At 37.8% G+C, this 62149-nt stretch overlaps 3 protein-coding genes and 2 pseudogenes across 3 annotated transcripts; 3 read left to right on the forward strand and 2 right to left on the reverse strand.

Moving 5' to 3' along the window:
* Positions 1–14126: 14126 nt before the first annotated feature.
* On the forward strand, positions 14127–15095 carry LOC101396343 (olfactory receptor 11G2-like). Its single transcript, XM_014780389.2, has one exon. It carries the CDS (start codon positions 14127–14129, stop codon positions 15093–15095), a length of 969 nt encoding a protein of 322 aa, XP_014635875.2.
* Positions 15096–27165: 12070 nt separating this feature from the next.
* LOC106799997 (olfactory receptor 11G2-like) lies at positions 27166–28123 on the forward strand (annotated as a pseudogene).
* Positions 28124–34588: 6465 nt separating this feature from the next.
* On the reverse strand, positions 34589–35563 carry LOC106800426 (olfactory receptor 11H2-like). Its single transcript, XM_014780390.1, has one exon. It carries the CDS (start codon positions 35561–35563, stop codon positions 34589–34591), a length of 975 nt encoding a protein of 324 aa, XP_014635876.1.
* Positions 35564–43349: 7786 nt separating this feature from the next.
* LOC147917512 (olfactory receptor 11G2-like) lies at positions 43350–44302 on the reverse strand (annotated as a pseudogene).
* A 10476-nt stretch (positions 44303–54778) lies between these two features.
* On the forward strand, positions 54779–55732 carry LOC101396606 (olfactory receptor 11G2-like). Its single transcript, XM_014781025.2, has one exon. It carries the CDS (start codon positions 54779–54781, stop codon positions 55730–55732), a length of 954 nt encoding a protein of 317 aa, XP_014636511.2.
* Positions 55733–62149: the final 6417 nt, after the last annotated feature.

Genomic DNA, 62149 nt, shown 5'->3' on the forward strand with positions numbered 1-62149 from the left:
AACAAACAAGAAAAATCTCAGATAAACAATCTAACAATGCACCTAAAGGAACTGGAAGAAGAAGAACAAACAAAGACCAAAATCAGTAGAAGAAGGGAAATAAAAATCAGAGCATAAATAAATGAAATAGAGACTAAAAAAACAATGAAAAAATTATTAAAACCAAGAGCTGGTTCTTTGAAAAGATCAACAAAATTGACAAACCTTTAGCTAGACTCACCAAGAAAAAAAGAGAGAAGGCACAAATAAGTAAAATCAGAAATGAAAGAGGAGAAATTACAACAGACACCTCAGAAATACAAAAGATTATAAGAGCATACTATGAAAAGCTATATGCCAATCAATTCGACAATCCGGAAGAAATGGATAAATTCTTAGAATCATACAACCTTCCAAAACTGGATCAAGAAGAAGTAGAGAATGTGAATAGACCAATCACCTGTAAAGAGATGTAAACAGTAACCAAAAACCACCCCAAAAATAAAAGTCCAGGACCAGACAGCTTCCTTGGTGAATTCTACCAAACATTCAAAGAAGACTTAATACCTATCCTTCTCAAATTCTTCCAAAACATTGAGGATGGGGCGAAGTTCCCTAACTCATTCTACGAAGCCGACATTACCCTGATACCAAAACCAGACAAGGACAACACAAAAAAAGAAAATTACAGGCCAATATCACTGATGAACATTGATGCAAAAATCCTCGACAAAATACTAGCAAATCGCATACAACAATACATTAAAAAGATTATACACCATGATCAAGTGGGATTTATTCCAGATATGCAGGGATGGTTCAACATTCACAAATCAATCAACGTAATACACCACATTAATAAAATGAAGAATAAAAATAACATGATAATCTCAATAGATGCAGAGAAAGCGTTTGACAAGATACCTCATCCATTTATGATAAAAACTCTGAATAAAATGGGGATAGAAGGAAAGTACCTCAACATAATAAAGGCCATATATGAGAAACCCACAGCTAATATCATCCTCAATGGTGAAAACTAAAACCTATTCTTCTAAGAACAGGAACCAGACAAGGATGCCCACTCTCACCACTCCTACTTAACATAGTACTGGAAGTCCTAGCCAGAGCAATCAGGCAAGAGAAAGAAATAAAAGAGATCCAAATTGGAAAGGAAGGAGTGAAACTGTCACTATTTGCAGAGGACATGATTTTATATACAGAAAACCCTAAAGAATCCACCAGAAAACTTTTAGAAGTAATAAACGAATATGGTAAAGTTGCAGGATACAAAATCAACATACAAAAATCAGTTGCATTTCTATACACTAACAACGAAGTAGCAGAAAGAGAAATTAAGAATACCATCCCATTCACAATTCCAACAAAAAGAATAAAATACCTAGGAATAAACTTAACCAAAGAGGTGAAAGATCTGTACACCGAAAACTATAAAACATTGCTGAAAGAAATTGAAGAAGACACAAAGAAATGGAAAGATATCCCATGCTCTTGGATTGGAAGAATTGACATAGTTAAGATGTCCATACTTCCTAAAGCCATCTATAGATTCAATGCAATCCCTATCAAAGTTCCAACAACATTTTTCACAGAAATAGAACAAAGAATCCTAAAATTTATATGGAACAACAAAAGACCCCGAATAGCTAAAGGAATCCAGAGAAAAAAGAACAAAGCTGCAGGTATCACACTCCCTGATTTCAAAATATACTACAAAGCTATAGTAACCAAAACAGCATGGTACTGCCACAAAAACAGACACACAGATCAATGGAATAGAATCGAAAGCCCAGAAATAAACCCACACATCTATGGACAGCTAATCTTTGACAAAGGAGCCAAGAACATACAATGGAGAAAAGAAAGTTTCTTCAACAAATGGTGTTGGGAAAACTGGACAGCCACATGCAAAAAAATGAAAGTAGACCCTTACCTTACACCATACACAAAAATTAACTCCAAATGGATTAAAGACTTGAATTTAAGATCTGAAACTATGAAACTTTCAGAAGAAAACATAGGCAGTACGCCTTTCCACATCAGGCTTAGCAACATATTTTCAAGCACTATGTCTGACAGGGCAAGAGAAACAATAGAAAAAATAAACAGATGGGACTACATCAAACTAAAAAGCTTCTGCACATCAAAGGAAACCATCAAGAAAACGAAAAGACAACCTAACAATTGGGTGAAGGTATTTGCAAACCATACATCTGATAAGGGCTTAATCTCCAAAATATATAAAGAACTCATGCATCTCAACAACAAAAAAACTATCAACGCAATTAAAAAATGGGAAAAAGACCTGAACAGACATTTCTCCAAAGAAGATATACAGATGGCCAACAAACACGTGAAAAGATGTTCAAAATCATTAACTATCAAGGAAATGCAAATCAAAACTACAATGAGATATCACCTCATGCCCGTCAGAATGGCTATAATTAACAGGACAGGAAACAACGTATGTTGGAGAGGATGTGGAGAGAAGGGAACTCTCATACACTGCTGGTGGGAGTGCAAACTGGTGCAGCCACTATGGAAAACAGTGTGGAGATTCCTCAAAAAAATCAAAGATAGCACTACCATATGATCCAGATATTCCACTGCTGGGTATTTATCCAAAGAACCTGAATACACCAATGTGTAAAGATACATGCACCCCTGTGTTCATTGCAGCATTATTCACAATAACCAAGACTTGAAGAAACCTAAGTGCCCACTAAGGGACAAATGGATAAAGAAGTTGTGGTATACATACACAATGGAATACTACTCAGCCATAAGAAACGATGAAATCCAGCCATTTGTGACAACATGGATGGACATTGAGGGTATTATGCAAAGTGAAATAAGTCAGAGGGAGAAGGTCAAATACTGTATGATTTCCTTCATTACGTAGTAGATAATAACAACAATAAACAAACACATAGAGACAGAGATTGGACTGGTGGTTACCAGAGGGGAAGGGGGGAGGGAGGAGGGCAAAAGGGATAATTCGGCACATGTGTGTGGTGATGGGTTGTAATTAGTATTTTGGTGGTGAACATGATGTAATCTATGCAGAAATAGAAGTATAATGATGTACACCTGAAATTTATACAGTGTTATAAACCAATGTTACTGCAATAAACAAAAATTAAAAAAAAAAAAAAGAAAAGGAACCAGAACTCTTTAGGAAAATGGCTGATTCCAGGACTGGGATACAGAAAGTACAAGGTGAACCTGGAACTTGTTTTCTGTGCCAGAAAGCAAGGAAGTGCTTACAGATTTGTGGGTATGTACCAAAAGACACAAAAATGAGCCTGAATATGTTCCAATCAGTCAAATCAGGAACAATTTAAGCATCAAACTAGTGATAGTGACAGATTTGTAACTATTCATTTAAATAGGGAACTGTGAATCCATGTAGATATAAATAAATGAATAAATTGAAAGTTTGATCAAGTATTTACAAAATTTTAAAGTACCTTCTCACAATCTGCTTACTAATCACAAAGGAGAAAAGACTTACTTTACAATGGAGTCATCTGGCAGACATCACCTTAACCAAAGTGAGCATTATCATAATTGGGATGAATTGAAATCATGTGTCACTTGATGGAATACAGTAGAAGAAAGTTGTGTGTCTATTGTTATCAAAAATATCTATCCTGAATCTAATCTTAGAGTACATATGATGGATGGAAGAATACTGTACAAAATAACGAGCCTGTAATTTTCACAAATGTTGAGGTCAAGGAAAGACCCAGGAAGTGGTCCTTACTAAAAAGAAACTGAAGAAAAACAACAACTATGGCAGCCATAGAGGTATGCCATACAGATCTCCCTTCAAGAAAAAATTGGCTGATGAACTGTGAGGAGAGCAGTTAGCTGCTAGCCCCCAGCTGCAGTACATCTGTGACCCACCACATCATTTAAGTGAAGGCCATGTTCTTCCCACAGCCAGTCCCCAGACGACAAAGGGAGTGAAGGTGCTGGTCCCACTGCAGGAAATCTTTGAGCCAGAGCTCCCCACTGGGCTAGCTAAGGCTTTCTCAGAGCTGCCTCACAGTCTGAGCCTCTTCTTAACCCATCCTCTTTCTTGTCTCTTTCTCTCACAGGCGTCAGACCCGATCTCAGTCAAAAGTTTTCCCTGGCTGTTCTTGCTGCTCCTCTCCTTAGTTTTCAAGCATGATACCCTCAATAAATCTCTTATACTTCTAACTCTATACTTCTAACTAGAGGCATCTACTTCTCAAGGACTCAAATAACACTGAAATAAATGCAATGAATAATTCTGAACTGGATTATTTTGCTACAAAAATATATATATATATTAAGACAATTGGCAAAACTGCAATGAGGTTCTGAAGATAAAATGGTAGTGATGTATCCATGTTAATTTTGGTTCTATGGTTGTGCTGGGTTATGTAGGAAAAGACTCTTGTTTTTTAGAAAGGCACAGTAAAATATTTGGGGATGATGAGGCACCAAGTTGTCAATCTACTCTCAAATGGCTTAAGAAAAAATTTCTTTGTGCTATGTTACCATTTTCTGTAACTTTCTGATTGTTTCAAAATGTAAAAAAGGGAGTCAGAAGAGACGAAGAAGTCCACTAGTCCCTAGTAATTCTGAAATCCAACAAGAAGCATGGTACCAATTCCCCCTTTTCCAGGGTTTTAAGGACTGAATTGTGTCCCCCTCAAGTTTGTATGGTGAAGCCCTAACCCCTAATGTGACTGTATTTGGAGATAGAGACTCTAAGGAGAAAATTAAGCTTAAATGAGACCGTTAGGGTGGGGACCTAATCCAATAGGACTAGTGTCCTTATAAGAAGAGGAGGACACACTGGAGCTGTGCACACACAGAGAAAAGGCCATGTGAGCACACAGTGAGAAGGCAGCCATCTGCACACCAAGGAGACAAGCCTCAGAAGAAACCAAACTTGCCAACATTTTGATCTTGGGCTTCTAGGCTCCAGAACCATGAGAAAATAAATTTCTGTTGTTTAAGCCACCCAGTCTGTGGTATTTTGTTATGGTGGCCCTAGCCGATTAATACACAGGGAAAGGAATGTTCATTGATCTAGGCTCAGTTCTGCTCTCTAGGAATGATTCTTTATGGCTATTGGCTCTGCCTTCTAGACTCCTGGTTCCACCCTCTGAATCATCTTTCCTTTCCCATTAGAAATGGCTTGGGTTTGTACCCATTTCCTCCTCATAAATTTTGGGGGCACAGAGGTCTCTTTTAAATTTGAATCATCTCTGTTCATTTTAGTCCAAACTGGTGATGTTTCTGCCAATCCATGTCCTAACTTGCATACGAGATATTGGTAAGACTTTGCACTCAACTTATTTTGTAATCCTGAAATTGACACAAGTAAATTTGGGATCTAATTTATAACAAGATCAGCACTGTGGCTATCAGAAATAAGACATTCTTTTATGGCTGCTATAGAAGCTCTGTCTTTCTGACCAAAACTTCAACTGAGAATCTAAAGATCTGACTTTGTCATTTTCTTTCTGTCGATGCTCCAGTACACTCAAAGAAACTCATCCCATGCCACAGTTCTTATAGTCATCATTACTGCCATAACGGTCAAGTTCAGCAGCCACCTGGTTGACCAAGGCACTTAAATACAATCAACAAGAGACAACTTGTTTTCATTACAGTTTTATGACTTTTTTTTTACTTTTATAAAAGATTTATTAAAATATAGTTCACATACTTAAAAATTCACCTTTTTGAAGCATACAACTCAGTGGTTTTACTATATTCACAGAGTCGTGCAACCATCATCACTAATTTCAGACACTTTTTATCACCATGAAATGAAACCCTATACCCACTAGGAGTCACTCTCCACTCCTCTCTTCCCCTAGCCCCTAGCAATCACTAATCTACTTTTTGTCTTTTTTGACTGGGTTCTTTAACTTAGTATAATGTTTTCAAGGTTCATTCATGTTGTAGCGTATATCAATACTACATTCCTTTTTATTACCAAATGATATTCCACTGTACGGACATGCCACAACATTTTGTTTATCCATTCATCAGTTGCTGAGCATTTGGGTTGTTTCCACTTTTGAGCTATTATGAATAATGCTGCTATGAACATTCATGTACAAGTATTTGTGAGGATATAAACTTTCAATTCTCTTGGATGTAAGCTTAGGAGTGGAATTGCTGGGTTATTTAACATTTTGAGAAACTGACAAACTATTTTCCAAATTGGCTGTGGCATTTTAGAATCCCATCGGCATTGTATGAGAGTCCAATTTCTTCACATTCTCATCAACACTTGATTTATTCTATCTTTTTTTCAGCTAGCCTAGTGGGTGTGAATTAATATCTCATTATGGTTTTGATTTGCATATCCCTAATGATCAATGAAAATGAGCATTTCTCAAGTGCTTACTGATTATTTGCATATCTTCATTGGAGAATTGTCTACTTAAATCTTTAGACCATTTTTAAATTGGGTTATTTGTCTTTTTATCGTTTAGTCGTAAAAGTTCTTCATATATTCTGGATATAAGTCCCTTATCAGATTTATGATTTGCAAATATTTTCTTTGTTGGTTGTGTTTTCGCTTCTTGATGGTATCCTTGAAGTATAAAAATTTTTCATTTTGATTAAGTTCAATTTATCTATTTTTCCTTTTATCTCATGCTTTTGGTGTTATAAGAAACCATCGCCTAATCCAAGGTCACAAAGATTTACATTTATGGACTTTTTCTATGAGTTTTATAGTATAAACTCTTACACTTATGTTGCATCCATTTTGAGTTAATTTTTGTATGTGGTGTGAGGTAGAGGTCTAACTTCATTCATTAGCATGTAAATATCCAGTTGCCCCAGCACAATTTATTGAGAAGAACTTAATTATCATGTCATTAAATACTATGGATTACTGGAATCTCACTTCCAATGGACAAATTGGTAAGCACTGTGTTCAAGCCACAAAACACAATCAAACTACCATATTTGAGGATCTGCTTTCTGGGACTACTATTGGTACCAATTTCTGTATCAGGAGGCCCAATCAACAGACATAAAGCTCTTAGGTTATTTTATCATAGAGAATTTAACACAAAGAAGAGATAACTAAGGTAATAAAGAACCAAAATGTCAAAGAAAGAAAAAAAAAAAAAAACATGAAACAGAGAATACTGAAGTAGAAATTGCATGAGCCAGATACCACTCTTAGTACCGAGGCAACAAAGACAAAAAGTTGGAATTATTAAAAAATTAAAAGCTTAAAGATAAGGCCCTGTGAAGCTGAAACTCAGACTTCTCAGGAGAGAGCACCAGCCACCTGATGCTGTGCTGATATCACTAAGGGAGTACACTCATGTTGTTTATGAAAGTATGTTAGGAAACATCAGTTTTACTAATATGGTGGAACTTTGCATCCTCATAGGGTTTTCTTCCACCATCTGGAGCTTCCAATAAACTAGCCACTTCTTGCTTATCCAATTCAATTAGCAAGATGTCATTGATACAGTGGGCTAGTGTGATACTCTGCAGAATGTCTACCAGCCGAGGTCTTATTGGACGAAACTATCTTATAGGGTGGGAAGATTAACATAGTCTTGTTGCCTGTTCCACGTGAGTAGGAGTTCTTGCTCATTCTTTTTTCTGATTGGATGGAAAAGATCACAATTGCCAGATCATTGCCTACATATCACATACTTAGACTATGTTAAATTTCTCTTCAAAAATATAACATCTGGCACAGAAAATGAATTTAGCCACAGTCTTGCCTATGAATCCTAAAGCGGTCTATAACTTGGCTCCTGCTCTGCCCAGGAGTCTGGAAACAGTTTTGCCCACCCAGAGACCTGGCAGGAGACATGCCCAGCAGGGCTCCAAAAGGCAGGCTGGCTGACCTCAGTCCAATTGCACAACCTAAATTAGCCCCTGTTATTTGGCTACAGCCCATCTCAGCCACAGCTCAAGAGCAGTCCCGCCTTCCCAGGGACCCAGCAGGAGACATGCTCCTCTGTGCCCCCAAAGGCAAGCCTGCCGACCTTGGTCCAACTGCAGATACTGAAGTGGCGCTGTGACCTGGCTCCAGCCAAACTCAGCCACTGTCCAGGGGCAATCCTGCATGCCCAGGAATGTAATAGGAGGCACGGCCATCTATGTCCCTGGAAGCAGGTCCGCAGATGTCAGACCATGTTGTGAACCCTGAACCAACCCTGTGACTCCATTCCAGACCCTCTCACTTGTGGTTCAGTGTCAATCGTGCTTGCCGGGTCACCCACTAAGTTTCTTGGAAGGGGCCCTTGCAGGGACTCAGTGGGAGCCACACCTGTCCCTGCACCTAGTAACAGGCATGCTATCTGCAGACCCAACTGCAGACTCTAAACTGAACATCTTTCCTAGCACCGGCCCTACGGACCAAGATCCTGAAGGCAGGACCTACACACAGGGACCAGACAGGATCCACTCCCACCCATGCCCTTGCTAACAGCCTCAACAATATCAGACCCCACTGCAGACCCTGCAACAGCCACATGACCAAGCTCAAATCTTACACAACTGTGATCCCACTAAACTGTAGACCTGTAGAACTAATAAACTAATAAACTAACTCGGTAAAATTGCAGGATACAAAATCAATATACGAAATTCAGTTGTGTTTTTATACACTAATATTGAAATATCTGAAAAGAAATTAAGAAAACAATCCCATTTATATTAGCATCAAAAAGAATAAAATACATAGGAATAAATTTAACCAAGGAACTAAAAGACCTGTCCACCGAAAACTATAAGACATTGATGAAAAAAATTACAAAGGGCACAAATACATGAAAAGATATCCCATGTTCATGGATTGGAAAAATTAATATTGTTAAAATGTCCATAATACCCAAAGTGATTTACAGATTCAATGCAATCTCTAGCAAAATTCCAATGGCATTTTTCACAGACATGGAAAAAATGGTCTCAAAATGTATGGAACCACAAAAGACCCCAAATAACCAAAGCAATCTGGAATAAGAAGAACAAAGCTGGAGGCATCACATTTTCTGATTTCAAACCATATTACAAAGGTATAGTAATCAAAACAGTATAGTACTGACATAAAAACAGACACATAGATCATTGGAACAGAATAGAGATCCCAGAAATAAAGCCATACATATAAGGTCAATTAATTTACGACAAGGGTGCCAAGCATACATAATGGGGAAAAGATAGTCTTTTTCAATAAATGGTGTTGGGAAAATTGGATATCCAGGTTCAAAAGAATGAATTAGATCCCTATCTTACACCACACACAAAAATCAACTTGAAATAGATGAAAGACTTATATATAAGACCTGAAGCCATAAAACTCACAGAAGATAACATAGGGAAAAATTCTTTGACAATAGTCTTGCCAATGATTTTTTGGAAGACACAAAATGCACAGGCAACAAAAGCAAAAATAAACAAGTGGGATTATACCAAACTAAAAGCTTCTCCACAGTAAGAAAACAATTTAAAAAATGAAAAGGCAAAAAATGGAATGGAGAAAATATTTGCAAACCATATACCAGTTAAGAGATTAATATCCAAAATATATAAGAAACTCATACAATTCAAGCAAAAATAAATATAACTCAATTTAAGTCTATAAAAGAATCTTTATAAACATATTTCCAAAAGAGATGTACAAATGGCCAACAGATACACGAAAAGGTGCTAAACATCACTAATAATCTGGGAAATGTAAGTCAAAAATCACAGGAGGTTATCACTTCACAACTGTTAGAATAGCTTTCATCAAAAAGACAAGAGAGAAATGTTGGCCAGGATTTCAAGGGAACCCTGGCTCATTGTTGGTGGGAATGCAAACTGGGTACAGCCACTATGGAAAACAGTATGGCGGTTCCTCAAAAAATTAAAAATAGAACTACAATATGATCCAGCAATCCCACTTGTAAGTATATATCCAAAGGAAATGAAATGGGGATCTCAAAGAGATATCTGCACTCCCATGTTCATTGCAGTATTACTCACAATAGCCAACAGACATAGAAACAACCTGAGTTCATCTACAGATGAACAGATAAAGAAGATGTGGTGTATATATATGTATGTATATATATATATATGTATGTATATATATACATACATATATATATATATGTATATATATACACACACACACACAACGGAATACTAGTCAGTCACGAGAAAGAAGGAAATCCTGCCATTTGTGACAACATAGATGGAACTTGAGGGCATATGATAAGTGAAATGAGTCAGGTAGAGAAAGACAAATACTGTATTATATCACTTATATATAGAATCTAAAAAAGCCGAACCCATAAAAACATCTCCCCATTTTCCCTGGTGATTATTGTCAACAACACTGCATTATATACTTAAAGATGCTAAGAGAGTAGATTTTCAATGTTTTCACCACAAAAGAGAAATGGTAATTATGCGAGATGATGGGGGTGTTAGTTAAGGCTATGGGGGTAATAATTTCCCAATATATAAGTGTATCAACTTAATACATTGTACACCTTAAAACTCACACATTGTTTTATGTTAATTACATCTCAATAAAGCTGAAAAATTTTTTAAATAAGAAACAGTATAATGAAGTACAGATGCTATACAAAGAAGAAATGGAGATAATAGAACTGGGCATCAGAAAGGGGCCGTCTCCCCACTTTACACTCTTCAGCACACTGGCTTCCCCGTCCTTCTCCTGACACGCCAAACATACTCCTATTTCCTGTTCCTAGCATTAGCTGTTCCTTCTGCCTGAATCTCTCTCAATATCCTGTTGGTTTGTTCCCTCACGTTTTCAAGCCTTTGCTCAAATGTTACATCTTTGTTTGGATTTCCTTAAAACTTTATTTAAAATTACAAGTCCTGCCCCATTTTCAATCCATACCACTCCCACACTTCATTTTTCTCAAATAAAAAAAATAATAATCTACTTATTGACCCTGATTTAGTTTATTTTCTGTTGCCCCCCCCCAATTGAATTGTTCTAAGTAGGTAAGAATTTTTTTCTATTTTGTTTACCCTGCTATATCCCCAGGGTCTGTTAAGCACTCAATAAACATTTGTTGAATATCCGTGTGCCAGTCTTGGCACTTAAAGTGTCATTTTTCTAATGGCTAACATAAAATTGCAACTAAAATGTCTCTAAACAATAAATCTGAGACTATTGGCAAGGAAAGAACTTTCTCTCTTTCTTCAAAATAGAAACAGGGATCTAATGGTCCACCTTCCTATTGTAGCTACTACAACAAACTCTATTACTATCTAATTATTCCCCAGGAACCTTTTGCACCGCCTGGTTAGTAGAAGTGCAAGAGAAGATAAGAACCTAGCTCTGCAAGTGCACTACTCCTCAGGGAATAGCAGGGCTTTGGATTTCATGGTAAACAAATAAAATTTAAAAACAGTCTCATCTGTTGAACAAATAGTTTAAAAATATTGGGGGAGAGAGTCCCAAACCTCAAACGTCCATGATGCAAGGGAATAAATACAGACAATGCCTTCATCTGGGCTTACATCTTGACCATAAATATGAGCTTTGAAACTGGAGAGAAGAAAAAACATTTTTTCATGACTAAAATCACTCATGGCAGATTATAGACTGGATCATCCAGCTCTTCAGAAGTCCATCACATGCTTTTCTCTCCATGGGGTAATATTTTATTCCCCTTTTCTGACTTTTTTTCTTGGCACATATCCAAGGAGTGCATTAAAATTTTGTGGGCCCTGTTACAAATACTGAGTTTTCTATAATAAAGGAATTTACTGGCAAGTGCTTTCTTCATGCTCTGAAAATGCAATATCTGATTAGAATAAAATTCGGATAGAACAATTTGAAAATATTAATTTTTCTCTTGTTTCCCTGAGTCTTGGGAAATACATTTATCTGGTTTCCTTATACCTTTAAAATATTAATCAGTATTGTTTACAAAGATACCTGGGAATTTTGTGTCAAAAAGTATAACTGATAAATTACTGGAGGTGGGTTTATTATCAAAGTTATGATGAATTTTGTTACTCATTCAACAGAGAAAATATGATAAATCTCTAATTTTACTATGATATCATATCTGTCCAACCCATATATTGTTCTCAGTTTCACTAATTTAATATGTCTTGGTTTATGTGAAATGACTCTTCCTTAAATGACAAAACCATTCAGCATTTGTGCTCTTTCTGTTTCTTGCTTTTATAGGATCTTCCTTGGACTGTGACTTTATATAGTTAGTATTCCCCAGAAATACTGTAACAGGAGTCCCAAACAGGGTGAGTATTGATACTGATTTGATATGCCTCTGTTAGGGTCCCATTGTCAGTGAAATGACTAATTAAGACAGCTTCAAAGAGGTATCAGGACACAGAGAGAGCATAAAAGACAAAAATTAAATGAGTTTAATAGTTCATTGAAATGAGCTACGAAGATAACCACTAAGACCTGTGCGGCAGCTAAGTGAGCTTTTTCTTCACTAAAAGCAGCAGAATAATCTGTGGGTAGCCTAGAAATTAGGGTATTTTTGAAACTTATTCATATCAATTGCTTCATATTAATATTCTATTTCTCTCTTTGCTTCTGTATATTTTGTACTCACTATATGTACTTCAGTATAATTTAAATGTTCTCAGGTTAAAATCACTCTAGCTTTCATTTCTAGTGACTGACCAAGATTCACTAGCTCCATAGCTTTCTCTAGAGAAGATGACATTTATTGTTTTTCAGATACTGTACGACAACCCCAGCTGAGAAAATCATGTAAATACTCAGGATAAAAATCGTAAATAATCTTTTTTTAAAAAATCTTACTACAGACTCACAACAGATCAAGGGAGAATCTATGTCTTCCAGGACAAAAAAAAAAAATTATTTGTGAAATTCTGGTACCTGTCCCACATTGCCCCCTGATATGATGTGATTTCTATGGGAAAAAAATGGACTGAACTACCAGGTTTCATTCAGACCTGATACAATCTCCATAGCCTCACAAGCAATAAGAACCCATAAACAGTAGTCCTTCCACGTTAGATGCCAAATGTAGTAGCCAAGAGCAGGCTTCTAAGGAAACAAGATATATAAAAACGTTGTTCAATAACAAAAAAACTGGAGAGGGGGGAGCAGGAGTGAGTGAAGCAAGATGTTCCATGTTTCAAGGTTGTCTCAATAGAAAATGCCTAGAATGGGCATAAAAATGTACCAGAGGTATGTGTAAAAATGAAAAGAAAGACCAAACATAGAAAGTAGCTATGAAAGTAATATGGAAACGTCACTCACACAAATCAAAAAATTTTTTTCTACTTCACAACATTTTTTGCAGCAAAGCTGGACACGTCTAGTCACATTCAATAGTCCAGTCACTCAGAGTCCAGTCTCCCTATGGCCAATTGCCCCAATGACACATCTAGTTCTCACCTTCACAAGACAGTATATCAACATTTTCAACCAGACAATTTTAAGCGCCAAAGTGTAGGACTCTTCCTCATGTTGTGGAGCTGAATCCAACAGGCTGGATAGAGAGAAAGCATTTCTTATATACCAAACATGTGTTGGATGTAGTCATATAATATAGGATCTATGCTGGAACCAGAGAGGTCCTTTCAGTCATCACCTTACAAGACCATAAATAAGCACAAAAAGAAATATTCCCTGTGCTCTTTCATTGTATCTCAGTGAGATAGAACCTTTTGAAATATCTTAATGTAAGTAGTACTTCATTTGGTACTATTATCAATATTAATAACTATAATAAATTAGTTTTACACAATCTTTCGAAAGAAATTTCACATACACAGGTTTGTATCTACTTACACTCTATATGGTAAACAGATTAGGAAATACACAGAGAGAGGTTAAGTGACATACTCAAAATTACAAATTTTGTACTCTTTATGTGTAACCCACTACACTGATCTAGTTTAAAGGTTGCCTCAAACCATATTTTTATTTATATTATTAATTGCAACTTATCAAAATAAAATCATACTCTTGGGGAACAGGTTGTGACGATCACAGTATTGTTGCTTGAACAGAAACCTCATTGTTTATTGCTTTATCAAAAAAATGGTAGAGAAATTTGGTGTTTTCAGGAAGAACCAGCATATTCCACTAAAGAGCAATAACCAGTGTCATCTCCATGTCTTCCAGACTAATGAACGCATCCAGCAGAGAAACCACCAGCTCCATCAGCCACTTTATCCTCATGGGCTTTCCCTCAAGCCAAGAAATGCAGCTCCTCTACTTCGGGCTCTTCTCAGTAGCCTATACCCTGACCCTGATGGGGAACGCAGCCATTGTCTGTGCTGTGAGGTGGGACTGGCGCCTTCACACCCCCATGTACATCTTCTTGGGCAATTTCTCTCTCCTGGAAATATGTTATGTTACCACGACCATCCCTAACATGTTGGCCAACTTCCTGTCCACCAGAAAGTCCATCTCCTTTGTGAGTTGTTTTGCACAGTTTTACTTCTTCTTCTCTTTTGGGTGTGATGAGGCATTCTTCCTTTGCATCATGGCCTTTGACAGGTACCTTGCCATCTGCCATCCTCTGCATTACCCACACATCATGACTAAACAGCTGTACACTGGCCTGGCCATCTTTGGATGGTTAGGTGGGTTCATCCTCTTCCTAACCCCAGTCGTTCTCATTTCACAGTTGCCCTATTGTGGCCCAAATATCATTAACCATTTTGTGTGTGATCCTGTGCCCTTGATGATGCTGTCCTGTTCTGAAGACACCACCACAGAGTTCACTTACTCTACTTTCAATGCTATTTTCATGATTGGCACCTTTCTCTTTATACTTTGTTCCTATGCTCTGGTGATTCTGGCTGTGCTACGGATGCCCTCAGAGGCTGGCAAACACAAGGCGTTCTCCACTTGTGCTTCTCATCTGGCTGTGGTGATCCTGTTTTTTGGCTCTGTTATGGTGATGTATGTTAGTCCTGGATCAAGACACCCAGTGAAAATGCAGAAAACTGTGACCTTATTTTATTCTGTGATAACACCTCTCTGCAATCCTCTAATATACAGCCTCAGGAACAAGGAGATGAAGGCTGCCCTAAGGAAAGTCTTTGGGACTGAAATACCTCTTCATGAAACATAAATCAGAAGTCACAGCCTATCTTCATAAGATACGAGCAAGATAATTTTCTAGAGAATTTAATAATTTTGGTTAGGGAACTGTTACGATAAAGTCCATTTTCATTTTAAGTATCACTCACTACATGATGGGTTAGTCTTATTTAAGAAAAAAATTGTCTTAAGAAATTGAACTCTTCTGAAATATAACTGAGGTCTAAAAGTAAGTATAAATCTGCTTCATATTTCAGAATTGGAGCAACATATAAGGATGTAACATAGGTCATAAACTTGTTTTGGGATGAACACTATAAACAAATTCTTCCCCACTGGTAGTTACTGACTGAGAGAAAGGATATCTGCATGAAGTGAGTCCAACCTTGCAGGTGTGATCTTATCACTACCTCCAAAGAATGATGCATGTTTTGACTCCATGGATTTTAAAGAAACAAACTAATAGCCTTAGCTGGATATTAAGTAGTAGATCAGAGAGCACCCAAAATAAGAATTAAGAATTTAGTGGTTATTATTTATCTCTATAGGGTTAAGATAGATGCTAAATGTACAGGGCCAGACATTAGTCAGGACCTAACTCCCTTTGCTGCAAATCCGGTGCCTATTGACAGGTTCTAGGACTATATTTTGTTTCAGTATTTTTGCTACTTGACATATTTTTTTAATTGTTTATTGCAGTAACATTGGTTTATAACATTGTATAAATTTCAGGTGTACATCCAAAATGTCTCTAAAGATCTTCTCTTCTTTAAAATACATAACCACAATTGTCTGTTTGATTACGTATTTTTTTTTAACCATTGGCCATCTATTTTTTTGAGGATAGCTCTAAAATATAATGAAAGGCAATAGGAGGACAAGATTTGATTTACAGAACTACGTTTACAGCCTTCAGAAAGTCATCTATTCCACAAAGTGAAGTGCAACTGTAATTGGACGTCCTTTAGGAAAGAACCAAGGATTTGATGTTGTCTGGACTTGAAGGGGTGGGATTTCTGGGGGTTCCAAAACTAAAGAGAAGTTTTCTCTGTTCTATTTCATGGAAACAAAGTGAATTGAATGGCTGAACAATTGCCTAGACAAATTATTTACACAGCAAAACTTTAATTATTAACTTCATCCAAAATATCTTAATACAGGTGTAAGATGCTGACATTTTCTTGATTATTTTAATTATAATTTCCCTCTGGGTGCTTATGGTTCATTCATTCTATAGTCATCTATCTTTCTGGGAAAAGAGATGAAAACGTGTGGTGATCAATAAAACGTACTGTTGATTGTTTCTAAAAGCGTGTGGTTTCTGCATTTGTAACTAACTTTGAGGTAATAATTAACTAGGCTCTTTACATCCCACACTTTCCATATCCTGGGAAGACTTTCACCTCATATTTCAGGCTGCTGCCACTTGATGGAATGAAATCCAACTTATTTAGTAAAGTTCACTAAATTCAGTCCTTTATAAATTAAGAATATAGTGATAAAAAAATTCGAACTTCAAATTTGTCTAATTTATTTTAATAGATGATCTATTTATAAGGATGCAAACAAAAATCTATCCTACTCAACAGATGATTTTTTGTCTTCATAATCTCCCTCACATACTGCCCTAAACTACTATCAAAAAGTTATTCTTTTCAAACCATATAATAAATTCTTACCTTCTCACATACAGTGGACAGTTTACAGCCTACTGCATTTATTTCAATAATACTCACTACAAATTGAGCATTTATCAGCTGCTAGTCACTAATATAAATCATTTATATAAACTATCTCCAAATTTTCCAGCATGCTTTTATAGGAATAATCCATGTGAAGTTAATAGGAAAGGAAAAAAAGTCTGCTAAATTAAAAAAAAAAAAAAAAGTCCTACATTTAAATAAAGCAAGCAATGGGTTACATCAAATTAAGCCAATTCGTGAAGACTTCAAGAACATCACAAGCATTATGACTCTCCAAAATAGATATACTAGGATAAAGCTTCATTCAATTTTGGCAGGATAATTTCCTTTTCCCTCAAATCCCCTCACAGAACTATTATTCCACTGAATAAGTTTTGAGGACAGTCACTTCATTTAATATATATAACAACCCTCTGGAGCAGGTTATTATCAATACCATGTCAATAAATTAAAAATGTAGTGAGGTTCAGCAGTTTCCCTAATGTCACACAGCTAGTAAATAATATGGAACCAGAAGGTTATTGTAGCAGATGCTTTTGGTAAGCTGCTATTTTCAGCTGCAATTATGCTGAACAGTTCCATCTGAATTCTAACTCATACTGACAGTGCCCCACTCGAAAAGCACCACATATCTTTCAAATTTCTGCCTCAGAGTTTTCAGAAGCCACCAGAGCCCCCACAGCCTATATAAGAGTGCAGCCCTGAAGAGTTATGGGGTCAGTACAGATGGATGAATGCGTCAAACATTTATATTTCTGGAGGACATTTGCTATACATTTCAGATTCCATGGAATCTAGTCTCCTCCTTAGGTAGCTTTTCCTTCTCTTTCTCTTACTCTCCTTTCTTCTTGCTTTCTAAGATCACTTCTCACATGTAACATCTGCACCCCAGTCCTTGTCTCAGGTTCTGCTTTCAAAAGAGCCCATTAGAACACAATTGGTAATACAAAGCCCTCTAAACCAAACCCTCGGTACGATATCCTGGAAATATGACAGCAAAGACCACAGTGTAGGGAATAAGTCAGGCGGTGATAACCCCTAGTATAGAAGAGGATGTACTTGCTAAGACTTTCATCTGTGGTAAATTGGGAGGAAACACAGGTGGAAGGGAAAGCACTGTCTATACAAAAGCACTTGAATGGGATGGAGACAGTGGTAATTATAAGAGCTGCGGAGTCGGGTGACTTTTTATTTCCTTGACATATTTAAGAAAGAATGGCAAAGTGAGCTCAACCACTTATCAAGTCAGGGCACATCTCCTCTAAAATAAAGAACAAGTTGCTATATTTTGCAACCCCTGCTACTAAGAAAGAGGCACAGGACTTGGGACTCTTCATATTTTGCAGGCAGATGAAACCAAATGTGTTGAATATTGCTCTGACACATTTATCAAGTGATTGACTTGGAAGTCTGCTGATTTTGAGTGAGACCCAGAGGGAAAAGAAACCTCTACAATAGGTTCAGGCTGCTGTTCGTTTTGCCCTGTTGCTCAAGCTATAATATAAGAATATGATGTGACGAGCATTACTAGACTTGTAGAGCATATCCCTAGAGTCCTAACAAGATATGATTTTTTTTCATTTTTTGTTTTTTTTTTTTTTTTAATTTTTAATTTTTGTGTGTGTGTGTGTGATGAAGATCTGCCCTGAGCTAACATCCATGCTAATCCTCCTCTTTTTGCTGAGGAAGACCGGCTCTGAGCTAACATCTATTGCCAATCCTCCTCCTTTTTTCCCCCAAAGCCCCAGTAGATAGTTGTATGTCATAGTTGCACACCCTTCTAGTTGCTGTATGTGGGACGCATCCTCAGTATGGCCAGAGAAGCGGCGCGTTGGTGGACGCCCGGGATCCGAACCCAGGCCGCCAGTAGCGGAGCACGTGCACTTAACCTCTAAGCCACCGGGCCGGCCTCCAAGATATGATTTCTATTGCACAGAACTACTCGTTGTTTGCAAAGGAGATCGTGATTTCCATTGAAGGAAAGAAAACTGAGCATCTTACCATAGGAAATCAAGTGGCTATGCAAATAGAGCTTCCCATTATGAAATACATACTGTTACATCCACCAAATCATAAATTCAGTCAAGAATGGCAGCAATTCATAATGCATTGGAAATATTATATAAATGGATATGGCCAGACAGGTTCAGAGGACACATCACCTACCTCTGCTGTACCAACACCTTTTCCTTAGTTTACACCTATGGCCTTATCAGGGGTTCCCAATGACCAGTAAATGAAGGAAGAAGCTCAGTACTGATTCATGGATGAGTTGACTTGTATATTCATTGGAGCCAACAATAGACGTCTGCTGCATTCAGCCTAACTCAGAGGCTGACTGTAAATCATGATGGTGAGAGCAAGTTCTTCCAGTGTGCAGAAATGAAAGCAGTAAATTTAGTTGTCCAGTTGTATGATGGAAAAAAAAGCCTAAGGCAAGGATATACATGGGCTCTTGGGTTGTAACAAATGGATCTTCTGGTCAATCAGGGATCTGGAAGAAGCAAGATTGGAAAATCAGAGATGAAAAGAGGCATGTGGATGAAACTATGGAAGTGAATACAAAATATGCAAATCTTGATGTTTCATGTCAATACCCACCAAAGTGGATGAACTTGAAAGCCAAGTGAATAGAATGATTTATATTGTGTGCCAGGCAGCTTCTGTCGTCTGTCATCCCATGCTTGCACAGTGTGTTCACAAATGGAGGAGCCATAGTGGTAGGATTAAGGCAGTGTATGAGACCCAAAACATGGGCCTCTTACCAAAGTTGATTTAGTTATTGTAACTAACGACAGACTCTGCAGCCAGCCAGCAGCAGAGACTTATGCTGAGCCATCAATAGGGTACCATTCATTGAGAAGAGCAGCCAACCAATTGGTGGCAAGTTGGTTACATCGACCCCCTTCCTTTGTGGAGAAGTAATGCTTTATCTTTTCTGAAACTGCCACTTATTCTGGAGACAGGTTGTCCTTCTCTTTTAATAATTGTACACATTTTCTATTCACAAATAGAGACATTTCTCAATTCTACATCTTATGTGCTATAAATATATAATCTCAGCCATTAAGAGAAAGAGTGATAAATATAACTACATTTTAAAAACTTTGATTGGCTTAAAAAATTACTATACATATATTGAACAGGCAAATGCCAAAAATGGTAGAGGCTAATATTCACAAAATATAAATAATTCTTTTAAATCAAGAAAAATGAACAAATGAGTAGAAAAGGAGTTACATTCATAAATGAGAAGAAAAGGAAAAAAAAGGAAGTCAAAACAACCAATAAAATATTCTTTTAAATTCAACCTAATTACTAAAGAAGTAAATACACAAATAAATAACAAGACATTACTTTTAAACATTCATAATGGTAATTTTAGGAAGAATTATAATAGCCTGTGTGTATGTGTTTTGAATGGGAGGAAAGTGAGCATTCTTACAACCCACTGGTTGGAATGTAAGGTAGCATAACACTTTTGGAGAACAACCTAGCAATATGGCAAACAAAAGCCTTAAAATTATATATACATTTTGATCAGCTTTTGCACTTATAGGAATTCGCTGTAAGGGAACAACATCACAGAACTGTTTGTAATAGAAAGAATCGCAAACAATCTAAATGTCCAACAAGAGAGAATTGTTTAAACAAATTATGCTGTAGCCATAAAATAGAATATTATGCTCCCGTTAGTGATTAGGTAGACTTATATGTACTAACATGGCAAAAGATTCATTCAAGTGTGTATATTTTAAAAAGTATGCTCCAAAGCAACATGTATGGAATGATCCAATTTTTCTAATGTAAGTATGAATAGAAGGATAAACACCAAATATTAATGTTATGCCATTTTTTGTTATGATTTTTTTTTAGTTTTCTATAATGATATGGATGCTAATTAGCATAATTTAAAAGATATTTATAAATGAATCAACATTTTGGGAGAATCCTAGAGGAGAAGAAATCATAAAACAGTGCTCGAAAGACAGTGTGAATGTAGATGGAACAGGGGAGGGAGTGAGGAAAGTTATGGATACAACTGAGGCATTTTCAGCATAAACCAGGCTCTCCCTGAACCATTGCCAGGTGCCTGCCTCCAAGCCTATTAAAATTCTATTTCTGCCCAACTTCTTCTGAGGTAGGGATTTACCACTCAGAACTGAGATCAACAGTCATATCAAAGATGCCTGTGAGACTCTAAAAATCCCAAAAAATTCTTGAAATTAATTAAATTCACTTTCATGTGGAAATTCATTGTTTAATGTACAGGGCATGTTTAGAGAGAACAAAGGAGGCAGCATGGTGAATTTAAGCACTACCTACACCAACTCCAAAAGTTTAGATATCATTGATCTACAGTCGGTTATGAAATGACCAAATATGTATATCTGCCGATTTCTCTCAATTCCACCCAAATTCCACAGGGGACATAGCAATCCTAAGAGCCTTTACAGACGTCCTGGGGAAGACTGTGCAAAGAGGAACCTGGGAGTCCTGGGCCATAATGCCCAAAGCAGAGCCTGGCCCAGCACAGCCCTTGGAGCTTAGCTGCCATACCTTTTACATAATCCTTCCTGACAACAAGAGGGCCTGGGAACGTCAGATTTACCCCAGGTCACCACTTTCTGCCAATGCCTTTCAGGTCCAGTGCTGATTTCTTCCCAGAGTTTAAATCTAGAAACTTAATCAGGACCTGGTTTCCCTTGGATACTCCCAACTTAAGCAGTGACTTTCAGGCCTGAAAGACATTTTCTCTTCAGCAGTAAAAAGTCCTGTTAAGCTTAAGCTTAGCATTGTCCTGGAATATCCAAACTGCCGTGATTTCTAGCACCCCAGAGTTTTCCTGTATGAGCTCAGCTACCAACCGACAGATTGAGTGGGGCAAAAGAGGCAATGAGCTCATTGGTGATATCACAGAGCCTCAGTTGCCATGGGACCAATTCTAGGAAGAAAACACAGAGAAAGGGAATCAGAGAATGGAAAGAAAAGAGAGAAAAATGTAATAATAATGCAGAGTAAGAGAAAAACATATGGATTCAAACTTACATTTAAGGAATTTATCTGAAACTGAAGCATCTAGAAAAATTCATTTTTTTTCAGAATGGCTGTCTTTCTTGGGGAAAGTGACATGTCAGAGAGGACTGGTTTCCGAGGTACTTCTGAAATTAAAAAGCGAAAGAACTGATTTGGAAGGTTACATACTAATGGGATACCAACATAAATATTATTCATTACAAAATATTTTTAAAATATTGTACCAAAGAGATTAGATAGCCATCATCAAGGTGATAAAGAATCAGTAGAAGTTTTTCATAAGCAAGCTACTCAAAGAGAGGTTCAAAAGGAGTCTCCAAGTGTAACATGAAAGCATTAGGGGTCTAAGACTTCTAGATACATCAGTGGTGCTTCCAAAATGGAAAATTAGAGCATCCTTAGTTGGGAGAAGAAACAGGAAGCAGGGTCAACAGTTAAAGGATCTGGTTAATGCTACGCAGAAGTGTTTGCCCCCAAGTTACTTTCTGTAGGAACTGGTGAACATTGAACGGAGTGAATGGGCTGCTTCCAGGCTCACTGCTTTTGTCAGCTTGGATTGGAGACTTGCTGCCTGGTTCCTGCCACCTCATACCTCTGTGCTCAAATGAATAAAGTTTGTAAGAGAGAGAAGGAGCCTAACCAACTTACAGACAGTCTAACAGAAGAAGGTAACATCTGAAATTTGTCTGACTCCCACCTTCCCAGGAACCACGCCCAAGAGTTCCAATGTACCTCACTGTTGGTGTAAGACTACCATGTGTCTACTCAAGCAGCAAAGAATAAGAAGGATCTAAAGTTTTGTCCTTGTATAATATTTTTATTGGAACTTTTACCAAAGTAGCTCATTACCCTGAAAGCTCCTTGTGGGCAATGATGGTTTTGAATAAATCTTTGTTCACAATGGGCACTCATTTTTCAGTGAAATTTGTTGTACAATATAAACAGGAAATTAAGCCATAGAGACCAGCTTCTGAACAACATTATCAAGTATAGTGCTTGAAGCAAAAATATTTAAGAAGAAAAGAAGCCAAAATAATAATGTTAATAGAATTTTTTCAGAGTGACCAAAAGGCATAACAATGACCAGGGAGGAATAACAGGTAGAAGCCATAAGCAGAGTAGATATAGTTTTTTACTTCAGGCATCCTATTTGTGGAAAGAAAATAAACCAAATTGAATTACAGCTGCATATAAACTCTTATTATCTGTGGTTTTCTGTTTAATCATTTTAAATGGTAATACTATCTTCAGGGTATCGTATATTAGATAATGCATGTGAAACCTGCTGGCATAGTATTTGGCACATAGCAGGTACTAAAAACTATCATCTAAGCATAGTATAAAGCTGGGTAGAGAGTTTATTTCCTTTGAGACAGGAGAAACTTCAATAATATTAAAAGACAGAATCCTTGGGGTTATGGGTGTGAGAGGAGGATCTGAAGTTAAATGAGACCCCAGGTTTTCTTACACTCATGAAGCCTGAAAGCCACTGGACAGTCCAGTAGCATCACTCCATGCTGCCAGGAGTCTGCAGGGGAAGCAGAGACTAATTTTTATTACCTCTATACTGAGTGTTGAAGATGGGCAGGGAGGTTACTTTTAGTGGGTGATCATGAATATACTTAGGATTTGGGGATTTCTTAAAGTGAACTTTAAGTGTCACTTGAAGAAGCACATATGAGGGAAGGGTTGGCCCAGGAGCCCTGAAGCAACTGGTGACATCCAATACGAGGCTCGTTTTTAAAATCCAGAGCCAGTCTGGAGGTGCCAGGTGAGCAGCAAACCAGAGGGCCGTTACCAGGGGACAGTCTCACTGACAGATTCAGGGAGGCCTTTCACCTTTGAGCTCATCACTGAGAGTAAAACACACCTGGGGATTGAGTGATGCACTGCTGCTCCTGAGGGGTGGCCTCCAGGGACAATATGTGGCCACAGAGGGATGCAAAATAAAAGGAAGGGAGTGTTTCCTGGCACTCTACTCCTTTTTGTGTAACAGCTAAAGAGGATCCTTTGTGAAGCTATAACTGTGGCAGAGGGTCACCAGGAATCCAAAATCCTGCACACCTAGGAGCTCTAAGAAGGCACGGGGGGAGCCCCTCGACTGCCTGCTGCAGTGCCCACTGTGTCTAATGCTGTTACAAAAAGAGGGCTGTGAGTTTTCTTTAGTATTTTTATCTATAAGTATAATTTATATTATAAAGTAGTATATATAAAAATATATATAATCTTTTTTACAAAGCCTGCAGCTTTCATTCTTTCTTGCAGGGGCTCTCAAATGTCTATCCAGGATATATTTGTTTAATAATCCCAACAGGACAATCTGAGCTGACACTTCTCTGTTTTGCATTATCCTTCAGATAAAAAGATAACAGAAGCCAATGGGCTTCATATCACTTCAGAGAAGATAAAACATTTGTAAGTAATGGGTATTTATTTTCATTAAGTATAATTAAGATTTAAGAATTCCTATATTTTCTGTAAAAGGAAAAATCAACATGTAGTCCCAGGTAGAATCCACAGTGACCCAAGGCAGGGAGAGAAGGAGCCTTGGCGTATTGAATTTAGAACAGAGAGGCAGGAACAGAGAGGTTCTCAAAGACCAAGAAGTCTGCTCCTGAATTGAGAAAGGAAGGAAGAACATTCAGAACAGTTCCAAGTTGTGTTACAGATACGAATTTGAAGGAAAATCTGCTGCTTCTTTCTCTTTCTAGACATTTTCTTTTCTCTTCCTTCAAATTTTGATGAACATCATTCATCCCAGAGCCACCTTCAAAACATCAAGGCTTCTTCTCAAGGGTTCCCTGTTCTAACCTTAATCATGAGATGAGTTTACACTGATTCTAACCAAGAGAAAGAGGTATTTCTCACCCAAAGACAACAAGCTTCAAAGGCATCTTTCTTTCGCTCTGGTTCTTTCCTTTTTGTTTACCCAATTTACATGCAGTTTTACCCACCATAGTCAGTTCAACTCTGTAAGTAAAATGATGGTCACACAAAAGAGTGTGGGTCGCTTACTACGTACACTTCAGTTAAATCTCAAGTACAGAAAATTTAGGTCGTCTAGTTCTAGTTTAAAGCATCATATCATCCCTTCCAATCACTGAATTTCCAGTCCAAAGCCTCCTCCAATGAGCCCATAACCTTGGTTTTATGGTTTATAGTTTCCTATTTCAACTCACCAGTCTGTTTGTATGCCATGTTCGGCCTCCTTGAAGGAACACAAAAATCTTTTCATATTTGGACTCCCTTGGGTATTTGATGGAAACTGCTAGCCTGGAAGATACCTGCGTCACCATCTCAGGTGATGTACCTGAGATAAACTATATAGGGAGACTAGGAGAAATATGTAAATGATCTTTTCCTATGGTATGTGGCCTCAGTTCCTAACGCAGCTTTCCTGAGGCTAATCCTCTATATGCACAAACGGAAATTTGATATAAGCAAGTTGCGTGTGAACAAATTGAATCAGATGCAATAAGGAGTGACAGCTAATACATTGCACACAGAGCTGACAGCTATGCAGAAAATAAGGTCGGATTTTAGAATCAACATACTCAGAGGGACAATAATTCAATGCTACATTTAGAAATGTGGAGATATTTGGTTTTCTTTTTTTTTAATTTATTACAAGGGATTGAAACAGAGTTTGGGATGCACTGTAGGTTTTTTTTTTCTTTAATTGTTTTATTGAGGTTATATTGGCATATAACATTGTATAATTTCAGGTGTACATTTTTATATATCAGTTTCTGTGTAGACTGCACCATGTTCACCACCAGTAGTCTAGTTTTATCTGTCATCATACATATGTATCCCCTTACTGCTTTTGCCCTCTCCCCTACCCCCTTCCCTTCTGGTAACCACTAATCTGTTCTCCTTATCCATGTATTTGTTTATCTTCCACATATGAGTGAAACCATATGGTGTTTTGTTTTCTCTTTTTTTTAAGGCTCTAGAACTGGAGAGGAGAGGGGAGTAGAATTTAATGAGATAACGAACGTTAAGTGACTGTCACAATAAATGTTTAATACATGACATTATGATTACTACCTTTGAAGTCAAATGTTTTTTGAAGGAAGCATCTAAAAGTGGGTTCATGTCATAAAAGGTGCCAAGAATTAGGACATAGGGCAGGTCAAAGGCTAATGCAGGATATAAGGCAGTGATTTCCAGCTTTGGTCAATAGTCTTGTTAAAGTCCTTCTTTATTATAACTAGGAATCTGGTCCAAAGGAAGGAAAACTGTAAAACGTACACAATATATTTTTGCAGCCATCTGAGCTGACAGAAAAGTAGGTCCCATGATAGTGAGGCTTACGGGAAAGGTCTGAACTGAATGTCCAAACACCTAAGTTTTAGACCTGTTCCTTCCACCAAAAGCCAAGATGACCGTGGGTTAGTTTAATCACTCTGGTCTCAGATTCTGAGATATGAAATTGAGCTTGATAATCTCTGAGGTCCCTTCTGACACTAACATTCTACACTAGTGTATTCCTCTCACAGTTTTAGAGTTAAATATGTGCTTTTGTTTCTTTTTTTTCTGTCTTTTTACATAAGATACTTCATCACCGGGCAGTACCAAGATGATGAAGCATCTGAGCTAAGAGACGGGTGTTTCTCCATCTGCACCTTGCTATTTTTCTAAGAGCCAGGATCTCCTAATAAACGAATATACCCAGGGAGGATCCCTTTTCTCTGTATCAAATTAGCTGTTACTTAGCAAATAGAAATTAAATACCAGCTATGAGAAACTAAGTACTTGCTAGAATGGAATTTCAGTCAGTGTCTTCAGCACCCTGATTCAGTCAACAGAGCTATCCAGGACAGGATCTCCTGAAAATGCTATGTTACTTACCACATAGTAAGTAAAATGCTCTTTTTGTACTCACCTAATTCAATTTCAGATTACATTTAAACTTTGATTTTTCTTAGAATTTTCCAAAATACTATACAAAATTCTCTTTTCAACAAGAAGAAATTAAGTATATAAATATACAAGTGTGTACATTATAAAACTACACATCAAAGAAGAATTAATTTAAGTGCTAATAGAGAAAACAGTTTAGACTCTGTTACATAATGTCAGTGAAATTTGTACTCTGAGAAATGGAAACTGATGTAGTGGGGGCTGTGGGAGCATATAGCAACATGTTGAGCCAAGTTCTCCCAGAACGCTCATCTCACTGGGCTAAGCCAGATCCTTGGGAAATGAGTTCCTGAATTCAGAACCATATGCAGCCTTTTCACAAAAATGCATTAAAGGAGTGCATAGGAGTTTAAAGAAATAAAAATAACTTTTCAAGAGAGAGAAAATGGCTAATATAATGGTCCTTATTGTTCATTCCCTTCATAGAGTAGAAGAATGAGTATCTCAGAAGCCAATAATGTCTCTGGGTCTGTGAGTGAGTTCATCCTCCTGGGCTTCCCCTGCCGCAGGGAGATCCAGATCCTCCTCTTTGTCATCTTCTCCCTCATCTACCTCCTGACCCTCCTGGGGAACACATCCATCATCTGTGCTGTGTGGTCAAGCCAGAAACTCCACACACCCATGTACATCCTCCTGGCCAACTTCTCCTTCCTGGAGATCTGCTATGTCAGTTCTGATGTTGGCCAACATCATCTCCCCGACCAGGAGCATCTCCTACGCTGGCTGCCTGCTGCAGTTCTACTTCTTCTTCTCCATGTGTGCTGCTGAGGGCTACTTCCTGTCTGCAATGTCCTTTGATCGGTTCCTTGCCATCTGTTGACCTCTGCATTACCCCACAATCATGACTCACCATCTCTGTGCCCAATTAGTGGTTTTCTGCTGGGCAGGTGGCTTTCTATCCATACTAATACGTGCGGTTCTTATGTCCTGGGTGCCCTTCTGTGGCCCTAATATCATTGACCATTTTTTCTGTGACCTGGGGCCGCTGCTGGCACTGTCCTGTGCCCCAGTTCCCAAAACTACTCTAACTTGTGCTACTGTAAGCTCTCTTATCATCTTCATCACCTTCCTCTACATCCTGGGGTCCTATACTTTAGTTTTGCAAGCTGTACTTCGGGTCCCAGATGGTTCAGGCAGGAACAAAGCTTTTTCTACATGTGCCTCCCATTTCTTGGTAGTTTCCCTGTTTTATGGCTCAGTCATGGTGATGTATGTGAGTCCAGGATCCAGGAGCCATCCTGGGACACAGAAATTTGTGACCTTGTTTTACTGCATGGCAACCCCATTCTTTACTCCTGTTATCTACAGCCTGTGGAACAAAGATGTGCGAGATGCACTAAAGAAAGTCCGGGGAGCACTATCAAAAGAAATGCCTAAAAATACAGAGAAATGATGTAAAATTTTCTATCACTATTCTTTCAGGAATACAGAATTTCTCTCATTTAAAAAAAACACTTTTCTGGGCATGTCTAAGTGTTTGATTTCTTACTCTCACAAAAGTTTGACTCATTACTTGCAAAGAGCTCAAAGCCTGTCTCAAAAACAAATACCCACAGTCCTAAAGATCCATTGTAGGAAAGTTCTGTGCAGTTTTCATTCACCAATGGATTATTTCTCTCTTCTGCAGATTTTTTAAAGCCCTAAAACTAACATAATCAAGTTGGTATGTACAAAGATGAGACTCATGTTTCCAACTTGTATCTTGGCTTTTATTGTAATATTATTTTATGTGTTTCAAATTTTTCAACTATTTTTTCCTTTCCAATTACAGATTTTCCATAATGAGATATAGCATGTACTCAGTGTATTACAAAAATTCAATTTCTTTATTTATAAGATCAAAGACCTCATGCCTGTCACTCAAACAGTAATGTTTTTTCAATTGCTTTTTCCTTACTCCCAAGCATTGGTAAGGTGTCCATGGTGTGCAGCAAATGAAAATGGGAAATGATATGATTTCTTCTTAAGGGAAATTCTCAGTCCAACTTTGAAGAGGATACATAGAAGGCACACATTCACAGATGCCAAATCATTAAGTATTCCTTACCCAAACCTTGGTTTTTGTACGTTCTGAGCTTTTAGTAGAGGAACATTTACTGTTACAGAAAATAGACATGAGAAACCAGGGAACAGACTCCGCCAACCAAAATATAAGCTACTTAGAGGCAGTCAGCACTTAATATAAACATTTTGACTTGACTTATCATTTGCCTGTACTCTGAAATGTTCATATCTTAAACTATGGCACAAAATTTCCTTTTCTGGGGGAGGAGGTGGTTTGTGAAGTTGTCATCTATATGTTGAAAAAGAAGCTAATGATTTGACTGACAACATCCAATCCAGATCAGAACTCAATTCAAGTTGTTTATATAAAAATAGACATCTTAAAGTCCTCTCCCCAATTATTTTGGCTTTGGGGATATTTCCTGTAATAAAATATGCTGAGTGATGAAGCTACCTGGACCACTGTGAAACAATAGGAGAATTCAAGGCAACCTGCAATCCTGAAGGGTTAGTTTCTCCTTGCCCTCTGCAGATTACCAGGACTGCACCTACCTGAGGTAACTCTACCATGATGTAATTATAACAAAGTTCTTACTTGCATACAACAGAAGTTTACTCTGGCAGATTAGGCATGACAATGGAAAAGATTTAGTGGTGGGATACCAGGAGCCTCAAAGAATCAACGAAAGCTGAAGAACCAGAATTGAGGCTCCAATTCAAAGATCAATGCGCAAACCTCCCTGTGGAACTGGTCTGATGAAAAATCGCTATCACTATAGCCATGCCTGCTGCCGTGGGCCACCAGACACCACAGTTTTAACCACTTCCAATTTTGGGCTAGGAACTTGTCTTTCCTGCAATAATTGTGCTACCTGCTTCATTGCTATTTTTTTCTGACAATATTTCACCATTGCTGCACCCCCACCCTGCTTCTGCTTCTTGCATCACTAGCTCCTATATCAAAGTCTGGTGTAGCTGTGTCTGCTTGGTGGAACCAAGAATACATCCCCACGCCATAGCTGCAAGAGAGGCTGGGAGAGCTAATACCTGGCAATAAACACTTCAATTATGCAAAGATAAGCTCCAAGCCTGATAATGTTGTGATTCTCCCAGGCTTGAAAAGGGATTGAGATACTAGGCAGCCAAAACAAAAGAAAAATACCAACTATGACAACCCATTGATTTTGACTCCCCCATAATATCCTTGGGCTATGTTCCCTCTAGAAGTTACATAGGGTAGAACTTAGTTAAATGATCCACCCATCAATAGCAGTGAAGTAGAAGCAGAATGAGAAAGGGGAATAAACTTTCCTGTGGGTAGTTGAGGGCTTGTCTATTTCATGATAAATGCTCATACCATGATGCTTATTAGTTATTGTGGTGTTATCTGGAGTTCCGAGAGATGAAAGTGCAGCTAAAGGGAAAGAAATCATCCATCATCTGGAAAAGTCTCTATTAGCTGCAGTGAAATTTAATGCTGCCCACTCTCGTTTCTTAGAACTGGGGAGGAGTGGATAAAGAAGATTCATCACTTACTCTTTCACTTTGAGCCAAAATTTTTAACCTGGGATTCAACGGACCACAATTAACCACATAACGAAGATCCTCAGTTATATCTGGATTTTCATAGTGTCTTAAAAAGATATTCATGTGTAAAATTAAACTTTTTAAAATTAAATATTTTTGGTTTGGGCCTAAATGTTGTGTACATATAATTTTCTATAACCAGTGCTTGCTTATCTACACTGGGATGCATTATGTTCCATTTTCTTTATATATTTTTTTAAATTACACAAGTAATATATTTTTAAATGAATAAATTTTCATTGTAAAAGACAAAACAATACAAAATAACAAAAGTCTTCATATCTCCACACTTCTATACACCTATCTGTCTACTCAGCAATGTATCCAGTTTTGTAGGTATACTTCTATGCATTGACCTTTGACCTATGACATTTTCTATGCATTTATATAAAAATATAAATCCTATGTTTTAATGAGTATATAAATTGGATTATACCTAAGTATTCGCCTACAACTGGCTATCACACCCATACACTATTCTCACCTAAAAAGCAATGTCTGAGAGAGAATTTCATCCAGGCTCCACAGGGACTTCTGTCAGTCTGGAACAAATTAGGACAATGAAGCTGCAGATACAATTCTTCAGGAAATTCTTTACCAGGAGGTGGTACATGGACATGTGAGAGCTCTACTCCCACGATATAGTATACTCAGTGCATTCTTCTGCCACCAAAATTAGGATTTAAATCAGGAAAATCTGTGAAATAAGAAGATAGTTGTCCCCTGTAGGCAAAGAAACTTTATTCTGAAAAACAAAGACAATTCAACTATTTGTTTCGCCTCAACATTTTCTGACTCTATATTTAGTCTCAGACTTCTCTGTCTACACCTGCACTATCCAATACAATAGCCATGACCCACGTGTGGCTGTGGACCAGCTGAAATGTGACTGGTCCTAATCAAGCAGTGCTATAAGTGTAAAATTACATACCAATTTTGAAGACTTAGTATAATAGAAGAATGTAAATATCTTAATAATGTTTATATTGAGTATATGTTGAAATGATACTATTTTGGAAAAATTGGGTCAAATAAAATATATTATTAAAGTTCATCTATTTCTTTTTACCTTTATTAATGTAGCTACTAGAATATTTAAAATTATATATGTGAGAGTTCACATTTGTGGCTCACATTAGATTTCTGTTAGCACTGATTTAGACTGATCTCAAAGAATCTAATAGCTTTAAATGCCATTAATATGCTGATAATTCTCAGGTTTTTATCTCCACTCCCAACCTGATCTCATACCTCCAGACTTGCATATACAATTGCTTACTTGCATCTCTACTGGGATGTTTATTTATCAATTTCCAAGTGTACACACATACATATATAACTGAAATAGAAGTTTCTTAGAACAATGCCACCCTTATTGCAAATGATGCACTACTATTCTATTCCATTCCATTCTGTTTCTAAGGACACATCTCATAAAGCCCCAAGATGAAATGACCGGCTGGGTGATGTCATCTCCTCTTGGTAGGCTGACAACATCTGTAGTCTCTGTGATTCAGCTAACTCTTTTTTAATCACCAGACGGGAAGAGATTATTTATATATTCCTTGGGGCAAGATGGTTAAATTAGTTAGAGATGCCATTCGGAAGATGGTATTCACAGAAAACTAAGACTCAAACAGCTTTTTCTCTTTAGTCTTTTCTCTTCCAAATTATTTTCCTCATCATTGAACTTATAGGTCTCCTTTTTAGTCAAATGCTATTTGTTCAGTATTATTCTCATCACTAGAACAGCCCATTATTATTCAAATTTAGTTGTACCAGTTGTTTACAAACCATCATTATAATCAATAAAAATTGATTTTAAGTGGTTAGTCAACAAACAGTTCTCAGTCCTATTTGCCTCCAGTCGGATTTATAAACGTGATAGCTTCTTGAAAGTTTGTGTGCTTTTCTTCTTCAGCTTTTTCATACTTGTCAAAGGTCAATGTTACCAGTTGTTTAAGTTTCATCACATCTAAGGTGATTAGAGAAACTCTCCAGATCCCTCTGTATCGAGGACTGCTGTTACCCACCCAAAGTGCACCCCACTTTTCCTTAGTAAAAGAATCCTGATTTTGTTCAGAGTAGCAGTGTGTTCAGCTAAAGACACTTGCTTCTTCAGCTTCTCTTGCATCCAGTTTGGTCATATGACGTCGTTCTGGCCAATGAGACACAAATTGAGGGTTTCTGGGAAGCCTTTTGCTTTCCTGAAACAAGAACTGCTGCTTCATGCTCCTCCAGCCTGGAACAGGGAAATACCTAGGTGTTTAGCAGCCATCTTGTAACCATGAGGTAACAAATATGAGGATGAGGATCTACAAGCTAAATGTCACAGATCCAGCATGGAGCAGTGGTTATGGATATTATGTGAGGAAAGCATTAAGCTCCTAACTAGATATCTATGTTAGATATATTATGGTATAAAATATGTATATATTTTAGACTTTATTTCTTAGAACAGTTGTTTTAGGTTAACAGCAATTTCTCATATGCCCCTTGACCCCACTTATACATAGTCTCACCCATTGTCAACATCCCCCACCAGAGTGGTACATTGTTACAGTTGATGAACCTACATTGACACCTAATCATCAGTCAGAGTTCAAAGTTTACATTAGTGTTCATTCTTGGTGTTGTATATTCTGTGGGTTTGAAAAAATTTATGATGACATTTATCCACCAAAAAAACACAAAAAATGTGGGATTTATCCAGTGTGTAAGTAGAGAGGAAATAGGTGTAGGTACTGATGGAAAAGAAGTTTAAGAAGATGATTCTGCAATTTGACATGGGAATATCAGAAATAGAGAGAACTTGTATGAAGTTATTATGCCTCCTTAGATATAGAATGCTAGGACCTGGACAAAAATGATGAGTAAAGATGACAACAGATCATAGGGAAGATGCCACTGAATTCAATGACATTAGGATTGGGTATGAGAAGGTGAGAAATTACAAATGTTAAGCTTTTAATTTCAGGTTATAGATCAGTGGAGCCATTGGCAAGTAAGGATGGTTAGAACTAATTTAAAAGGAGATTAGCAAATTTAGAATTAGACATTTTAATATAAAGTAGATCTTCATGTAAAAATATCCAGCAGGGGCCAGCCCCGTGGTATAGCAGTTAAGTTCGCAGACTCCCCTTTGGTGGCCCAGGGTTCACAGGTTTGGATCCCAGGTGCAAACCTATGCACCACTTATCAAAGCCATGCTGTGGCAGCGTCTCATATAAAGTAAAGGAAGATGGGCACAGATGTTAGCCCAGGGCCTATCTCCCTCAGCAAAAAAGAGGAGGATTGGCAACAGATGTTAGCTCAAGGCCAATCTTCCTCAAAAAAAAAAAAAAATATATATATATATATATATATATATATATATATATATGACCTCCAGCAGGAGGTCACAGATGTTTGACTAGGGTTTGGAAGTAAAGTTAGTGCTAGAGTTATCCGAGAACCAAGTTTTAGCCCAAGGTTTCCTCATGAAGTGCAATACTGTAAATTAAAGTACAATTGTAGAAAACTAGAAATTAAAGAGTAGAAATTATCTCTGAGGGACACTTATCCAGAATTTTACAGAGTACTACATGAAAATCAGCGCACTTAGACCTAGATGGTAGCAATTCACAAAGTCTATAGCTCTTCGGCTTACAGTGAGTATTAACTAAAATTCACGTGTCTGCGTATGGAAGATTTGGACCTACCTTCTAAAGCAATAGCCTTGGCAAAATGTGGGAAATTCAGTCAAGTCAACATAACCTTACTGAGGACCCACACTGGTGCCCAAACCTATGCTTAGAATTACGGAATATACAAAAGTAGTGCTTTAAAATTGTCCCTGATGTTGAGAGGTTTTTTTTTTTAAATATGGTTATCTGAAAGATTGTTGGTTAACTATTTGTGTGTTAGCAATACATTCCACAATTGTTGTGCTGTGAAAAATAACAACTGGCGTTGATGAAGGCAGAATTTGAGAATATTGAAATACGTCAAGTAGTATATATTGAAAATCAAAAGAGAAACTAGACACTCAATTATAGAGAAATATATGAAAATCTTGTTAAGTTGGATTTCAAAATAAAGAAGTCTATCTAAGGTACAGAAATATCTGTAACATAGAGTAATAACTTCCTAAGACTTAAATTATGTCTAATAAGTTTTTAAAAATCATCTTCCCAATATATAAAAATAAAAGAAAATGAAGAGAAAAAAGCCCGATCTCATTTGTATCAAGATCTTTCATCCTCCTGAACATTAGTGACATATTACACTAAATTCGACTTTTGAATCCCTTAGAGATTTCCTGTAACAACACATTTAGAATTTTCTTTAGTGCCTCCTTCATATCTTTGTTCTGAAAGTTGTAGATCAGAGGATTAAAGAATGGGGTTGCCAAAGCATAGAACAAGGTCACAAATTTCTGCATCCCAGGATAGTCCCCAGAACCTGGGCTAACGTACATCACCATGACTGAGCCATAGAACAGAGACACCACAGCAAGATGGGAGGCACAAGTAGAGAAAGCCTTGTGCCTTCCTGAGCCTGAGGGCACCTGTAGCACCACACTTAGAACACAGAAGTAAGTGCCCAGGATGTACAGGAAGGTGAGAAAGATGATGAGAGAGCTAAAGATTCCACAGATCAGAGTAATTTTAGGTACTGGAGCACAGGACAATGCCAGCAAAGGTGCCAGATCACAGAGAAAATGGTCAATGGTGTTTGGACCACAGAAGGTCACCTGAGATATCAGAGTCAAAGGAGTCAGCAACCAGAGAAAGCCACCTGCCCAGCAGAAAACCACTAACTGAGCACATAGGTGATGGGTCATTATAGTGGGATAGTGCAAAGGTCTACAAATGGCAAGAAATCGATCAAAAGACATCACCGACAGAAACAAGACCTCAGCAGCACACATGGAGAAGAAGAAGTAGAACTGGAGCAGGCAGCCAGCGTAGGAGATGCTCCTGGTCTGGGAGATGATGTTGGCCAACATTTTGGGCACATCAGAACTGACATAGCAGATCTCCAGGAATGAGAAGTTGGCCAGGAGGATGTACATGGGTGTGTGGAGTTTCCGGCTTGACCACACAGCATAGATGATGGATGTGTTCCCCAGGAGGGTCAGGAGGTAAATGAAGGAGAAGAGCACAAAGAGGAGGATCTGGATGTCTGTGCCACAGGGAAAGCCCAGGAGAATGAACTCACTCACAAATCCAGAGGTATTAGTAGTCTCCAAGGTCCTCATGAGTCTAACCTATGGAAATGACAGAGACAATAAGAACCACAGAAATATTCACACTATTTTTCTTCTTCCTGGTAACGAGATATATGTTTATTTTCCTCAATTTTCGTTTGCGATATTACTATTTTCCCTTCAGAATGGTGAGTGTTCTTTCCTCTTTGTCTCCTTTCCTCCCTCATTTATTCAATAAACATTTATTTTGCACATAATGTTACCTCTGTTCTAGGAGATAGGAAAAGAACAATGAATAAAAGAGCAGAGCCCATGTTCTTTTGGAGCTTATGTCAAATATCTTTTGTTCAAAGCAACTTCAAACAATATATTATGGCTCTAGAATTTCTATAGAGAGGGAGTTTTGGAGCTTAAATCTAATTGGAAGAGATCTAAGGAGATTTACCTTGGAACATCATTTACATAGCAGGGAAACTGTTTTTGCTTTGATTGTATGTTTATGTGTGGTAACTTCATAGGGAGCTGATAGAGAAGATGGAGTGGATGTTAGCATTCCTCCACCCGTAACACGGTACTGCCACGGACACGGTAACAATGGGATATAACAATCAAAACAAAATTTCTTGGTGTCATGTGAGACATGAAGATCATATTCAGTTGGAAAAAATAAGGAGAGGCTTTTGAGAGGGAGATGGAACTTGGCAAAAGACAGAATGTTCCAAGGGCAATGATGGAGGCGAAACATTAATAACATATAACAATAATGTGAAAAGATTTAGATACAAGACATTATGTTTAGAGAAGAGTCCAAAAGAATGAAAGTTAGAGTACTTGTAAAGGAATGATGAGCTATAAGGTCCAAAGACAGGGGCACACGGCAGGGGACTCACTGCCAGTCTGACTACTTCAGGCGTAATTTGCTCGTCAGTGGAAAACAACTGGAGCTGGTCTAGTAGGAGAGTGAAATGATCCAAGGCTTATGGAAGCTGCATTTGCACGACAATTTGTCAGAGAATTACAGGGTAATACAATTAGCAAGAAACTATTAGAAAGTCCAAGGGAAAAGTATGAAGAGCTCGACGTAGGGTAATGTCTAGGCAAAAAGATAGCAGGGATGGATTCAAGGGATATGCAATGGCAGAAACCTAATCTCCCGATATTTAAAATCAGCAGAGGTAATTAAAGGCTGAGCAAGGGGCACAGGAGGAAGACACAGAAGAGAGACCTCACTTTCCATGACTGTCCTCTCACCTGGGATGCCTCACATTATTACCTCTCACGGGGCCTTTCTGTTCCCGCAGGTCAACATACTGAAGAGTCACGCTCCTGTCCTTGCCTTTGGGGATCTTTCAGCTCCCACTTGAATTCCAAGGCCTCTGTTTTCTTTTGACTCTTTTGAATCTGAGTATTGCATTTTATTAAATAAATTAGCTTCTACTTACAAAGTTTTCCCCTCCTACAAGCCACACACAACAGGTGTTGATTTGCTATGCTGTCATCTGTGTGAAAGAGAACAGTAAACAAGACAGTCATCTAAATTATTCCAAGCCTTAAAGAAAAATTTTCCCATTTTCCTGTCTGCTAAGAATTCCTGTCTGCTACGATTTTGTTGAAGATGACCTGCAAAGACAAAATGATAGTTTTATAAAAAACATTTCTTTAATCCTATGTCTAATAAGGTTTATAAATAGGAACTATGTTCGCAAAGGAAAATAATCATGAAAATGTATGTTCTTTTTTCATATCAAAAAAAAAATGGACATTGAGACATAGGAAAGAAATTGCTATTCCATGTGCCCACACCCACTTATGTCAATGTAGCCCAGAAGTCTAAGATGCCAGCTCCTTGGCAAAACACCTTTTGGTTCCTTTCTTCACAAAGATCTCTTTCAGGCTTTACTCAGAGAATAGAACACGACACAAATGTCTCTATTCCCCACTACTTATCCCTTCCAGACTCTGAAGCCTGTCTCTGGAGAGCTCAACCCAAGGAGCAATGGAGGCAATTAACATGCATCATACAGACTTGAGTATGTTTCATCTTCAGTGATTCTCATATTGGGGGTGAAAACTACATGTCTGTGCACACACTCACATGTACATACACACATGTATTCTAGGCTAACACAGTATTGCTCCCTCCAGAGTTGCCTCTCCTAAACTTAATAAATTATTTCTTAGCTAACAAAGTTTTTTGACATGAGGTGCATCATTACCTTTAAGCTTTGTTAGACCTAGAGTCTTCCATGCCTGCTGTCCATATGGCAGTTTAAAGATCTCATCCACTGTATCCAGAGTGAGATTATCCCTAAATATTCTCAGAGCTACCTATCCCCATTCTCTACATATATCTCATTATCTCCACATATAGATCAAACAGGATAGATGTCAGTTAACCAAGAAGTTAGGACATTAATTATGTGGCAAAGATGAATCCATTTCCTCTTTTTTGAGTCAAGACTACATTTGTTCTAAGCCTTCCTTGCAGTTAGCTGTGCTCATGTGACTGAGCTATAGTCAGTAGAATGTAATTAAAACTGAGGTGCAGTATTCCAGGCCTTTCCCATGCATGGTCCTTGATGATCTCTGACATAATTGAGCATGTCGATGTAGGATTTCAATTTTTGAAGATGATAAAGCCAAAGATGGGAAAATCCTGAGTTCCAGAATCATCACTTGAAGAAGAATCACTTGAAGCACCAAGGCCTAGCTTTTCATACTGTGATGCTGGCATAGTTCTTCAAACTAGGCTCATGAATATAGCAACACTATTTTATGCCTCCATTATGATTATATATGTCAGTGTCAATTGAGAGAGTATGGAACATATCCTTAAGTTGAAGACTCTCCTTTCACCCAGGGTGGCCCAATGTCTACATTTCAAACCTACAATGTACAACCTCAAGAACACAAAGCTAATGACCACATGTTATGAGAGGTTCGGGGAGTCGATCAGAGACATAAAAGAAACTTTCCACTCCAAACAAATGGACTGAAGGTATATTTTATTATATAGAGGATAGTAAAGGCGATAGTCCACAAACAGATCCAAATAGGTCAAATAACAAGAGGGAAAAACACCAGCTTGATAGGAAAGGGAAACACCAGATCGACTGAAGGAAAATGACACAAATCAACCAGAAAGAGAAACACCAGGTTGACCAAAAAGAAAACACATCAGATCGGTTACTCACAACATCCAAGCCCCACTGCCGGGAGAGTCCCTTCAATTGACACGGCTGGGCAGGAATCACACATTCTGGGCAAGGTGTCCCTTCCACAGGTGAGACTCTCACCAGGCTTCAGTTTCCAGCAGTTTATATAAGCAGTTACAGAGCTTACAGAGCAAGCATTCAGTGTTCCCATGCACAAATGGTTATCAGTGGCATACATGCATTGAGCTCCTGGCTATCGTCCCAGCCTGGTGGTTGTGTACTTGCATTGTTTTCCCTGGTTGTCATCCCAGCCCGGCACACATGGCCAGTCTGCCCCAGACCACGATGCCCAAAGGACCTTGAAATTCTTATAAATTGTAACTATCTCCATGGGAGAAAGGCCAGTTCCCGGGAAAAAGGCCAGTTCCCACCACGCAGAAAGCAGTTTTATACTTCTTTGTGTGCTGGTGGCTGTAGGTTAATGGAAGGGCCAAACATGGCTGCACTCATGTCAAGACACCACACTAAATAAAGAGCTGGGAAATCACATTAGCTATCCACAAGCCATTATAGAACCAACCTAGCTCTCTTGCTGTTTTAATATGCACATATGAGGGATATATGAGTCTTCAGAACTCACTAAATCTGTTACTAAACCAGGTCATTACACTTAGAACTCTCACACATCTTACAAATCATACATTCGTTGGAGAATTTTTACATTCTAATTTCTTAAGACGGGCCCCATATTCTAGGACATGACTTTTTGACCCCTATCCTACACTCTGAGTAGTTTTCTCTGGCTTGTAAGAGTTCTATTACACTTGACACAGACTTTGTCATATAGTCTATATGCAATAGCAAAAGCCTCCATGGAAATATGCTAAAAAAATAGGGCATGAGGTGATATAAGTGAGTTGGTTTTGCTGTCATTACTATTATTATTATTATTACTTTTTAAATTGTTCTCAGATGTCAAATATGTGGTAGAAGCCCTAGAGATTATTCCACTGTTTGGCGTCTAAGGTAAATAAAAGTCCCAGAACTTCTGTTTGGGCACTTTGAATTAGAAATATGGCTGTAAGTGAATACCTACCCAACTGAAATACCAAGCTACCCACCTTAAAATGTTAATGTAAAACAGAGATTTCCTGCCTTGACTCTGTAAGACTCTGAGATGACAGTATTTTCAAGGGGAATTGTGAAATTCTCAAAAGATTGAGGCAATATAATTTATTTGAATTCACCTTCCACTTAAATCTAATTGGATAGCTTACGACACATTTGATGAGAGAAGGAGCTATAATTGTGGCATTAAACAGCACAGAATACTAACTTAAAGATGCCAAATTTTCAAAAATGCAAATCTGATCATGTCACTTCCTTGCTTTCAATCCTTAAATATTTCTTTCTCACCTACAGGATCAAGTTCAACTTTTTTAGTGTATCTAAATTCCTGCATCTCTGAGTTCATCTCCCATCAGGACCTCCACATTCACTCTATACTCAGTCATACATTAGGACTGCTCTATGTGCTACTGCTGGTGAAACATCGTCACCCACCCTCCCTCTCTCCCTTCTATCTAGCAAAATTCCAACTCATCCTTCAAGATTCAGCTGAAATACCAGCTTCTCTGTGAACTCGCCTCTGACACTTCCCACCTACACCCCCTAAACCTATACTCTTAGTCCAACACTCTTCTGTGCTCCTCTGACACCCTATGCATTCCTCTCTCTTAGCATTTTTTATTGGAATTGTTAACACATTTGCGCCATCATAAGTCAAGAGTTCCTCGAGAACAAGGATCCTATCATATGCATCTATGTATCATCAATACCAAGCACACTGCCAGGAATATGATTAGATTTTAAGAAGCCTTTGCAGGCCCCAGAGTTCCATGAGTAAGACTGCACATCCTCAGGCCTATACACCACCATCAGCAAGACTAAAGACGGGGGTGCAAAGCTCTGCCATCTCATAGTAAGTTATCCTCCTCTCCCTCCCCATCAATCTTTCTACAGCATCTGCTGTGGAGAGCATCAGTACAAATTCCACTGTGCTCTTTTTCCCAAGATGTCCCTTATCTGACTCCACTGGTAACAAAAAGAGGATCCTCCTTGTCTCTTTTGCTGCTTCCAGGTTTTTTTCCCTCCTTCCTCTCTAAAACCATGTTTTGAAGTTCGATTTCCCTTTAAAGGAGGAAGACAAAGGGGAAGAGAGAGAGAACAAAGAAGAGAGAATAAAGAAAACACAACAAGTCATTTATCTAAGGTTAATTATGAAAGTGTCTAATCTACTAACCCTAATTCACCCCATTCACGCACTCTCATTACAAAGGAGGACATAAGAAGCCATAAAGCTACACTGTCCAATGTGGTAACCACTAGCTACATGTGGCTATGGACCACTTGATATATGGCTGGCCCAAACGGAGATGTGCTATAAGTATAAAATTCCCATTTGCAAAACTTAGTATGAAAAAAAATGAATGCAAAATATCTGGTTAATAATTTTATATTGATTATCTTGAAATGATAATATTTTTATACATTGGGCTAATAGACTATTAAAATTAATTTCACTATTTATTTTTAATTCTTCATGTGTTAACTAGAAAATTTTACATTATACAAGTTACTTACATGCGTGGCTCATATATTTCTATTGGACAGCTCTGCCTTGGCCTTATACGTCCTTAGAATAAAGACAGGGGACGAGCTCTCCTTCTTGAGCTCAGGCACATCAGAACTGTTGCTCACAGTGGAGGAGGCTTTTGACCCAAGGCAGAATCCAGTCAGCTCAGCTAGGAGATATTTCTGAGCTTCAGGAGAGGCTGTGCCTGCGAGACCTGAAGAGTGGGCAATACTGGGCAGCCTCAGAGAAAATTCCTTCAGGTACCAAGAGTTTCCACAGTTCAGGTGGACTTGATCTTATGTGCCTGTCCCAGAACCAAAATTATTCCTTTCTCTAATTTTATCCCCGGTGATAATGCAGTTTCAAAAATCATGTGCAATGGGGTGAAAGAAACTCCCTGAGATGGAAGTTGGCCTTTGGAAAAAGGGGAGTGACTGCCTCTTTGAGACCACGTTTTGTGTCACCAAAGAGCAAACCAAACGGGGACCTTGGAGGGAAGACCTCTGTAGCTTTTATTACTGAGAAAAAGCTATAACAGAATATCACAGAAGAAAAGAAAATGCACACATAGACAAGTCTACAACTGCAGGAGCTGCTGGAAAAGAGTACAATGGAAATGTTAACATGATAATCAAAATGAAAAACAACTGACACTGGCAGTTTTTAAATCATTCTTATTTGTGGTAAAATACACACAACATGACATTTACCATCTTAATTTTCTAAGTGTACAGTTCTGTGGCATATTGTTAAGCAATGATTACCACCATCCATCTCCAGAACTCTTTTCATCTTCCCAAACTGAAAACTGTATCCATTAAACAACTCCCCATTCACCTCCCTGCAGCTCTGGCAACTACCATTCTACTTTCTGTCTCTATGAATTTGACTACTGTAGGAACCTTACAAAAGTGGAATCGTACAGTATTTGTTGTTTTTTTGACTGGCTAGTTCACCCAAATTTCAGCACGTTTCAGAATTTCCCTTCTTTATCAGGCTGAATAATATTACACTGCATGTATATATCACATTTTATTTATCCATTCATCCACTGATGGACATTTGAGTTTCTTCCATTTTTTGGCTGTCCTTTTCATTTCACAAATACTTTTATATGTGACTTCATATTTGATCCACATAAACCCCCCCAAAAAATGTCCTTTTTAGAAACTGAGAATGCAAGTTTTGATTTGCAGAGGTGGAAACAGAAGACAATCTTCATCAATCTTTGTCCAACAAATCATTGTCATCCTTTTCATAAGACAAGGAAATGTGGGAGAGTGTAGCAAAAATAACTCTTTTCAATTTACATTTATATAAACCTCTTTCAAAAATGAAAACTTTTTTTCCTTAAAAATAGGCACTATTTTTCTTTACTAAAATATAATGGTATTATCATTTAAAAGTTTGGAAAAAAGAAATTGCTGGAGCTCATACTTGGCAACAATAGTTGATAATAAATTTTGGTACAGTTATTATTGACAATAATATATTACATAGTATTATAATATGATATTTGCTGAGTTCCAGGCACTGTTATAAATGCTTTAATATGTTAACTCATTTAATCCCAAACACTCTATGATGTAGATATGATTATTAGGATCATCTCCAGTTAAAATTGGAAAAACAGATGAATAACAATTCGAGTAACTTGCCCATAGTCGCTGAATCCATGAGGAATAGAGACAAGCTTTGAATTTTAAGGAATTCTCCTGTGAAAACATTTATTCTAGATCTAGTACCTTTTCTTACTTTAAGTATAATTTTTCTTGATTCTTTACAACAGGACTCAAAAGGAATTTTATTTCACTGAAATATCTCCCATTCAAGAACTTTATATGTAGGGCCGGCCCCGTGGCTTGGTGGTTAAGTGAGCGCGCTCCACTGCTGGCGACCCGGGTTCGGATCCCGGGCGCGCACCGACGCGCTGCTTCTCCGGCCATGCTGAGGCCGCGTCCCACGTACAGCAACTAGAAGGATGTGCAGCTGTGACACACAACTATCTACTGGGGCTTTGGGGGGAAAAAATAAATAAATAAAATCTTTAAAAAAAAAAAAAAAAAAGAACTTTATATGTAACTTTCCTCAGGGCAGTCTTCATCTCCTTATTCCCGAGGCTGTAGATCAGAGGGTTTAAAAGTGGAGTAGCAATTGAGTAGAACATGGTAAAGAACTTCTGCAGCCCAGGCTGATTGGCTGCCCCTGGGCTTACATACATCACCATGACTGAGCCACAAAATAGGGACACTACTACCAGGGGGGATGCTCACGTGGAGAAGGCTTTTTTCCTGCCTGAACCTCTGGGAACCTGAACCACAACTCAAAAGACCAGAGTGTAGGACACAAGGATATAGAACAAAATGATAAATGTTATCACAGCACTGAAAGTGGTACAAGTCACAGTTGTCTTGAGGACAGAGACACAAGATATGGCCAGCATTGACTCAAGATCACAGAGGTGGTGATCAATGACATTTGAACCACGAAATAGAACTTGGGAGATAAGGGTGGCAGGTGTCACCAACCAGAGGAAGCCACTCACCCAGAAAAGAGACACCAAGGTTCCACAGGCTTTCCTGGTCATTAGGGTGGGATAGCACAGTGGATGGCAGATGGCAACATACCTATCCAATTCCATGAGGCCAGGAAGGAGAGTTCTGTGGCAGCAAGAGAGAAGATGTAGAACTGTAGGATGCAGCCATTACAGGAGATGGTCTTGGTCTTGGATAGGAAGTTGAACAACATGTTGGGCACATTGGAATTGATGTAGCAGATCTCCAGGAAAGAGAAGTTGGCCAATAAGGTATACGTGGGGGTGTGGAGTTGCTGGTCCCATCACTCAGGACAGATAATAGCACTGTTACCCAACAAAGTGAAGATGTAGATGATGGAGAACAAAACAAAAAGGAGAATTTCTACTTCTTGACTACACAGGAAACCTGGGAGGATGAATTCATGAATGGTAGCAGTGACATTAATGTTATGCAAAGCATGCATTTATCTCTAACCTATAAAGTGCACAGACATAATCAGAACTACATATTAAGAGTCTCCTATTGGGGCTGGCCTGGTGGTGTAGTGGTTAAGTTTGCATGCTCCACTTTGGTGGCCTGGGGTTCGTGGGTTTGGATCCCTGGTGCGGACCTACACGCTGCTCATCAAGCCACGCTGTGGCAGCATCCCATATACAAAGTAATGGAAGAGTGGCTTGGTTGTTAGCTCAGGGACCATCTCTCTCAAGCCAAAAAAAAGGGGAAGATTGGCAACAGATGTTAGCTCAGGACCAGTCTCCTTCACCAAAAAGAAAGAAAAGTCTCCTATTTTATTTCGCTCTTCATAATATCTCAATCTCTCATTGTAAGGAGATGGTATTATATGTAGACAATAAAATGGAACATTAATATTTATTCAGCATGAAGAATTTTTATCAAAATAGCACTGTTGGAAGACGAATAAAAAATGCCATTGGTAATATTACGTTAAATACTGCTTTACTTTAAATATTTCTTCTAGAGCTTTTTTTCTGATTTTAGCCTATAAGAAAAATAAAGATAGAGATGAATCATTATATGCCTTAATTGGTCACCTTTATTTAACTCAAGTATAGCTAATAAGCTTCAGGAAAGTATTTATGCCCTTAAACTGGACTTGAATTATTTCTTTGCCTACACTATAATTTCAGTCAGCATCACAAGGCCTACAAATTCTTCCTATTTAACTACGTTATTATAGACTCTTGGTAGGTCACAATAATAATGCACATCCCTAAATAAATACATTAATTCATTAACTAATTTCCATTAAAAACTTATATCCCAGATAATTCCAGTGTGAGAAAGACAACGCCTGTCTTTTGAGAACTACTATTATACCATATGGGTGCCAAAGAGATTTGAACTCAAAGTTCTTTCAGAAGTTTTGGATTGACAGCAGTCAAAGTAAAATATAGAGGCTATACTACTGACTTAAAAGCACAAGTATACAAAATAAAAGAAAGCTCATAAAGAACTGGATGCTAGTTCAGCAATTCCTAGTGTGAATTAAGGAATGTAGCACTTGGTTTAGAAATATTTAAATTAAATTATTTTAATTGGATTCAAATTATCCTCTGTGGAGTCCCCTTCATTCACATTTGCTATAGCCTTTCAGTCCTATTTCAAAATTTGCCAGTTTACTATTTTTTAAAATGATACCACGTACTTTACTCTTTAGTTAGAACAGGTTTTCCAACCATTCTTCTTCTTTTCCTTTTTTTTTTTCGTTGAGGAAAATTAGCCCTGAGCTAACATCTGTTGCCAATCCTCCTCTTTATTGGCTCTGGGCTAACATCTATGCCTATCTTCCTTTTCTTTATGTGGGACGCCACCACAGCACAGCTTGATAAGCCGTGAGTCAGTCTGTGCCAGGGATCGGAACCCTCAAACCCCAGGCCGCTGAAGCGGAGCACATGAATTTAATCACTACGCCACTGGCCCAGCCCCCTCTACACATTCATTTTTCTTCCCTATGTATTTTATATTACATTCCATGAATTTTTATTTTAAATATATAGAGTTTAGTGAAAAAACAATGGGCTTGATATTTTAATGTTTCCTCAGTGAAAAGTCGAACTAACCGTTTAAGAAAGAAGTATCAGTTTTATCACAATTAAAACTTTTTTAAAATTTAAATAATAATGTAAAGAGTCAGAATTCAGAAAGAGATAAAACGAAATCCTAGCTCTTTTAAATATGAGATTTATAACCTGGGACAAGTGACTTTCTCTGAGTTTTCATTTCTTTATCTGCAAAATCAAGGTAACAATACCTATCATGAAGAGTTAATGCAACATTAAATAAAATCACATTTTTGAAGCACCTAGCACAGTGCCAGCGTAAAGTAAATGTTTGGTGTAGGGGGCTCATTTTATTGCCCTATTTACCATAAACAAAATATGAACTGGCTCTTCCCAAAAAGTATTTGTTTGAATCTAATGGGAAAATATTCAGCTTCCATACACGTTCTTATGTTTGTATATTCAGTCTCATGAGTGATATGAGTTTAATGCATTTCCATGGTGCTAACTTACAGTTGAAAAAGTGTTCTAAAATTGCATGGTATAGAACTCAGAACGAATCTCTCAATAAAAACATTATAGTTGAATTCCCAAATAGCCTACAGAAGACTGATTTGATCATTGAAATTACCTTAATTATTCCTTACTCATTTTTAATTGAGCCCCTTTTGATATTATTCCACACAATCTTCGTCTTTCTCTGATTCCCAACCGTTGGCTTCTATTCTTTCAGTCCCTTCTACACAGTGTTTCAGCTACAGATTTTGTTGAATGGACTTTTGTGGGTTTCTTGAAATTAACCACTATTAAGAATTCTGTCTGTGAAAAGAATTCCATTTTAGTTAAAACATGTCCAGACACAGCTCTCTCCTCTACTGCCTTGCTTATGTTAAAGCTAGGAGGGTGGAAGCTGTGTCCCTTCAGTCTGAACTGATAAAACTTTTTTTACCCAGAGAAAAACTTCAAGTAAGCTTTCCAAATGCCAGATTTTAGAAATGTTTGATAGTTTCCCACGCCACAGACGTCACAGAGTAATAATGGGAGAGACAAGAATTGAACCCCCGTTTGCATGATTCCAAAGTCCATAATCAGTCTAATCCAAATAGATTGCTAGCTAAAGAAGTAGAGACAGAGCTTGAGCAAATAATAATATTCAGGAGGTCTGACTCCTCCTCTGCCTGCTATAGGATACTACCATCATTCCCTCCTGTCTTCCCTCTGGGTCCCAACCCAGGATGAGTAAGGAGCGAGTAACACGGAACACCCTCCTCACCTCCCACCCCCATCTTTGCATCTTTTTCAGCATCCGCCTAGATGGACGCACTTTAAGCAAAGCTGACAGTAAACAGGACAGAGCACCACATAATACAAGACCCTGATCACTGAAGTGATTGTGGCTCAGAGGTGATCACAAGTGAAAACAGCAAGGTGATTTGGAGAGGGTGAGAAGCAATTTGGAGTAACTGTGGAGGGGAACTATGAAACAGAAAGTAACCATATTGAGGCTCTGTTACTCGGAGGATAATTATATGATCAGGGGAGATAGTCAAATTACGTGACCTTTCAAGGAGGGCTGAGTTTTTCATAATGCAAATGACTAAAACTGGTTTAGAAATTTTTAAGAGACAATAAGACCTGAAATTTGAGACGTGTGAAAACTTTTGCCAAGATAGGTTTCCTTGCATGTCAGGAATTTTTCACAAAGTAATGCTCATTTTCACAGTAATTTTTTTTTTTTTTTTGTGAGGAAGATCAGCCCTGAGCTAACATCCATGTTAATCCTCTTTTCTTGCTGAGGAAGACCGGCTCTGAGCTAACATCTATTGCCGATCCTCCTCTTTTTTTTTCCCCAAAGCCCCAGAAGGTAGTTGTATGTCATAGTTGCACATCCTTCTAGTTGCTGTATGTGGGAGGCGGCCTCAGCATGGCCGGAGAAGTTGTTCGGCTGCGCGCCCAGGATCCGAACCCAGCCGCCAGTACCAGAGCGCGCGCACTTAACCGCTAAGCCACGGGTCCGGCCCCCCCACAGTAATTTTATCAAAGAAAAAACTCATGGCCTGTCTCCACCTGGCCACATTGCACAGATGGAATGCAGTGAAATCCTCAATTAAGACACTTCCTTAAGACATCTATTTATTCACTCTTCACTTATATATTAGCCATCTGTTGTGAGGAAGATACAACAAAAGGGGGACTCATTCACACTTATTCTGGTGAGATATGTCCAACCTCCAGTGGAATCCAAGTGTCCTGTCTGCAGGAGAAAGCATTAATTCTTAGCATTCAACCACTCCTGGCTCTGACAGGATTACTATTTAAAGAAAATCTCTCTCTTTTTTTTCCCCATCCCTTGAATGTGGTTGCTTCCTCCTAAGCCACTGGTAGATGTTCTGATTGCCCTACAAGGCACACAATTATTTTTAGTGAGTTCTAAGAGGAGGCCCTTGGATGTACAGTCTCTGACTTCCTGCCAATATATATCTGTTGCCAACTCGGATATCTTGAAGGATATTCTGACCATAAAAAGCTTCACTCTATCCATTGCGGAAACTTCTCTGAGAACCACTGTGCCAGCTGAGAGCAGATACAATTTGGGCAGACCAATTTCCCTCTTAGAATCACAAACTTGAGAGTAATTGGCTTTTTAATTGTTATCACAACAGGTAAGTTATAAAGACACAACCAATGGAAAGGGGACACATATTCCATAACTGATGCCCCTCCTTCCCCCTTTCTTTTCCTGATCTTTTGGTGAATGTGATCTGGTTGTTGATTCTCAGAGTGAAATAAATATAATGACACCATAGCTGTTTCCATTATTTTAGACTTTAGAACAAAGATTTATGTATAAGACATTGATGACAGAAATTGAAGGAGACACAAATAAATGGAAATATATTCCATGTTCATGGATCAGAAAGAGTAATATTGTTAAAATGTCCATACTACCCAAAGCAATCTGTAGATTCAATGAAGTCCCTATCAAAATTCAAGTGGCATTTTTCACAGAAATAGAAAAAAAATCCTAAAAGTTGTGTGGAACTACAAAAGACTCCAAAGAAATCTTGAGAAATAAGAACAAAGCTGGAGGCATCAAATTTCCCGATTTCAAACTACACTGCAAAACCATAGTCATGGAAACAGTATGGTATTGGCATAAAAACAGACAGATAGACCAATGGAACAGAATAGAGAGCCCAGAAATAAACCCATGCATATACAATTAATATTTGACAAGGGAGCCAAGAATACTCGGTAGAGAAAAGACAATCTCTTCAATAAACAGTGCTGGAAAAATTGGATATTTGCATGTAAAAGAATGAAACTAGATCTCTATCTTATACTACTCGCAAAAGATAGCTTGAAATGGATTAAAGACTTAACTATGAGACCTGAAACCGTAAATCTCCTAGAAGAAAACGTAGAAAAAAGCTCCTTGACACAGATCTTGGCAATGCCTTTTCAGATATAACACCTAAAGCACAAAATTAAAAGACAGAGAAAGACAAATTCTACACGATTTCACTCATATGTGGAAGATAACAAATACATGGATAAAGAGACCAGATTAGTGGTCACCAGAGGGGAAGGGGGTTGGGGGCTGGGCAACATATGTATGATGACAGACAAAAAGTAGTGATGTTGTAGGGCAATGCATTACTCATGTTTCTGGTGATGCTGGTGTAAATAAACCTACTCAGCTGCCAGTCATAAAAGTATAGCACATGCAATTATGTACAGTACATAATACTTGATAATGATAATAAACGACTATTTTAGTGGCAAAAAAAAAGATCAGAACATTTAAAACAGCCTAAATACACTAGAGAAATGTTATAAAAATAGCTCTATTATATGCAGCTTTAAAAATATTTAATCGAGTTTTAATTACATGAAAAAAATGTTTATATAAGCAGGTTACTAAATGTAAATCCCAGAACCCACCATTGACATCAAATTATCAAAGATCAAAAAACAAAATCCTGCAATACAGATACCTTATCTTGGGTTTTGCTTGACAGAATTTCCCTTCAGCATATGATAGATATTCTGAACAGGTTTGGTGAGTGATTGACGATTCTAATGATTGCATCCCTGGCCATCTCTAAGAAATTTAGACCCAGTGAAAGAGATTATTTCCTCCACCACTGGGGAAAGTAAAGGGAGAAATAAATGCACTGGGGGCTCCAGAGAAGACAGGGGGTGAGCAAGGGAATAATTAGTACAACCCTGTCTCTTGGCACTTTGCTCCTTCCAGAGTCAGTAAATGAATACCCAAGGAGCAAAAGACATGCTCTGCTTATGATCCCTGGATCCTACAGCACATACATCCCCTGGTCTTCATCCTAACCTATTTTCACACTTTCTCTTCCAGCTGGTTACTACAAAGATGACTACTTCTACTCTACAGAAAAGCCTACTAGAAACCAATTGAGAAGCTTCAGTTGGGATTCCCTTTACCACTTCAGGAAAGAAGGTAATGTAGTGCTCAGAGGAGAAAAAATATTCAAATATAGCTGGAGAATCTACATCTCTCAAAAAATGTCTCCTCCTAACTCTGCTACAATTTTACACAAAACATCTAAAATTTATTATTTCAGATATTAACACAGTGCCTCTACCTTGTCAATTCATTACCTCATTCAACTGTCTTTATAACAACCCTCCAGAGAAGGCGTTGTCATCTCCATTTGTTATTTGAGGAAACTAAGAGATTAGAAATAATTGCCTTGGGCCGGCCCCGTGGCTTAGTGGTTAAGTGCACACGCTCCGCTGCTGGCGGCCCAGGTTCGGATCCCGGGCGTGCACCGACGCACCACTTGTCTGGCCATGCTGAGGCCGTGTCCCACATACAGCAACTAGAAGGCTGTGCAGCTATGACATACAACTATCTACTGGGGCTTTGGGGGAAAAATAAATAAATAAATAAAATTAAAAAAAAAAAAAGAAATACTTGCCTTGTAGAATTTCCCACAACAATGTAATGTAAGTGCTGGAATTCAAATCCTGGACTCCCATATTCAAATTCATTACTACTCTAATATACCACAGTAGCCCTCTACTTATGAGCAGTAGATAAGTATACTTACTTTCAACGGCTTTCAATAAAGTTTATACAAGGAGATAGGGGGCTATATAGCACTAACTGGTTGCCAGGCATTTTACAAATATCCTTTATTTAATCCTCAAAACACCTTCATAGTCAATATTCTTGGTCTCTCCACCTTACAGAAAAGGAAACCAGAGCATAGAGAGATTAATAACTGGTCCAGCATCCACAGCTAGAAAGCGGTGGAGGCAGGATTCAAACCCAGATAGACGAGCTCTGGAAGCTGTGCTCCTCCATGGAACAGCCTCTCTTTAGTCCGGGGTGGCAGAGGACTATGCTCACAGGGGAATTGTCTGGGCTGGCTGCTGAGAGAGTGAACTAGTGAGCATACCAAGACTTCCACTCCACTGTGGTTTCTGGGACCAGCTTTAGGGAGAGAGAAAGTATCGGTGAAAAATATCCAGATTGTTAAGTTAGTTGAAAGTCCAGATACACATACAGCATCCAGACTTCTGGAGACTAATTTCACAAGTTAAAAAGCAAAGTTTGTTTGCTTTGTTTTGTTAATCCTCTGTCCAAGCAGCCTGAGTGCACAGATATAGCCTTGAGGGCCCTGTGCTCATCTTCCCACTATCTTGGCCACAGAGCCCACTGCGGCCAGTGCTGGGGGCCAACTTTGACCAGTTAACACAGCACCTGCTTGCTATGCTTAGGAGCTAACTGACAAATGGTGAGTAACAAAACAGCTTAGGGGAAAAATCTCTACCTTTACCCTCACTTAATTTTATTAAGTTTAGCGTAAAATGTTCTCACGCATTTCCTATTTTCCAGGACAGTTTTGTCAGGCTTGTACTTGGAAAACTATCCTGAAAGGGAACTGTCCTGAATCCTGTACCCTCATATATAATTAACACAATATCCAGCACAGGTTTTCCTTCCAGTGTTATATATCACTTCTAGATTTGCAAGTCTAGCTGCCCTGTGTAGTCTGGGCATTCCTAGAATAACAATAAACATCTCAGAGATGAACAGGATTAAGAATTATGTAGTACAACTCCCATTTTACATGTAAGAAACTAAAACTCAGAGATATTGAATAGCTATGCTCAACCCAGAAAACAAGTTAGTTTTAAAAAAATCAACAGAATTTAGGCCCTTGTCTTTCCACTCTTCCGCTCTGCTGCCCATCTGTTAGCCGTTGAAGAGATAATCAGTTAAAATCAAATAGCTTCTGTTACCAAGAACATTTAATCTCTCAAAACCCCCTTGCAAGTGAATTCCCTGAAATCTATCTCCATTCTCTAGTAACTTCAAGTAATAGAGAATTTCTTAAATAACACATTCCTGCAAATTTTACTCACATCACTTTTTAGGTTCACATGGTATAAAAATCGTTTTCATTAAATAATACCGTTTTAAGGCTTGGGACATATTTCTCTCAAAATGTATTCATAGATATTTTTAAAAGAAGCTTTGATTATCTTCATTATATTCATGCATTTTCCAAAGTTTCTATGTTAAACATATTTTATAATTAGAAAAATATATTTTGAAAAAAAACAGAGCGGTTACACAACAATTTATTAAACGTCTGCTGTGTGCCACCACTATAAAGCAATGAATTCAGCAGACAGGGTCCCGGCCCACATTCAACTAGCAAAGACAGGCAAACAAATAAAGACAAAATAATTTCAGATTTTGATAAGTACTAGGAAGAAAATAAATAGAAATTTATAAACAAAAGAATAGCGGGGGAATTTACATAGGGTATTCAGAAGAAAAGAATATTTAGGCTGGATGTTGAAGAACTGGCTCAAGATGAGATTTCCAGGGAAAGAGAACACCTAGAGCAAAGAACCTGTTTGGGGAAGGACTTGCTTATTCTGGGGTAGAAAGAAGGCTTGTAACAGAAGAAGGAGAAAGAGGGAAGGGCAGACCAGGAAAGGGAGAAGGGGAAGGGGAGAATTTGGTGAAGTAGGTGGAAGCCGGATCATTAAGGGCCCACGCCCCATAAAATGGAGCTTGGATTTTATTCTAGGTAGGGGAGTTACTGAATGTTTTTGCGCAAAAAAACAACATGATCTTATTTACATTATTAAAAGGTCAGTATGGCTGCTGTGTAGAGAAGCAAAGTTAGGAAGCAACGACATCATTCTGGAGGCCTTTGTAGTCATCAAGAGAAATAATAATGATTACTTGGACTAGAGGTGTGTAGAGGAAAGAGAAAGAGGCAGATACATCAAGTTGTATTTTAGAAATACAGCAAATAGTAATTGCAGCTGAATTGTGTATGAAGGCTAAGAGAAAGGGAGATGTGATGTAAAAAGATGAGAAACAAAAAGAAGATCCTCACATATTTAGTCAACTATCCACACTTCCGGGAATAAGATGGTCAAATGGATGACTGCATATAAATTGGGATTTGAGGAAAACCATCAAAACAATCCAGACAAAAAATACACAACAACTATTAAGCAACAGATTCCTTGAACTGGTAAAAGCCCAGTGTCATTTACCTAAATTGAGAGTATAAACTCACAAATTTCACAAAATTTTTGTTTTGTTTTAACTTCTGAGACCAAAACAACCTGAGTTAATCAGTTATATAAAACCTTCAAATGGCCTTCCCCCATTTATGAGTAAGCAGTGTGCCAAATGATGCCAACATTAGTTTTAAAACATTCTTCAAAGAGATAATGCAAATTGGGGGGGGGGGGGACTCCTTCAACAAAAGCAAAAGTCCTGAATATTTTAATCCCAAATGAATATAGCAGAGAATCATTGCACAAATATGAGATATTTTTCATATTTGCTTTCAGCTCTCCTTCTTGAGAAATAAATATGTTATCATTTAAAACTTGATGCGAGCCCCTAGACAGATGAATATAAATGCTGAGCAAAAGCATATAGAAGATGGAGCTGCTAATGCAGTCATCGTCTCCCCCTCACCATCCCATCCTAGCTGAGGCCAGCAAAGTCCTATGGTGACAGACATTAAGACAAGGATGGTTAGAATCATGGGAGTCATTATTGGACATGTCAGTACCCCTTGACATGGAATCAAGTAATGTCCCAAACAAGCTTGAGCCAGAGAAAGGGTTCTAGCACACACCACTGCATCCTTATGCCAGAGAATAGACCTATTTCAAGATGGTCAGATTACTGATGTTAACGTTAACTTTCAGGAGGCCTATCCAGATGGCCTTATGTGCTATGTTTTCAGGTAGTTTTCCTCAGCAAACATTGATGGGTTTATTCTTGAAATTGATAGATAATGGTATTAGAGAGAATTAATCAACAGGTTAGGTTAAAATATAGCCAACTGTTAAGTAATTTCTAAGTGACATCAAAAGTCCCACATTTTTCCTGCTCCAGAATCACATGATCCAACAATGCACCTCCCTACAAGCAGCTGCATTAGGTGACTGCTCATGAGTATTGAGCAAATGCGCTTATCCATTCATTTAAAAAAAATTACAGAAACATTTCTAAATGCAAGGATTATGTGTATCCTCAGTCATGTCCATGACACTCCTGTTTGACAGCAATAACCTCAGCCTACTCTTACAAAGGTATTTGCCAGGAAGAGAGCTAAACCAGTATATTTAGTTTAAGAGGAGAGAAAAGGAGAATCATACATTGTAATGTCAGTCTACATTGCATTCTCCTACCTGGGGTAAGCTACGTGATGTGTGGATTTTCATCTATTTTGTTCACTGCTGTGTGCGCAGTACCCAGAAAAAAATACCCAGCAAATAGTACACACTCAATAAATATGGAATTAATAATTAATCAACAAGAAAATCTCAGTTTCCTGTTTGGACAAAGAAAATGAAGTCCCTCCACTTTCCAGGGGTTTTTAGTAATTATGGGTCCTTTCACAGCTCACAGACACATGAAAATCTCCAACAACTCCAGCACCATCATTGGCTTCATCCTCCTGGGCTTCCCTTGCGCCAGGGAGGGGCAGATCCTCCTCTTTGTTCTCTTCTCTATTGTCTACCTCCTTACCCTCATGAGCAATGGTTCCATCATCTGTGCTGTGTGCTGGCATCAGAGACTTCACACCCCCATGTACATCCTGCTCGCCAACTTCTCCTTCCTGGAGATCTGCTATGTCACCTCCACCATCCCCAACATGTTGGCCAACTTCCTCTCTGACACCAAGGTCATCTCCTTCTCTGGATGTTTTCTCCAGTTCTACTTTTTCTTTTCCTTGGGCTGTACAGAATGCTTTTTCTTGGCTATTATGGCATTTGATCGATACCTTGCCATCTGCCAGCCTCTCCATTACCCCACTCTTATGACTGGACGTCTCTGCACCAATCTTGTGGTCAGCTGCTGGGTACTTGGTTTCCTCTGGTTCTTGATTCCCATTGTCATCGTCTCCCAGATGTCCTTCTGTGGATCCAGGATTATTGACCACTTCCTGTGTGACCCGGGTCCTCTTTTAGCACTCACTTGCAAAAAAGCTCCTGGGGTACAGCTTGTCTTCTCCACTTCAAGTGCTGTTCCCATCATCATTCTCTTTCTCTGCATCATGGCTTCCTATGCTCTGGTCCTAAGAGCTGTATTGAAAGTCCCTTCAGCAGCTGGGAGACGAAAGGCTTTCTCCACCTGTGGGTCTCATCTGGCTGTGGTTTCACTATTCTATGGCTCAGTACTGGTCATGTATGGGAGCTCAATAACTGAGCAGGAAGCTGGAACACAGAAGACTTTGACTCTCTTTTATTCTATCGTGACCCCACTCCTTAACCCTATGATATATAGTCTTAGGAACAAAGATATGAAAAAGGCCCTGTGGAAATTTCTGAAAATATAAAAAGTGTTTATCAAAAAGTCTTTTGTGCTCTTAGAGCCCAAAATTGTCTTTAACTTATTTACATTTACAAAAATTGTGCTTCACTTATTTTCAAGTTAAAAAAAATTATTTTATTCAGATAATTGTTCATTCTAGTATTGAATAAACTCAACTACCTGTGAGCATGTGTCTCTTGTTTATTTCTTCTCTTGGTTCTTGATCAATTGTCCTGTTTTTCACCTAGCCTTGATTTTATTTTTAATTGAATGCTGAACATTATATTTTAAAAATTGTAAAGAAAATGGGTTTAGTAACTAGACAAAAGTTAAGTTTTCTTCTACCAATAGACAGAGGCAAATCACTATGATCTCATGTAAGGACTATTTTAGGTGTTGTAAAAATAGTCTACACCAGTTTTGCTCTTATTTCTAGAACGTGACCCTTACTCCAGGAACATGGCTTTTCTGAGATCTCAACTGCAAGCCTGGACTGTTTCAGGCCCCTCCAACTTAACTGGCCTGACTTCCTATTTCTGTAGTCTTTGAACCCTGTGAATCCTTAAACCTCTGCTCAGCTCTTCAGACTTCCAGTTTCTGCTTTCTCCTAGAATCTTGAAATCTCATCTTGCACATGAATGGCTTAGACATCCAAAAATGCCTTGAATACGTATTGCATCATATTTTGAGTCTCACTTCTCTGTGGTCCTCCTCTCTTTAAAATTTGTTTCTCAAACTCCAGCTGCTTTGGCAGCCACAAACACCAAATTCTTGATTTCCTCAGTTCAATGAAACTACTGCTTTCTGCTGAGACTTTATTCTGCCTTCCCCTGTTCCTTCCCGCATGCCTCCATATCCTCATATTTCCTGGACCCAGTGAATTGTCAACTGTCCTCATGGAAAAACACCCAAGGTGAATATGGACCACTTCTCCTTGACCCTCCCTTCAGGGAATTGTAGCCCCTGAAGTCTTGCCTGTGTTGAACGTTCTCCAGTGCCTTCAACTGTTTGTTTTACGTATTTCATCCAGATTTTATAGTTACTTTTGATGGAAGAGTTAGTTTAATACAAGCTGCTTAGTCATGACCATAACCAGAATTCTTTTCTGTTATTTCTAAATTCATACATTCTCACATCTTCCCTCACTTTCAGAAAATGATCTTGAGTGTAGCCATGCAAAAACCAATAAGCCAGAGATAAGTGGGTATGGGAGCTAGTATAAACACAAGTCTGGGATGTAGACCTTCTTTTGTTTTCATTGTAAACAGCTCCAGAATTCTAGGGATTCCACCCTTGCAAGCAAGGTGGGGTGGAGGGGGTTGCTTACAGTAAAATAAAAGGTAAAATCAGGACCACAGAGCACAGATTGAGGCCATATTTTTCTAAATGGGAGGCGTTCAGCAACTGTATATCAGTAAAAATATTTAATAAGGATTTGTATTGGTAACTTGGGTTAGTTCTTGAACTTCTTCCTAGGCCTATACTGAAAGGTCATCCTATTATTGAAGCATCTTTACCATTACAACTACCTGATTCTACAGAGTAAGAAAATGCATTGGAAATCAAGAATGATTTGTCAAGGATAGTAACTTTAATGGTAAAAAAAAAAAAAATCCTACCCACCACCCTTTTCACTAGTCCAAGTTACTGTTTCTTTACTGACTAATCCTATACTTCTATCTTTAGGACCTTTCAAATATTTGCCTATTAAACAATGTTTCCTCAATATACGTAAAGCTCTGTAAACAGTAAGACAACAGAATAACGTCCCAAAAGTAAAATGAGCAAAAAGATATAAACAAAAAACACACAGAAAAGACTCTTTCAGTTCCCGTTAATAGAACCCTAGTTAAACGAGCTATGGTTCAGTCATAAAATGAAATACTATGTTTTCAACTTTATAAAATATGAACTAGCTCTATATGTAATATTATGTAATATCTCCAAGATATATTGTTGAGAGAAAAAAGCAAGATGAGCAGCAGAGTGTGGCTACCTTTCATGTAAATGTGCAGACTATCTCCTGAAGGAGACCCAGAAACAGATAACAGTGGTTGCTTCAGGTGAGGAGGATTTGATGATGAGGAACAAGGGAGTAAAGGAGACTTATTTTCTTCACACCCTCTTTTGAAATTTTTCACCTCTTTGCCATGTGCCTGTATTATTTATATAAAAATAAATAATAATACAGTTGTTTTTAAATAAAGAATAACTTTCTAGAGGAGTTTTCTGATAATTAGATCTAGAAATCCTTTACCCTCCCACAATTCTAGGGTTCCTTAGAAGCCAATTCATTTATAAAAGTTGAAGGAGCATCCTAAGAACACTTTGACACTATTTCATTTAGACTTTTATAGTACTTTAGAGAAAATTTGAGAAATGTTTTTCTCCTCTTAGGACTTGTACAAATATACTGTGACAAACTGTAACTAGTTTATCAATTTCTATTTAGACATCCTCTCCCTCTTTGTTCAATTATGTATTTTTATTGCTGTCATACAGTACCAGACACTGGCCAGGAAATAAATTTGATACAAAAGTACATAAGACACATTTTTTTTTCCCCTCATAGGACTCATAGTCTCATGGTAGAGGTATACAATAAAATTGCAAGGGTTTTCTTTTTATTTAATGGTAAAAGTGCAATGAGAGAGGAAAGAATAAATACTATGGAAGATCATAAGAGGGACATTTGTGTAAGCATGGATTTCTATCATGTGAAAGAGGATTTAAACATAGCTAATTACACGGCATCATCTTTTTCCAAGTGTACTTCAGGTTACATAATAGAAGTGTTTCTAGAAATTCTCTGTAAACCACCATATAATTAACCACTCTTAGAGATTATTAATGAGTTCCCCAAAACAAAATAAGTATGACTATAAAATATAATGTAAATTAAATTCCAAACTGAAATATTGTTTAAAAATTTTAAGTAAACACATTATAGTAATAGAAAGCTGGATTACTTCAATCTACCAGCTTGATAAAAATAAAGAAAAATACAGAATTAAAAAAATACAATAAAACTCGAAAACATTGAGAATTAGAAAAGAGAATAGGAAACTCTTAAGTCAATTTTTTTATGAAAGTCTGAGTGGTGAGCACTAGTCATTCATGTTCAGAGAACACTTGCATATAGTTAAATCCTTACATTTAATAACAATGCCTGACTAGAAAGATAGAGAGGGGAACCCAGGGCTCACATAAATTTAGAGCCCTTAGTGGTATTCATCTTCAAGTAAATATGAACCAGAACTAAACCTGACACCACTGAGAAGGAAAACCAAAAATTTGCTATCCCTGGAAGTTTGTGGCCTTGATTCAACTGTGGCTTGGATTTTCACACACCATTTTCTCAAATTTCCCCAATATATTGCCTGCAATATATTCTCCTTCAGGTTATAAGGTATTAGCTTTCTAATAAAAACTCTGTCATCCCCTTCCCTTTGTCTCTCCTCATGAATGGACATAAACACACATCCACATACACACACCTTAGAATCCCATGGTTCTTAACAAAATTTCAAAATATTTTAATTCTCCAGGATAGACTATATGTTAGGTCACAAAACAGTCTTAATAAATGTTTTTAAAAATCAAATCAGGGCCGGCCCCGTGGCTTAGCGGTTAAGTGCGCGCGCTCCGCTGCTGGCGACCCGGGTTCGGATCCCGGGCGCGCACCGACGCACCGCTTCTCCGGCCATGCTGAGGCCACGTCCCACATACAGCAACTAGAAGGATGTACAGCTATGACATACAACTATCTACTGGGGCTTTGGGGGAAAAATAAATAAATAAATAAAATTATAAAAAAAAATGAAATCATACATATCTTTTCCAATTACAATGTAATGAAACTAGAAATCAACAGCAGAAGGAAAACTAGAAAATCCACAAATAAATAGAAATTAAACAGCAAACTCTGAAAAAAACAATGGGTCAAAGAAAATATCACACAGGAAATTATAAAGGATCTTGAAACAAATGAAAATCAAAACACAACATACAAAAACTTATGGGATACAGAGAAAGCAGTGCTAACAAAATAATTTTTAACTGTAAAGCCTTACATTAAAAAAGAAGACAGATCTCAAGTCAAAAACATAACCCTACACCTTAAGGAACTAGAAAAAGAAGAATAAACTGAACCCAAAGCTAGCAAAAGAAAGAAAATACAAAAGATTAGAGTAGGGATAAATAAAATAGAGAAAAGAAAATCACTAGAGAAAATAAATTAAACCAAAAGTTGGGTTTTTGAAAAGATCAACAAAATTGACAAACCTTTAGCTAGACTGACAAAGAAACAATGAGAAAAGACTCAAATAAATAAAATCAGAAAGTGAGGACATTATAGCTGAGTTTTTTGAAATACAAATGTTTATAAAAGAGTACAATGAACAAATAACCATAAAAAAACTGGTTAACCTAGATTAAATGGATAAATTCCCAGAAATACTCTACCTTCCAAGATGAATCATGAAGAAATAGAAAAATATGAATAGAGCTATAAACAGTAAGGAGATTAAATCAGTAATCAAAAACTCCTAACTAAGAAAAGACTATGCCCATTTAGCTTCACTGTTGATTCTACCAAACATTTAAAAAAATATTTCACACAACCCTCAAATTCTTCAAAAAAAATTAAAGAGGAGCGAACACTTCCTACCTCATTCCATGAGGCCAGCATTACTCTGATGTCAAAGCCAGACAAAGACATTACAAGAAAAGAAAACTATAGACCAATATCTTTTACGACTATAGATGCAAAAATCCTCAAAAAAATACTAGCAAACTAAATTCAATAGCACGTTAAAAGGATTATACAACATGACCAAGTGAGATTTATTCCTGTAAGTTTGACCGTATGAAAATCAATCAACATAATACACCACATTGACAGAATGAAAGAAAAACCAGATGATCATCTCAGTTGATACATAAAAGGCATTTGACAAAAATTCAAAAAACATTCATAACAGAAACATCCAAAAAGCAAGGAATAGAAGAAACGTACCTCAAAATAACAAACGTCATGCGTGAAAAACCCACAGTGAACATCATACTCAATACTAAAAAAACTAAACAAAACAAAACTGAAAACTCTGAGATCAGGAACAAGACAAGCATGCCTAGTTTCATATCTTCTCTTCAACGTAGTATCGAAGTCCTAGCCAGAGTGATTAGTCAAGAAAAAGGAATAAAATCAATCATAGTTGGAAAGGAAGAAGTAAAATTTTCTCTGTTCACAGATGACAGGATCTTATATGTAGAAAACCCTAAAGATTCCATAAACACACAGACAAACGAACAAACAAAAAAAGTTAGAATTTATAAACAAATTCAACAAAGTTACAGGATACAAAATCAACAAACATCAGTTGTAGTTTTATATATTAACAATGAATGACCTGAAAAGTAAACGAAAAAAACAGTTTCATTTGCAACAGCATCAAAAAGAAAATACTTAGGAATAAACTCGACCAAAGAGGCAAAAGACTTGTACACTGAAAACTACAGAATGTTGCTGAAAAAAAATTAAAGACACAAATAAATGCAAAAACATCTTGTGTTCATGGATTGAAAGACTTAATATTGTTAAGATGTCAGTACTACCCAATGTGATTTACAGATTCGATGCAATCTCTATCTAATCCCAATGATGTTCTTTGCAGAAATGGAAAAATCCATCCTAAAATTCATATAGAATCTCAAGGGACTTGGAAAAGCCAAAATAATTTTCAAAAATACCAAAGCTGGAGGTCTCGCACTTTCTGATTTCAAAACTTACTACAAAGCCACAATAATCAAAACAACATGGTACTGGCATAAAGACAGACATATAAACCAATGAGATAGAACAGAGATCCCAAAAATAAATGCTCACATATATGATCAATTGATTTTCAACAGGAGTGACAACACCATTCGATGGGAAAAGGACAGTCTTTTCAACAAATGGTAGTGAGAAAGCCAGATATCCACATGCAAAAGAATGAAATTGTAGCCTTATCTTATACCATATTCAAAAATTAATTCAAAATCACTCAAAGACCTAAACATAAGACCTAAATCTATAAAACTCTTAGAAGAAACATAAGGGAAAATCTTCATGACATCGGATTTGGCAACGAGTTTTTGGATATGACACAAAAAGCACAGGCAAGCAAAAAAATAGACACGTTGTACCACATCAGAATTAAAAATTTCTGTACATCAAAAGACACTATCAGTAGAACAAAAAAGCAACCCATGGAGTGGGAGAAAATATTTGCAAATCATATATCTGAAAAGGGATTAATATCCAGAATATATAAAGAGCTCCTATAACTCAACAACAACAATAACAAGAAAAACAATTTAAAAATAGGCAAAGGACTTGAATCAGGCAAAGGACCTCTCCAAAGAAGATATACAAACGGTCAACAAGCACATGAAAAGA

The sequence above is a fragment of the Ceratotherium simum genome, chromosome 3 (genome assembly GCF_057802395.1).
Source record: "Ceratotherium simum simum isolate JZ-2026a chromosome 3, ASM5780239v1, whole genome shotgun sequence".
Classification (NCBI taxonomy): domain Eukaryota; kingdom Metazoa; phylum Chordata; class Mammalia; order Perissodactyla; family Rhinocerotidae; genus Ceratotherium; species Ceratotherium simum.

Coding starts and splice junctions, on each gene's coding strand:
- LOC106800426 (XM_014780390.1), bottom strand. CDS start 35,563: ATGAGGACCTTGGAGACTACTAATACCTCTGGATTTGTGAGTGAGTTC.
- LOC101396606 (XM_014781025.2), top strand. CDS start 54,779: ATGGGTCCTTTCACAGCTCACAGACACATGAAAATCTCCAACAACTCC.
- LOC101396343 (XM_014780389.2), top strand. CDS start 14,127: ATGTCTTCCAGACTAATGAACGCATCCAGCAGAGAAACCACCAGCTCC.